Source organism: Myotis lucifugus, unplaced genomic scaffold, assembly GCF_000147115.1.
Source record: "Myotis lucifugus unplaced genomic scaffold, Myoluc2.0 scaffold_64, whole genome shotgun sequence".
NCBI lineage: Eukaryota > Metazoa > Chordata > Mammalia > Chiroptera > Vespertilionidae > Myotis > Myotis lucifugus.
In genome coordinates, this window is record NW_005871112.1 from 5,344,787 (window position 1) to 5,416,875 (window position 72,089).

Sequence of the window (72,089 nt, forward strand, 5' to 3'; positions counted from 1 at the left end):
GAATCCCAGCTCCATCCTGCTTATGGCTACTTTAGTTTAGCTCATTTAGGTTTAGCTCTATGACTGAAACCAGGGATATCAGCTAATATATCCCAGATTAGAGAGACACATTTGACTTTTGTCATGTGATCACTATAAAGGACCTTTGTAGTCAAGAAATTACTAGGAAAGAAACTTCTCTTCCACTAATATTGAATACCACTTTGTTCTCATGGCAAAATTTAATGTATTTTTATGTTTAAAAAAATCTCAGAGTATAAGAGTAAAGGAGAAAGAATATTGCTCTGTTCATTTATTTATTTTTTTTAATATATTTTATTGATTTTTTACAGAGAGGAAGGGAGAGAGATAGAGAGTTAGAAACATCGATGAGAGAGAAACATCGATCAGCTGCCTCCTGCACATCTCCTACTGGGGATGTGCCCGCAACCCAGGTACATGCCCTTGACCGGAATCGAACCTGGTACGCTTCAGTCCGCAGGCCAACGCTCTATCCACTGAGCCAAACCGGTTTCGGCTGTTCATTTATTTTTATTGTTATGTATCTGCTCTCTTATTTGTAAGCCCAGAACATACTTGTGTTTATATGAACACTTATGTATGATATATATCATACACATAAATGCACATATGGCAAGAGACATTTTAATGAGTATACTGCACATTTTGTTTCCTCATTTTTCACAGCTCAGAATGTTTTTTCTGCAATATGTAACCTATATATGTATAACGTACAAGCTTAAACATATTGATCTTTTTGAGATTAGGGGATGTAATCATTTGCTTCATATCATCTCACTATATGTAGGATATTTGAACACTCTATTTGTTTTGATCTATGGAACCATTAGTATTAACTGAAAACTTATTAGAAATGCAAATTCTCCGGATTGCACCTCTGGAGATGGTTGTCAACAGTTTGGGTTTTTAACAAGTCCTGTGGGTGTTTTTGAAGCACACTCACGTTTGAGAAGCACTGCCTTGGAGAATAAGAAAATGAAAAGCAAATATTAGTTTAGGAATTGGGAATTGTGGATTAATGTTATTATATTTTATGCTTGATAAAAATGAATACCTCATAAAGATAATTTAAGGTTATGATAGGAATATGTCTATAAAAGCAATGAATGATAGACATAGATATTGTACTAGTCATTCCATCTAACCAAAGAAATGTTTGTTGTTTTTTACTAAAATGTATTCCTTGTGTTAAATAAAACAGTTGATTCATGAATAGTAATGTTTAATTTGAGAGGGTTACATTTACCTTTAGTGAATTTGACAATTAAGCAACTCTTTCCTCTCATTTGTCTGAATGCCAATTATGTATAAATAACCAATGCAAATATGTCCCTGCGTCAGATGTAACAGATTAGAATGCCTACAGGAGTGAGAACTAGTGAAGGTCAAGCTTATTTCTGACAAAGAGGAGTTGTATAGAGATGAGGAGGGAGAATAAATTGCATACATTATTCAAGTTTATCTTGGAGAACCATCTAGATGGCTTATCATGTCTCCCACAAAAGGAAGTAAAGCAATGGTGGTGTGGATCAAGCAGTAGTCAATTCTCCTGTAGGAGGGTCAGTGTCCATCTACTGACCCATAAATAATCCTATATAATAAAAGCCCAGCGACCGAACGGCAGAACAACCAGAACGACCGGTTGACCAGTCGCTATGATGCTCACAGACCACCAGGGGGCAGATGCTCAACGCAGGTGCTTCCACCTAGTGGTCAGTGCGCTACCACAGTGGGGGTACCACTTGGCTGACTGGGATGAGTGGCAGCTCCTGCTGCGAACCCCAGGCCTACGGGCAAGAACCTGGGTTGTGATCGTCGCCTTTGCGCCCCAGGCTCCTCTTCCTAGCTCGCTGCCTCCTCCAGACACCCTCAGGCTGCGCAGAGCTGACCCCAGAGGTTGGGAAGCAGGTTCATGGCCGCAGTGGGACTGAGGCCTATTCTGTCGCCTCTCAGTGCTATTGTCCCTGGGCCCGGCACCACCCAGGTCCCCTGGAGAGGTGAGTGCTCCAGCCCCACGGAAGATGCCAGACCAGGTAGCAGCCACTCAGAGGGCAGGTACACAGCTGCTTGGCTGACAGGGATGAGTGGCGCTCCCACAGCAGGCAATCCCTGCAGGCCCCGCCCCCCCACCAGTGCACGAATCCCATGCACCAGGCCTCTAGTTGTGAGATAATAAAGTTGTGTTGTTTTAAGTCAAGTTTGTGGTAATTTGTATGGCAGCAATAGAAAACTCATACACTTCTTGCTCAATATTTCAAAAATTTATCTCTAACATTCTCTCTAAAACAAATTATCCTTCAAGTTTTCTTATCTCTACACATTCATCTATGTGCATGCTCTTCCATCTGCTATAGAACTATCTGTTCAGAGGACACATACCTCTTCTAATGTTTTCTTTCTAAAAATGATGAGCGGAAATGGGTGCTGATCAGATCACTGGCCTATCTGCCAGAGGCAGAACACATGAAACAGCCCAATGATGAGAGATGTGCAGCCCAAAAGACAGGTATGAGTGGAGGCCCATACACCACATGTCTGCATATTTTACTGTTACAAATCAGTGTAACAAGATTTAATATGCTCTATCTTCTAACTTGTCAAATACATCTTCTTAAAGCCCAGATAGGCCAGATTTGAATTCAGAATTCTCAAACTCCTGGGGGTTCTGTGTCTGTATCAGTGCAAGGAGAGCCAGCGCCCACACAGGCCCTAAAGCACATGGCTCATGGAGGGCTTCTCCAGCACGGACCAAAGATAGGTACAGAGAACAAAACAAGTGAACATGCTCAGACCTCATGATTCTTATACTCTGATGGGCAAACAGAAAACAAGTAAGAAACATAAGTAAAGTAGATAGTGGATTGTAAGGTATGTCCATATCCAATTTATGTAGGAATTGTCATTTTTTATTCAAGTACCTTTATTAGTTTTCTATTGCTGTGTAACATATCTCCACAAATGTAGTAATTTAAAACAATGTACACTTGTTATTTCAGTTTCTGCATCTCAGAAATGTGGGCATTGTTTGCCTCAACTTTCTGAGCCGCATCTCCCAAGGCCACAATCAGGGTATAACTCTTATCCAGAAGGTCAACCGAAGAAGAATCTGATTTCAAGCTTTCTGTTGACAGAATTCATTTTCTTGCTCCAGTATGGTGGGGGATCTGGATTGGATTTATTTTGATTTTTGTCTCCCCCCCCCCCCCGACTGTTGGCTAGAAGTTTTCCAATTGTTCTAAAACTTGCCTACATATCATAGAGGCTGCCAACAGTCCCTCATCATGAGGGCTTCTCCAACATGGCTGACCACTTTAATAAAAGTATACTCTGAATCTCTCTGGCCTGGGTTTTTTGACCCCAGAGAAGACCAAGCTCCCTTTAGGGGCAGTCAACTCTTTAAATCAGGCCAGTTCAAGATATTCCCCCTTTTTATCACCTCAAATCAACCAATTAGAAACTTCAGTTAACTCAGTATTTCTTTACCGCTCCATATTTTATAAGTTTGAAGAAAGTTACAGGTCTTGCTCACACTCAAGGGACCATGAATACTAGGGGATAGGGATGTCAGAGTCAACCTTAGGTTTTGTCCTCCACAGGAAATGTGTGATGGATTTTACATTGCTTAATATTCTTCAGAACACCTAGTACTGTTAGTTTTTAACTTCTATTCATTTGAGTGGTATAAATTGCTCTATCTTAATAGTTTCAATTGGCACTTCCCTAATTATTAACCAGACCAACTTTCGAATTTTTCAAACTTAGGCTGTTCATTAGAATTTCCTTTCATTGCATTGCTTGCTTATCTTTGTGCTTTTATTCTCTCAGATATTTTTCTCTCAAATTTTTAATAGCTACCTAATTTGGATAGAGAGAAAAGAAAATCCTATGACATTAAAATGTATTCCCCCCCCAAATTTAGTTTTGATTTTATGTTTTTTAATATTAATATAATTTAAGTAATCAATGTTTTTATGTGTTTTAAATCATTTTTTAAAGTATCATATACAAATCTATAAAGAAACTTAATTTTTAAGTTTTAAATATTTAAGTTAACATTTAATTATTTAATCCATCGGGAATTGTTTGTGTCAGTGATAGGAGTCTCTATTTTTTCCAATATGTGTGCCAATCACCAGACCTATTTACAGAAGAATCATCCATTTCCAATTTTTATTTTTCTACTCCATCAGATATCCAGATTCTAATCTTGTCTGAATTTCTCTTTTTGTCATTGGATAATTTTCATTGATATGACAATACATCATTTTTAATAAAATTCATAACTTTGTATTTGGAATTTCACTTTTATTTTTCAAAGATGAACTTTTTGTTCTTGGCCTTTGCTTTCTAATTTTAATATTAACTTTTAAATTTGTATCCAAGAGGTTAAAAATAAGACAGGGAAACTTTGATTGGAAATGCATTGCCTTTATATAATGATGTCAGTATAATTGAATGTATCATATTGTTTCTTCACATCTTTTCATTTACTTAGGTCTTCCTAGTGTCTACCAATCAATTTGTAATTGACTTTATGCATTTGTTGCACATTATTTTTGTTAGATAATTAGCTTATTGTTGAGTTCATAGTATAAAAATAAGTATATCTATAAATCTTCTGAATACTATTAAACTGCATTGTAATGAAAAATTTTGATATATGCTATTATTCCATATTTTGTTGTAATTTTTGTCTATTTTTTATTACCTCTTGTACCTGTAACTAAGAACATAAAAAAGAGGCCTCATCAAGACTGGTAGAAGGGGTGGAGATGCAGAAAGCTCTGGTTTTACACTCACCTCTAGTGGTTAAAAATTGGGAGGAATATCTTGGCTGCTGTGGTCTCCCCTCCCTCCACTAAGGAGCAATACTCAGCCCCATACCAGACCACCCAGACCAGGGTTCCAGTGCCAGGAAGAGAAATTCTCATAACTTCTGGCTGTGAAGATCAGCAAAAAAATGTGTCTGAGTGAGACAGAGGGCTCTGGAGTCCTAGGTGTTCCTCTTAAAGGGCCTGCTCACACTTACTCAGACTCACTTGTTTTAAACTCCAGCGCTGGGGCAGCAGCTGGAATAACATCAGGGACGTAAAGGAAGGAACTGAATTGTCTGACATGAGAGTGAGGACTAGAGGTACAGCTTTCTCCCAGGCAGAAGTGCAGGCAGAGGCTCTTGTTATTTTACTAAGCCTGCCCCTACAGAGCCAGCAGCTGGATGCCAAATCTGAGTCTAGCATCAGTGTGGCTAATCCTGTCCACTTTGCTCTGGTAATTCCCTGAGATCCTGCCCCAACCAACTTGTGAGCCTACCAAAGTCCTTCCCAGTAGCTTTCCCATACAAATGGCCTGTCTTGGCTCATGCTTCAGACTTTTCTGAAATCCCTCAAACAAGCAGCATGTGGACTTGCTGTGCCCCCAAATCTCAGGTGAAATGTGGTCCCAGGCTATGACTAGCAGCAGCTGGACTTGGTCTGCAGCTTGCCTTTCCTGGCACCTCTAAGCCTAGCACTCTGTCACTCATGCCAGATTGGGCACAGATGTCAGCTGACCTTGGCCTGCACCACCCAGGAAGTCTCAGAGGCAATGTGCCCAGTGGACACCTTCAGACCACCCTGAAGTACCACCCAACTACCTTGATGAGTGACACACTTAAGGGGTCAACTCAGCAAGTACTCTGTTGAAGTGAGTTATGCTCCATGGTTTCCGACCCTGAACAGCAGATCCTTTGCTGTGATCATTGCCAGGCACTGCAGCTGAACGGCCTAAAGGTGAGTCCCTTCTATCAAGAGCAATCAAGGCTCAACTACAACAGGAGGATGTACACAGCTCATATGGGTGAGTGCATCTGGAGTGCCCAGCTTGGGTGAGCATGGAGGGTGCACACTGGGCCCTTCAGGATACCTACTACAAAAAGGCCACTCTACCAAGAGTGGAAGACATAGCAGCTCTCTCTAATACATAGAAACAAACACAGGGAGGCAGCTAAAATGAAAAAAAACACAAACAGAAACTAAACAACAACAACAAAGAAACACATCTCAAAAGAAAGAACAAAGCAAAACTCCAGAAACAACAACAACAAAAACTAAACAAAAGAGAGACTAGCAATCTACCAGATGCAGAGTTCAAAACACTGTTTGTAAGGATACTCACTGAACTTAGGGTAAGAGCAGAGGAACTTAGTGAGAACTTCAACAAAGAGTTAGGAAACAAAAAATGGAGATAGAAAACATAAGAAAAGAACTAGTCAGATGTGAATAATACACTAACTGAAATGAAGAACACATTATAGGGAATCAAAAGTAGAGTAGATGAATCAAATTAGCAATTTGGAAGATAAGGAAGCAGAAAACACCCAATTAGAATAGCAAAAAGAAGAATTCAAAAAATGTGGATAGTGTAAGGAGCCTCTAAAACAGTGGTTCTCAACCTTCCTAATGCCACGACCCTTTAATACAGTTCCTCATGTTGTGGTGACCCCCAATTTCATTGTTACAAATTGAACATAATTAAAGCATAGTGATTAATCACAAAAACAATATGTAATTATGTAGGCGACCCCTGTGAAAGGGTCATTCGACCCCCAAAGGGGTCGCGACCCACAGGTTGAGAACCACTGCTCTAGAACAACTTCAAGCATACCAACATTCGCATCATAGGGGTGTAAGAAGGAGAAGAGAGAGAGCAAAAAATGGAAAATCTATTTGAAAAAATAATGATCAAAAAATTCCCAGACATGGTGAAGGAAATAGACATGCAAACCCAGGAAGTGCAGAAGGTCCCAAACAAGATGAATCCTAAGAGGCCCTCTCAAGACACATCATAATTAAAATGCCAAAGATTAAAGTCAAAGAGATTTTTAAGAAAAATATAGTAAGTTACCTACAATGGAATTTCTATAAGACTGTCAGCTGATTTCTCATCAGAGATTTTGAAGGCCAGAAGGGATAGTAATGAAAAACAAGGACTACAACAAAGACTACTCCACCCAGCAATGCCATCATTTAAAAATCTAAGGACATATAAAGAGCTTTCCAGATAAGAAAAAGTTAAAGGAGTTCATCACCATCAATCCAGTATTACAGGGAATTTTAAGAAGATGAAAAAAAAAGGTAAAAGTATGAATAATAAAATGGAAATAAATACAAATCTATCAACAATTACGTAAATGCAAATAGATTATATGCTCCAGTCAAAAATCCTACAGCAGCTGGATGAACAAAACAAGACTCTTGCTTATACTGTCTACAAGAGACTCACTTTCGATAAAAAGACACACAGAATGAAAATAAAGGGATGGAAAATAGTTTATGAAAATGGAAACAAACAAACAAAATGCTGGGGTAGCAATAATTATACCAGAAAGAATGGCTTTATAACAAAGGCTATAACAAGAGCCAAAGATAGACCCAGCAATTTCACTTCTGGGTATTTATCCATAGAAAGCCAAAACACTAAATTGAAAAGACATATACGTCCATATGTTCATTGCAACATTACATTACAATAGCCAAGATGTGAAAGCAACATAAGCATATATCAATAGTGAATAGATAAAGAAGATGTGGTGCACATATACATTGAAATATGATTCAGCTATAAAAAAAAGAATGAAATTTTGCCATCTGTAACAACATGGATGAATTTAGAGGGTATTATGCTGAGTGAAATAAGTCAGACCAAAAAAGACAAATGCCAGATGATTCTGTTTATATGTGAAATCTAAACAAAATAAACAAAAAAGCTGAACAGAGATTTCTATATATCGAGAACATTTTGATGGTTGCCAAGTGGGAAGTGGATTGGGGGATGGGTGAAAAAGGTGAAGGTATTAAGAAGTACAAATTGGTAGTTACAAAATAGCAATGAGGGTATAAAGTATAGCATAGGGAGTCAATAATATTTTAATAACTAAGTATGTTGTCAGATGGGTATTAGATTTACATAAATGTCTAATTATGTGGTTGTACACCTGCAACTAATATAATATTGTACATCAATTATACTTTAAAATTTTTTTAAAGGTTTTTAATAAAAGAAAATCATACATTGGCTATCTGAATTCAGTGTCTACACTTTTGGTAATTACTTGTGCTACTCATCATGGCTAAACATTATCAAAACACTAGAGACCCAGTGACTGAGTTTCATACACAGGTAGGGTCACTAGCAGCTGCCAGCTGCTCGCTGGGGCCTCCCTTCCCCCGGCTGCCTGCCTCCACTGCTGGCCCGAGGCCTCCCTTCACACCCACCTTGGCCTGGCCCTGCCCACTCACCTGCTCCACCATCCCGCCACAGTCCCACTCTCATCAGGGCCCATTGGGTCTGGCAGTGCCTCCACTGCCACCTGCTGCCAGCACCATGTCACTGACACCCAACATGTTCCGCGCCACCCCCTGGTGGTTAGTGCACGTCTAACTCCCATCTGTGGGGACAATTTGCATATTAGCCTTTTATTATATAGGATTATTTTTAATACTAAAAATCCATTTTACATTATCTACATGAAATTTTTATTATTTTACTTTTTTTTCCACTTTTTTTCATCTGTTTGTGAATATTTAGTACACTGAAGCATTTAGTATGCATAGCATACTAAATAAACTATGCTTACATGTCCAGTTATAAAATGACTTAAATGGCATAATTAGATAAATATGCCAACATAGTTTATAATTTCTTAACTTGTAAGAAATATTAGACTTCCTAATTTAATAAAAAGTGGATAAACTATGCATAATTTCCTATCATCAGAGCAATTAATATATTAATTTTATACAATAAGTCATAACAGTGGCCAGATGTGTGTATATTATTTAGGGTCCATTAGAAAATTTCAGAGAACTATTGGGTAAACTATTTAAAAATCCATATATCAACTTTTTATTTCAAGTGCAAGAAAAATCCTAAAATGTTCCATAAAATTATTCTACTATACTAAATCAGATTATCTGAATTGATCAAAATGGAAAATTTTTGACTGAAAACTATTTAAAAAAAACCAAGCTGTTAAAGTCAGCTGTTCTGATATAAATAAAACAAGTTAAACTTAATCATGCCATCTGGAAATATATAGACTAATCAGAGAATGCAAATTTAGAGAAAATAAAACTGTAAATAACTTGAACTATAATAACAAAAATATATTTTATTTACCCTGAGTCTCATTTGCTTACCACTTAAAGGATATCTCTTTACTTTTATTGTATTATAGTAGATACTATATTTCTACTTGTAGCAATAGTTAATTTTTTAATAGACATATGATACTTTTTAGGCTTTATTTTTCATGCATAAATTGTTACATTTCATTATGCGACCAAGGTTAATTGTCTGTAAATCAACTCACAGAAATAAAAGATGCTTAGAGAAGATAGATTTGAAGATGGTAGCAAAGTAGGTGGAAGCTATATTTACCTCCTACCAGGATCAAAATAGAATTACAATTAAAGTATAGAACAATTATCCTGAATAACCAACTGAAGACAACCTGAAGAGAAGTCTTATAAACAAGGATTTACAAAAAAAGCTACATTGAGATGGGTAGGAAATGTGGAGGTACAAAAAGGCCCTGCTCCCACTAGCAATGGTTAAGGTTCTGCAGGGATATCTCAGCTGTGGGGGGTTCACCCTGAGAATTGTTTGTCTAAACCCTAAGCTGGACTCCTTGCCCCAGAGCCCTAGAGCCAAAAGGAGGTGCCCACATAACATCTGGCTGTGAAAAACAGTGGGGCTTCTATCCACCAGAGAGAGATGAGAATCTGCCAGTGACACAGGCACCCTCTTAAAGGGCCAACACACAAAATTTCACTGGTGAAATTTCCCAAACCCTCAAAGAAGAACTAACACCTATCCTTCTCAAACTAAACAAAAAAAAAATTCGAGAGGAAGGAGAACTGCCAAACTCATTTTACCAAGCCAGCATGATCCCAAATTTAAAACCATATAAAGACACTACAAAGAAAGATATAGGCCAATATTCCTGATGAACATAAACGCTAAAATCCTCAACAAAATATTAGCAAACCAAATCCAGAAATAAATTAAAAAGAACATACATCATGATCAAGAAGGATTTATTCCAAGAATGTAAGGTTGGTACAATATCCACAAATCAATAAATGTGATACACCATGTAAACAAATGAAGGATAAAAACCACATGATCATATCAATAGATACAGAGAAAGCATTTGATACAATACAGCACCCATGTATGATAAAAACTCTCAATAATGTGGGAATACAGGAAATATACCTCAACGTAATAAAGGTCATATATGACAAACCTACAGCCAGCATCATACTCCATGGGCAAAACTACTACTATTGCCCTTAAGATTGGAAATAAGACATGGATGGCTACTTTCACCACCCTTATTCATGGGAGAACTGGAAGTCATAGGCACAGCAAACATACAAGAAGAATAAATAAAAGGCAACCAAATTAGAAAGAAAGAAATAAAACTGTCATTATTTGCAGAAGACATGATACTGTATTTAAAGTAACCTAAAGATTCTACCAAAAAATTACTAGAACTGATAAATGAATTCAGTAGAGTAGCAGGATACAGAACAAATATCCAGAAATCAGTTGCATTTTTGTACACCAAAAATGAACTATCACAAAGGGAACTAAGAAAACATGCCATTCACAATTGCCTCAAAAATTTTTCTAGAAATAAATTTAACCAAGAATGGAAAATACCTATACTCAGAAAATTATAATACACTAAAGATATAAATTAAAGAAGATATAAATAAGTGGAAGCATATACCATGTTTATGGATTGGAAGAATTAACATCATTAAAATGTCCATACTACTCAAAGCAATCTATAGATTCACTGCAATTCTTATCAAGATACCAATGGCATATTGCACAGAATTACAACAAATATTTTTAAAATGTATATAAAACCACAAAAGACCTTAAATAGCAACAGCAATCTTGAGAAAAAAACAAAGTTGGAGTAATCATGCTACTTGCTATCAAACTGTACTACAAAGCCATAGTAATCAAAACAGCATGGTATTGGCATAAAAACAAACATAGATCAATGAATCACAATAAATCCACATCTTTGTAGTTAATTAATATTTGACAAAGGATGCAAAAACATACAAAAGGTGTACAAATAGTTGATTAAATAAATGGTATTGGGTATATTGGACATATACATACAAAAAATGGAACTAGACTATCTTTTTATCTATTCAGAAGATTAAACTCAAAATTATTAAAGACTTAAATTTAGACTCAAAGCCATAAAAATCCTAGAAGAAAACACAGAGAGTAAAAATCTCAGACATTTTTAGTATCAATATTTTTTTATATATCTTCTCAGACAAGGGAAACAACAGAAAAAAATATAAACAAATGGGACTACATCAAACTAAAAAGTTTTTGCACAGCAAAGGAAACCATCAACAAAATGAAAGACAGCCCACTGAATCGGAGAACATATTCACCAATGCTACATCGAGGTTAATATCCAAAATTTATAAATAACTTAACACTGAAAAAACAATCCAGTGAAAAAGTGGGCAAAAGACCTGAATAGACACTTCTGTAAAGAGGACAGATAGTCAATAGATATTTGATAAGATGCTCAATGTCACTAATCATCAGTGAAATGAGATAACTGAGAAATGAGAAATTTAAAAACACCAGATATCACCTCACAATTGTCAGGATGGCTATGATCCATAAATCCACAAACAACAAGTGTTGGGGAGGCTGTAGAGAAAGGGAACCTCATGCACTTTTGGTGGGAAAGCAGACTTGTGCAGCCACTGTGGAAAGCAGTATGGATTTACCTCAAAAAATTAAAAATGGAACTTCCTTATGACCCAGTCTGAAGAAATACAAAACACTAATTTAAAAAAATATATGCACACCTATGCTCATTGCAGTGTTATTTACAATAGAGGATTTGGAAGCACCCCAAGTGTCCTTTAGTAAATGAGTGGATAAAAAAACAGTGGTACCTTTACACAATGGAATACTACTAGGCCATTAAAATGAAGTAAATTGCACTCTTTGTGACAGTATGGATGGACCTGGAGAGTAACATGCTAAGTGAAATAAAATGGTCAGAGAAAGAAAAGTACATGTGATTGCACTCATATTTATAATTTAATGAACAAAATGAACTAACAAAGAAAATAAAGAACCCATAGATAAAGAGCAGGTTGACAGCTGTTGGACTGAAGGAATTGGGTTGGAGGGGTGGAGGAATTGAGCACAAAAGATCTAAAAGAAAAATTCATGAGCATAGACAACTGTGGTGATTGATTGGGGGAGGGATAAATGGTGATGGACAGAGCCTTGACTTGGGGTGGTAAACACAGAATGCAGTGTACAGATGATGTGTTGTAGAATTGTACACTTGAAACCTGTATAATTTTGTTAACCTGTGTCACCCTAATAAATTCAATGAAAAGGAAGAAGAAAGATGCTTAGAAAATTTCAATATGGAGATCAGAATGCTAGTGTGTGTGTGTTTGTATAGAGAGAGACAGAAAGAAACAAGAAGACAGCACAACCTATATTCTTCAAAAGGGTTTTTAAAAATCTTGAACTTTAGATAACATTGTTAAGTGGGAAAATGTCCAAGAAATGATGAAGACAATTGTCCCTACTGCAACAAGCAAACATATCAAATAAACATAATACTGTGCCTTTAAACTATTTATATCTCTGGGTGTATGTGTATTATAACTTGCTAAGAATTGATTGTCCAAATCACCGTACCTGTAGCAGCTACTGCTGCACTGTCCAAACTCTCCAACCCTTACTACACTCTTTACCTGGGGCAGAATTGAGTGTTGTGAAAAATTATCATTCAATCATAATAGAAGTTGTATAATTGCCTGTTTCATAAACTTAATTTTGTACACTATTCACATTTTGGTAACCTATTATTTTCTATTGAACAATTAGAACATTCCACTGGTAAAAACATAGAGGAGATATGGGTAAGTCTTCTAAATTCCCTGTGTAGGAAAGTAAAATTTTCTTTTCATCAGTCATCAACATTTCTCTTATATTAATGTTGATAAAATTAAATACAACATACTGCATAATTTATGGCTAGAGTAAATATGACTTCTGTCAATCTGAGAGAATTAAGAATGCATGAAATTTTGACATTCTTATAAATATTGATTACATATCTTTATGACTAGAAATATACATGATGTTCTGATTACATATACACTGAAATTTGAAATTACATTTTGTGTATACATGACAAAGTTTGTCATTTGCAAGATAGAGAAAGGCAGACAAAGAAATAAAAATGAGAGATAGAGGAGTAGTTTGGTTTAAATATCTAGCATATTAATCAGAATAGGACTGCCAAAATGATATAGAGATATTTTCTACTCTGTATCAAACCAATAATGACAGTTTTTCTCTAGTAATTTAGACTCCCAATAAATCCCTTTCTAAGAGTTCTCATAATTCAACTTTTGTAATATTAAAATAGAGACCTGATATTTTTCAAAGAATATTACCACTATTTTCTAATAGTATTTTAATGTGGGGGAAATGCTATTATTTTCATTTGAGGAATGTGGTAAATAAGGCTTATCCACATGAGATCTTCCAGATAAACCTTTCAGATCTCCTGATGCACAGTCTAGTATTATCAATATTGTTGCTCATCTAATTATAATATTTTAATCTCCTTTGAAAGAAAGAAAAATAAAATAAAATTTTCCCCTAGAAAGTATCTATATCTGAAAAAATTTACCCATGTTGTAACATTGAAATATGTTACTAAATTTAATTCAAGTAAATATTGCTTTAGTAGACACTCAATTGATTTATTTCTGCGTGCTAGCCTAGATAGATCATACATATTTAAGCAGAATCATAGAAAGTAAATTTAGTAGGAAAAATCCTTGATCAAAATGATCAAAGTACTGTTTGTTCTCTGGGAAAGCTACTCAAGGTTATCTCACAATTTTATAAAGTGTGAATTTTATTCTGTAAACATTATGGGATGGTTTAGGTTCAGCTGTTGGACTGGATAACTAGGAATGTTCTCTCAACAATTATATCATACGCATTCTATTAGTTATTGTACTATACAGTTCAGAAAAGTTAAAATATGATGTTAAAAATAGCAACATAATGATATAACCTCCATGTCATGAAGGTAATGCTGTAAAAATAAAAGAAACCAGGTATGTGAAAGGGTTTACTTAATTACTAATGAAAAAACGGTAGGATTGTGTCTGTAAAAGTGAGCTACATGTGCAGAAAATTTAAATTCTAGTTAATTGTTTATTGGACATTTACCTGGTATCATGATTGTATCAAGGGGGTTGTGTGCTTACTTGAGTTTCATCCTCACAATGACCATCAGAGTGTGGGTGAAATAGCATAGGAGAGAAAATTGAGGTATAACAGAGAACTGTAGTCTGACAAAGTCCTTTGGCCAGACTTTGGTTCCGGTGTCCAACGTATAAAACCCAAGGTGCTAACCACAACCCTAGCATCTATGCTAGGAAAGCAGCTTTGCATCACTTTGAATAGTTGACATATTTTTTTCTTTTTAAGGAAATAGATTTCAGTTTTAGGAGAGTTAGTTGCTTCTTTACATCAACAACAAACACTAGTGGAATAACTGTCAAGTACTTCTCAAGAGGCACATGGAGAATTTAGTTTTACTGCAGTGGTGTTCAGATCAAAGGAGTGCCTGGGGCCACAGCAGTACTTCCCTCAGGAGGTCACCGTGAGCTCCTCTCCCCTGCAGGAGGGCTTTGAGGAGAAGGATCCTTGTGCTGGTACTTTTGGTACAGTCACTACTTGAGATTTTACTTCTGATTCTACAGAACTTCTTACGAAATACAGACCGATGCTTCAGGGTAAATAAAGCCTTTATCCGTCACTTCAAAGAAGATCAGAAAACTAACAAAGTCACCGTTAGATTTTGAAAAGAGTGACCATACATGATAATTCAGTATTGTTTGTCAGATTAATATCCGTAAGATGATATAATTTTTTAAAATTTTAGAAGATGAACACTGGGTCCCAAATTCTAAACTATTGGTAGATCAAAAGGTGGGATTTTAAAAAAAAGAAAGAAAATAAAAAGGTGGGATTTAAAATTTAGTTATTTCATACTGTACATCTAAGGACATGAAGAGGGTAGTAAAATTATTCCCGGAAGCAACTTTATAATAAATTAGAACATAATGATGACTTGCAAGCTTGTGTAAATTTTGTTGCAGGCAATATCCACAGCCTGGAATGAACATTTTTTTAACAGCGTGTGCTTGCTTCAAAGACCTAAACAATGTAGCAAAAAAGCATGAAATTAAAGTTGCTTTCCAAATAAGAGCACACGGTTTACAGTTTGCAACTATTTCAGATTCTTTGGATTTTGAAGTTATACATATACAATAGTTAATTACAGATGGAAAAGCTCAGTCACTAAGCCAGCTGTTTTCATTGTCCTGTTCCAGGTAGCTACTTTCACTGATTTGTGTTCACTTAATTTTTTAAATATATATTTTTATTGATTTCAGAGAGGAAGTGAAAGGGAGAGAGAGTTAAAAAAATATCAATGATGAGAAAGATTCATTGATTGGTTGCCTCCTGCATGCCCCACACTGGGGATGAAGCCTGCAACCTGGGCATGTCGCCCAGCCCGGGAATTAAACCCTGACCTCCTGGTTTATAGGTCAATGCTCAACCACTGAGCCCATGCCAGCTGGTCTGTGTTCTCTTAATTTTAAAGACTTAGAAATGTGGGTTTTTTTGTGAGTGCTGATATGTGTGTGTGTGTGTGTGTGTGTGTGTTTTAGCCTGACAAGTGACTAAGAGTATTATCACAATCTGAAACTACACAATTTGTTTCAAAAATAAAAAAATGTAGACATATTTTTAAGTTGTATATTCATAAAAATAACCACTCTGGTTGATTTCTTATGATTCTCTTAGTACTATTCATTCGTTGACTTAATTAGTGTTGGAAATATTGTTAAACACAGTTAGTGGCTGACTTTGGAGTTATGTTGCTTATATAATTTAAGTAAAGGGAGAAGATTATTTATTTATATTCCCAATTCATTTCTCAAAGTGAAAAATGTGAACAATTTACCATACATTGAAGATACATTAACTGAGGCAGTAAAATATCAAACTATATATATAACTACATATATTTCTATGTAAATACAAAATATATTTAAAATTTTATAAAATATATTAAACAAAATAATGAATCAAGACAAAAAAAGATAAAGGTAATTGTAGACTTCTAAGAGTGCATAAATATGTAATTCTATCACATTGGCTTTTAAACATTTTTGCAGCCAAAAACTTTCACCATTTTATGGGCTTATTTTTTAAAAGTAAGACTATGTTGTTATATGAATCTTACAAGAAACATTTTATTTTGTCTCTAAATTCTGAAATGAATTTCTCAATTAAGGCTTAATACAAAGAGGTTAAACAATTAATGTCATGGGACTCCATAGATAAATGACCTGACAAAACCTGATTGGATAATGTTGGAATTTATGAATTTACTTTTCCTGATAGTCTTCAAAATAAAACAAAATACAGCAAACATTTTAGGAAAGAAGTTGAGGCCGACACCTGTTCAGTGGTTTTCTTGAACACATCATGCTATAAGGGCTGAGTAATATATAGAATCCAGATTTGGAAGCCCCAAATTCTGCACCTTTCCTCCATTCTATGTGTGAGACAGTTTAGAATCTCAAAACTACAGACTCTGACAGACAAGCTAGGAATGAAACCACCATCTTACTATTTGATTGTATGTAACATTGACCTTTTTTTTAGTCTGTTTTCTCTTAAAAGAATTTAGTAACTTCTATCTCATAGGAGTTTTTGCAATGGTTAAGTGAGGTAGTTTTCACAAAAGCCTAGCAGGTGCCTCATGAGAGGAGCTATTATTATTAAACAAAGAAATTAAATATTTAATAGATTGAGAGAGATGGATAAAGTAGGATTAAGATATACATATATAATAGGAATCAAACATATATATGTTTGAAATTCCACATTACAGCTGAATTTTATACATGTTTTTCATCCTGGAAACATGCTTCTTTCATTGAGAATAATCACTTCAATCACATGCTTGACTTTGTTTCCATTCAATCATAAATGTTCTGTTTTTGTCATGGGGATAATATGGAGGTCTGCTCTCCAAGATGATGCAGGAGTCATTTTCATTATGGAACCAGTCCATTACTTCCTTGAAATAAAAAGTGAGATGAGAGAGAGAGAGAGAGAGAGAGAGAGAGAGAGAGAAGGAGAGATTGATTTCTTAGTCTGTACTCTCAGTCTTCTGTCTTCTGTCTTCCTGAGTCTTCTATCTTCCTGGCCAGATTGTTTAATGGGCCACAGGAGGTTCATGGTTTACTAACACAATGAAAATTGTTATGGATCATTAAGGATCCTGTACACCTATATAAAATATCATATGAAATAACTACTGAAAAAGCAACTTGGAATGATGTATCTGAGTGATATCAATCATGTAAAATCATATCTTCAGACATGTTCGGAAGATGTTATATTTTTCCTTTTGGCTTATTTTTGGTATCTAAACATTTCTTTTAACTTTGGTTGCTTAATGAAATATACACAAAGGCAACAAATATTTTTAAAAATCTAAAGCAAACTATTTACCTTACTTGGTACCATTTCTATGATTATTCTCCTGCTTAACCTTTGGTTAGCCTTCTGTGTCCAGCAAATTAATACAGCCCTTTATATTTCAAAGGTCTCCCTAAATTGCACAGACTAAAATCAGATAACCACTTTCCTGGCTTAATATGAAAATAAAGGACACTTGATAATTATTCTTGAATATATTTCCTTTTCATTTACATAGGTATGGGCTGTGGAAATTATGTAAATATGAGTGTATAATTGTTTGAAACTAATTGCATTTTGGTATGTTACCTTTTCTTGCATATCAAGTTGCCTCACTAAATCAGTGGATTATAAGAGCAAATGCTTATTTTCTCACAGTTTCCATGAGCAGCTTAGTTGGGAAGTTCTTGTTCATGGTCTCCCATGGGCTTTCTATCAAGCTGTTGACAAGAGCTGCAAGCTTTTCAGGGTTTCACTGGGAAGGACCTGTTTGTGAATCCTGTGAGAGAGAGATAGAGAAAGAGAGAGAGAGATTAAGAGAACTCAAAATGAGAAGATGAGAAGCTACAGTTTTTTTAGAATCTAACTCTGAAGTGGCATCCTATCACTTCTGCTATGTTTAATTCTCTAGAAATGAGTCATTAAAACCAGCCTACACTCCAGTGGAGAGAAATTAAGTCCACCTCTTGAGGGGAGCAGAATCTAAGACTTGGTGGATATAGCTTTAAAACTACCACAGTGCACTTATCTAAAACTAGAGGCCTGGTGCATTAATTCGTGCACGGGTGGGCTCCCTTGGCCTGGCCTGTGATTGCGGCAGATCAGGGCCATCTTGCCCAGTCCCAGTCAGGGCCAATGGGGGCCAGCTGGCCAGGAAGGACCATGGGAGGTTGGCCAGCCTGCCAGGGAGGGACTGCAGGAGGGCTCCAGGGCATGTCTGGCCCTCTTGCCCAGTCCCAATTGGCTGGACCCCAACAGCAAGCTCACCTACCAGTTTGAGTGTCTGCCCCCTGGTGGTAAGTGCGCGTCATAGTGACTGGACAAGTGGTCGACCAAATGGTCGACCAATCTGTCAAACACTTAGCATATTACGCTTTTATTATATAGGATAGCTATTCATCTGGATATTTATGCAAAGCAAATAATAATTATGTAGCTGATGGTATTAAAACCTACAAAATTTAAAAAAATACACTGTTTTCATATATAGTATTGCAAGGAATTAAATTAACTTGAATTCAACAGGAGTGATTATGTAATGGTTTTGTGCTGACCTATTTGTTAGCACTGTCCATCCAGATAAAGAAGATTGGGCATTCTGAGTTATATAGATAATTCAGATATTATGTTTGCTATTTGTATATATGCAGTGTGTCTAAGAATGTCTTAGACATTCTCCCTTCCCACCTCAATTTCTGAGAACTTTGTTCTTTAAAGCAGTAGATAATTTCCCCTGGCTTTGTGGTATGAAAATTTTCAGTTTATATAATTGGACAACTCATTTAACATCCACCTCGGCTTTAAGTACCTATGACATGCTCATTTTAGGAACACAGATTGTGGAGGTGTGAGAGACCACTTCTCCTTTCCTTGGAGAAAATATTCAGGACTAATAGGGATATAGACACACAGTAGCCAAATATATCCCGAGAACCTTCTGCCTTATGTCATACCTCTTTTTTATTTCATTCTTCATGATGTTTATATATTTTTGCTACATTCAAATATTTATGTAAAAGAAAAACACTTGAATCTGTTCTATTTGCAACTTCGTAGACTTTATTTCTATGAGTAGCTGTACTCTGTTTGACACAAAAGCCTGGTTAATGCTTCTTTTAATGGTTGAGTAAGGCTAAAAGTATTCACATCCATTTCCTATTGCCACAAAATGATCTGGGTCATGAAAATCCACAAGCCAAGTTACTAGACCATTACTAAACTACCATGGCATAAGGATAAGTTAGCAAGTTGACCTTTTAAACCAAACTGCAAAATGTTCTTTTTATTAAAGTCTACAACAGTTCCTGGAAATCTCCAGGGCTGAAAGTTAGGAATTTAACACAACACTGAGATTTTGACAGATAAATGTAACTTTACTCATAAGCCTTTCAACTCACACAGTTTTAAATTCCCTTGCTCTATAGAATTATCATTCTGTGCTTAGTTTTATTCTGAAGGCAGCTGCATTGGTTTCCAAGGTGAGAACTCATGACTAGGAAGCCAATTTAACCCAAGCAAGTAAAAACTTTATTCTTTCTGAGAAAATTGGGTATTTAACAATAAATACTCTAATTTGTCCTTACAACCTAGGCTTACGGGTAATTGCTGGCCACTTTTGAAGACTAATTTGTCACTTCAATATTTCTCTGGCCTTTTCAGCATTTTTATTTATTCTTAATTGCTAATTCACCTACATAGAATAGTAGCTGAGTAAACCTTTTATCATTTTAACTTTTGCACACAGCTATACCTACTATTTATTTGTGTTTTTTTGTTAATCCTCACTTGAGGATATTTTCTCATTGATATTTTAAAGAGAGTGGAAGGAAGGGAGGGAGAGAGAGAAACATCAATGTGAGAGAGATACATTGAATGGTTGCATCCGGCACATACTCCAACTGGGGTGGGAATCCTGCAATCCAGGTATATGCCCTTGATCAGGAATTGAACCCAAGACCCCTTGGTCTGGGGGGCCAATGCTCTAACCATGGAGCAAAACCCACCAGAGCCCTAATATTTATTTGTAACCTGGCCCATGCATTTCTTTTATTTTTAATTTTTATTGTTGAGATAGTTAGAGATGTCCCTCTTTTTCCCCCCATTGCCTCCCTCCACCTGGTTCCCACCCCACCCTAGGCCTTCAACACCCTATTGTCTGTGTCCATAGGAAATGCATACATGCATATAAGATCTTTGTTTAATCTCTTCCCACCCCACCCCCTTTTCTCTGAGAATTGTCAGTCTGTTCCATTTACATGCCTCTGATTCTATTTTATTCACTAGTTTATTCTGTTCATTAGATTTCTTACTCATTTATTTTGATTTTTAGATTCAATTGTTGATAGGTATGTATTTGTTGCCATTTTATTTTTCATATTTTTTTATCTTTTTCTCTTCTTCTTTCTCGTCTTAAAGAATACCCTTCAACATTTTATATAATACTGGTTTGGTGGTGATGAACTCCTTTAGCATTTTTCTGTCTGTGAAGCTCTTTATCTGACCTTCAGTACTAAATGATAGCTTTGTTGGGTAGAGTAATCTTGGTTGTAGGTCCTTGGTATTCATCACTTTGAATATTTCTTGCCACTCCCTTCTGGCCTGAATAGTTTCTGTTGAAAAAACAGCTGACAGTTGTATGGGTATTCCCTCGTAGGCAACTAACTGCTTTTCTCTTGCTGCTTTTAAGAGTCTCTCTTTGTCTTTTGCCCTTGGAATTTTAATTATGACGTGTGTTGGTGTGGTCCTCTTGGGTTCCTCTTGTTTGGGACTCTCCATGCTTCCTGGACTTGTAAGTCTATTTCTTTCACCAGGTAGGGGAAGTTTTCTGTCACTATTTCTTCAACTAGGTTTTCAATATCTTGCTCTCTCTCTTTTTCTGGAACTCCCATAATATGAATGTTAGTAAGCTTGAAGTTGTCCCAGAGGCAACTTACACTATGTTCATATTTTTAAATTCTTTTTCCTTTTTGCTCTTCTAGTTGGGTGTTCTTTGCTTCCTCATATTTCAAATTGTTGACTTGATTCTCAGAATCCTCTACTCTACTGTTGAATCCCTATATATTATTCTTTCTTTCAGTCAGTGTATGCTTAATTTCTGACTGGACTTTTTCCATGTTTTGGCATTTTCACTAAGATCCTTGGAAGTCTCACTAAGTTCCTTGGAGGTTTCTAGAAGATTCTTGAGTAACCTTATAACTGTGGTTTTGAACTCTATATCCAGTAGTTTGCTTTCTTTCATTTCTGACATGTTTCTTTGTCTCTGCATTTTGGCTGTTCCCTGTGTTTGTTTCTATGTATTGGGGAGAACTGCTATGTCTCCTTGAGTTGGTAGAGTGGCCTTGTGTAGTAGGTGTCCTAAAGGGCCCGGTGGCTCAGATTCCCCAGTCAGCTGAGCTGGGCATTCTAGGTGCACCACTTTGTAGGCTCTGTGCACAATCTTGTTTTAGTTGAGCCTTGCTTGCTGTTGATGTCACTGGGAGGAGTTGGCCTCCAGGCCAATTGGCTGTGAGGACCAGCTGTGACTACAGTTGGAGAGCTGCTATGCAGAAAACACCCCTATAAAGAAGGACTTGCTTCAATGGGGCTTTGGTGCTCACTGAGTCTTCCCCTTGAGTGTGTTGCTTATGGATGTGTAGTTATAATCTGGTGAGGTCTGACACTGACCACTGAATACACTGGCTTTTGGGTTTCCAGGGAGGTATAAAGTCAGCCACCGACTGGTGCTACCTAGCAGGAGCTACAGAAAGATTTGCAGGTTCATCCTCTTTGTATCAGGTTTGGAAGTGCCCAGACTAGGCCCAGCTATGAAGCAAGGCAGGCTGGTGCTGGTGCTGGTGCTGGGTCTTGGGCCTTTTATTGATAGGTTTGGGGCTCCCTGACCTAGCTGCAGCTTGTTTGAGATTTTTTAAGGACAGGCCATTCATTTGAAAAAGTTGCTGCAGGTTGCTTGGGTGGGGTTGTAAATTGGATGAAGCGGGTTCTTAGGGAATCACCAGGGTGGAGCAAACAGAAATGACTGCAAGTCAGCCCTGTGACTTGGGAGGTCCCAACCCAGGAACAATGATACCTGCAAGTACCTCTGTCTGGGAGAAAGCTGCCCCCAAGTTCCTGCCCTGATGCCAGACAAATGTGTCCCCCAGAGCCTTGCTCTGGCTCTGGAGCTCAGAGGAAGCAGGACCTTGTAAATTCAGTTCATGGTGCCGGCCTTTTAAGACTTTTAAGAGAAACAGCTGGGTCACTGAGCTTTAATCCACACTGGTTTTTACAGCCTGTAGTTATTGGGACTTCTTTTCCCATCTCTGGGACCCTGGGCTCCCTGGGCTGGGGGTCTGGTGTGCGGCTGGGACCCCTTGCTCCTCTGGGCAGCCTCTGCAGAGGTGGTCCACATGGGTGCTGGACCAGCCCGTTCCATGCCTCCACACCTCCTACCAGTCTCAGTGCGTTTTTTTCTTTACTCCTCTAGTTGTAGTATTTCCACTCAGCCAGCTTTCTGGCGATTCTGAGTGATGGTTGTTCTGTATGTTAGTTGTAATTTTGATGCGGTTGTGGGAGGCGGTGAGTACAGACTTTTACCTATGCCACCATCTGGCCCATACATTTCTGTCCATATTTTCTACATGCTGACTTTAACATAAATCTACACTATACACTGTAAATAGCAGTATTATTGTTCATGCACATGAATATTTTTGTTTTCACACTTTTATGTTTCCTGGCTTAGAAAATATGTTAGAGATCTAGAAAGTCCATATATGTAGCCTTTTAATTATTTTGTCTTCCACAAAAACAACATAAATTTTGAATAAATGTCATTTCCTCATTTTAACTTGGGTATGTAAGTCTTCTGAATGTCTCTTCAGCCTTAAATATTATTAGTTATTCAGAATTAATTAAAAAACTTTCAGAGGCTCTGATTGGTGAATGGGAAAAGGAAGTAAGCAAGTAAATATACACATTATAGGATCATATCCTAAAATCAATCTTAATCGTTCTCTTTTATCTTTTTTGTGTATGGGATACTGGCACAGGTTTTCATTTGATATGGAGGGCAATGACTATTTTTGGTAACCATTGCTTAAAGGCATTATTTGGTTTTGAAGATTACTTTTCAAAGTCACATTATGCCTGTCCTATATTTTAACAATTTTGTCATTTTCCTTCCCGTCACTACCTGCAGATCTTCTCTAAAATTAACATGTTTACCTTGGCCCTCCATCTCTTCATATTTTATAAAATATTCAAATTTCACAACTTTTAAAACATGTGCATATCTCTATCATCTAGCTCTCTTTCAGTAAATTATGTCAAACAAGCATGCAACTTACACAACATAAGCTTGTCATATACATAGCTAAGGCTGCATCTATCTTTTTTTTAAAAAAAAAACACATTTTTTTTCCTGATTTCAGAGAGAAGAAGGGAAAGAGAGAATGAGAGAAACATCAATGATGAGAGAGAATTAGTGATTGGCTGCTTCCTGCCCCTGCCCCCACCCCTGCTCCCACTGGGGAATTGAGCCTGCAACCCAGGTATGTGTCCTGACTTTGAATCAAACTGTGACCTCATGGTTCAAGGCTCAACACTCAACTACTGGGCCACACCTGCTGGGTGACTGTATTTATCTTTATAATTTAACAATTTACCTTTGATTAGTAATCTATTCCTGATCATTTTGGTGATACATTTCCTATCTAAAAACAAATAAGAATAGTCCTAATAGTTCCTTCATTGTGAAAGAAAGGGAAAAAAAATTACACATTTTTGCAAGATCACCTAAAGGGATCATTGTTACTGAGATGGTTTCATGCTTGGTGGCTATCCTGAAAACATACACAAAAAAAGTTGCTGTTCATTGTTTTAAAATTTTTTGAATAAATTGCTTCTATAATTACTAAATGTTATTTTTTGACAGATCTTACAATATACAGTGATGTTGGTGAGTACATAGTATAGCTATCTATTTTGTGAATAAACATTACTATTGCTCACTTCTTTGGCATGTCCACATTTAAAATTTCCTGGGTAATAAACTGTTCTTTTATAATACATGTGAATTTTAAATAGTTTTTTTTTCTCAAGTATCCATTTTCCTACTGGTTTAAGTTTTACCTAAAATTTTACAGTGAAATATGGAATACAGTGTACTTAATGTAACATTTTCTCATGTGGAGTATTATCTTAAGTTAAAAGAGAAGTGGTAAGAAAAATTAGATGTTCTTGTCATTGGAGTTTAACATTTACTTTTAGAGATAATATGCACATATAAAGATATAACTAGAAATACAAGGTAATTCATTGTAAGTTTCATATGAATAGTACTGATTATTGCGTTTTCAGGTTTTTGAGTGAACTTGAGATCTCCATTTCAAATAAAAAGGTTTTCATAAAACCCAGGTGTAATTTTGACTGATGGAGGGTGAGATTTTATTGGTGGCCACTCAACATCTATTTCCCTTTATTTTTTCTCCTTAAAAGCTCCCAATTCTGTTTCAGTGTCCACCCTTATCCAAGGGAGATTAGCTCATTGCAAACCGTACAATGTGAGTCTTGGTTATTTTAATAAAATAAAGGCTTTGCTTTTTCCTCACTATGATTGATTTAACTATAACCATGTGATTAGCTCTGGCCAATAAGATGCCAGGGGAATTCAGGGGATCTTAGAGGCTTCCTCACATTTGATATTAAGAAAGCAAATATATAAAAGAATAGGCAATCTCTTTTATCATGTTTATCTCCAGGAACTGGTTTATACATCTTGTCAAAATAAGAGCACATAGGTAAAAGCTCTTGCCCTAGCTGGGTGGCGCAGTTGGTGGTAGCATCCTCCAGTACACCAAAAAGGTGGTGAGTTTGATTCCTGGTCAGAACACATACCAAGTTTTTGGGTTCGATACCCACTCAGGGCATTTATGGGAATTAACAGACCAATGTTTCTCTCTCACATCAATATTTCTCTCTCTCCCTCCACCTTCCTCTCTTCCTAAAATCAATAAACATATCCTCAAATGAGGATTAAAAAAAGAAAAAGGAAAAGAAAAGAAAGAAAAAGAAGGAAAGCTCTTATGTTATTAAAGGGAAAAAAGAAAAACTTTGCATAACTGCAAATATTTTAAACAACTGAATATTCTAACTCCAAAGAGCCGTATGTGAAGTATTGATTAAGAAAGTCAGTAATTATCTTCACTGCTATTACATTGAGCAGGCTTTTCCACTACTTACATTCAGCAATATAGACCATGTTGGAGAGAGGGAAAGGGTCACACCAGAGCATTAATAAGCAGTATAATTGTTTTATTTTTATTGAATTTATTGGTGTGACACTATTTCTTAACATACCATCTATACAATAGACTTTAAATGGGCTTTGGGAAGATACATAGCATTCAAAAAGTATGGTTATTATCAGTTATAAAAATCATCCAATATGTAAATACCTTCTTAAATCAGCAAGAACAGATAGAAATGGATGGAGCTTACATATTTGAACCTAATAGTCATTATTTACAAAGTATTGTGTTAGAGATGCTTGAAATATTGTTAGAGCTAAAATAGAGGACAGCATAGGTGTTGGGAGAAGGGAAGCCCAAGATTCAGCAAGTGACATGACCAAGGGCCTTCTTATGGGCAGTTCTCAAAGAGGTCCATGGCCAAAGCTTATTAAATATTGAATTAAAGGAAGTAACGAGTGCTGAAAGTGATCTCTTTAAGTAGGAGGTCTTCAATGGATTGATTCTATTTACATTATTTCTAATGGAAAAAATGATTTGGTTTTTTAACAGATCACTTTTTAAACAGCATTATGGAACAAATTTAAGTTTGAAAACTGAGGTTCTACTGTTCTAGTTTTATTTATTTAGTTCCTCATGAATCAACCTTTAGCATCATTGGTCACTTTAAAAAATTATTTTATTCATTTATTCTATTTCATTTTTTTTTAGAGAGAGAGGGAGGGAAAGGGAGAGAGAGATAAGCATCAATGTGAGAGGAAGCATCAATCAGCTGCCTCCTGCATACCCCCTACCAGGAATTGAGTGACAACCTGGACTTATGCCCTGACCGAGAACTGAACCCACAATGCCTCAGTGCACAAGATGATACCCAACCAACTGAGTCACACAGGCCAGGGCTTGGTAATTTTTATTATACCTTCAGGACATAAAAAAATTTAGTACTTTAGTTTCCTATAACATCTTAAAATTTCTAAATTTATGTAGCAACTACATATGTTTAATCATCACACAAGTATCTTCATGTGATAGAGTAAATGGTACTTTTATTTATTTTAATATTTTAATAGCACTAGAGTTTCCAGAGAGGACATTATTCATAAAAATGCTCTAAAAAGCAAAAACCTATAATTCCAATTCCAATTAAAGGAAGTGATTTTTATAGTTCTGAATCTATTTTGGTAAAGAAAACAATATGCTAAATGGCTAATTTGATAACAATTATTCCTTTCATTTATATGGTGCTTTGTATTAGTATTTAAAATGTTTTAATTCGCACAATCTTGTTTGAACCTTGCTAAAATCTCAGCAGATAGAGAAAATGGCAGATATAAATCTCACTTGAGCATTATTTTATCCAGGCACATTTTGACTAAAGAAAACTAAAGCCAAGCCTACCATGTATTTCCTTGCATCGGTTTAGTAACAATCAATGCCTTTAACTCAATTTAGATCCTTCTGTGACGATTTCCACAGGATGAATCACAATGTGTTCAGGTTATATTACTCTGTCATAACACACCCAGTATTTCTGTTTTTTTATTTAAGAATTATGTGAATTGAATAGTGATTTGCAAGCTCTAATAACTGATGAAAAATAAACTGCATTCAATTTTTTATCTTACATAATGCTAGTGTGCCTCTCATCTATTTAAGGACAGAGCTGTGCTGGAACAAAACAAGGACCATTAATCACAGCAGCATGGTAAGGCATAGACCTTTTCTCAGAGAACTTATTTGGGTCATCCCAATTGATCTCTTCTTATCATTAGAAATAGTGATTTCGCCTGTGATAACTAATGGAATATTTCTGCTGTGCTGTATTCTAAGCAGTGCCCCAGTTCTGCACTATTCTTAGCAAGTCAGTCCTTCTGAAAGGCATACTGCCAGCTCGAACACAAACAGCTTGCCTGATAAACTATACCTGCAACATTATTTGTCTTATGCTGTCCTCAAAATGTTTAGATCAGTAACATTTTGCCATGATGAGTTTATTTTCTCTCCATCTAAGATAAGAAAAAGCACAAAAAACACCTTGATGCCAGATTGTCCTTAACTGTGTAATTAATTCTACCTACAGATGCCATAGCAGTGTGTCACTTATGCCAATCATTGAAAGAACATCACTGAAGGGCAAGAAGCAAGAGATGGGCTTTAAAAGAAGACCGACATGGTCCCTAGTCAGGTATCAGCCATTATCTCTGAAGCTATGTCTGAACTCAGTAAACGTCAATTTTCTCAAATAAGAAAGCAAATAGCAAAAATACTTATACATCTACAGGGTTATTATAAGGATCAAATGAATTGAATGTATTCAGAATGCCTTTATAATATTTGTGGAATGAAAATATTGGCATAGTTTTCAAGATGTGTATATAACTAATTCATTGTAATAATTTTCTGTTCTGTACCACAAATCCCTAAACTTTGTGGTTTGAAACAATGAACATTTATTACCTCACTAGAGGCCCGGTTCACAAAATTTGTGCACGGGGGGGGTGGGGGGGGCAGGGGGGCGAGGTTCCTCAGCCCCAATCTGGAATCCCTCTTGCAATCCGGGACCGCTGGCTCCTAACTGTTCGCCTGTCTGCCTGTCTGATCGCCCCCTAACTGCTCCCCCGTGTCAGCCTGATCATCAGAAATCAGTTTTCTAGAAGCACTAAAATATGCTTATAAATATATAGGACATTTATCATAGATTAGTTAGTTTACTGTTCTCTTTTGTTAGAAATATTGGATATTTATAATTATTTTCTTACTATGAATAACTGAATAACAAATATTAGATATGAAATATAATTACTTGGCCAAATAAAAATTGAAATAGCTTTATGGCTCTCTTATGTTTTCCAAATATTTTCAAAAACATCATCAAAATACTCATTTGGGCATACTCTTACTAGCTCCGAAAATATCTACTACTTTTGTATTAATAACATTTCTTTACATTTCCCTTTTCTATCCCACTCTCCTCTCACAATGAAGTTCTTTCCCAATTTCTGAACTTTGTTCAGAGCTTCCAGTCAGCACTCACTTTCTTAAAGTTTGTTACTTGACATAGTCTGGATGATATAATTAAAGTGCAAAGAGTTAACCTCTAACAGGAGAGATATTTACATTTCTGAAATCTTTTTAACCTCTTCATAAGTATTTTTATATCACTCAGAGGATAGTAAACACAAGTAACATTTTATCAAAATGATTTTAATGATATGTCTAAAATTAATCATGACAACTAATTATATTTTTAGTTGTCATACATAAAGCTAAAGATGTAAAACAATAATTGCTCAGCATATTTAGGAGGCCCCAACTACCTTTTGAGCATAGTTTAGAAGGTTTGAATTTTATGAATTGCTTTGATTTGCTAGCATATTTGAAATGTAAAATTATATTAAGAAGCACTTTAAGGAAATATCTCTTTAAAGTGGCACATGTAATAAAAAACACAGAGTTTAGACTATAATTTGACAAAATTTAGTTCTACTTCATACAGGGCAGTGCAAAAGTAGGTTTTCAGTTATAAGTATGCAAAACAGAGTTTATCCTTGTGTTACTATTTATTGATTATTGTATTGTTTTCTATACAAACAGCTATAAACTTACTTTTGCCCAACCCTGTATATGAGACTTATGCAGGCACATGGTTTTTCACCAGAGGAAGAACATGAACTCAAAACAAATTTTGACTCACCTGATAGTTCTGTCTCATCTATTTAAGAAACAAAAAATATGTGGAGGTTTCTGTAGGTATTATAGACAGTTTTTGACTATCAAGCTTAGACTACCATAGCTCTCACAGGGTTGGCTCACCAGAACTGTGTCATCTTTAGAGATATTTTATACCAGTGTTATTTCATGATGAAGTTGTATTTAGACAGCTCAAACTGGGATAATACCAAAAAAGTCTTATTATATCCTAGCTAATGAAAGGATATCTTCTTAGTTTCTCAAATTAAAACCTACTGAGCATCTTCAATTCCTTTGTTTAATGAAAGATGCTTTGTTGAGGCACTGATCTAAATACTATGTGTGAATTAACGATTAACCTTCAAAGAGAGATTAGGCTAAGTTCTCCAAGCCTTACAACTACTAAAGGGCAGAATCAATATTAGACACAAGCATCTGGCTTTCTGAATACTTATGCTTTCCTTTATCACTTTGCTATGTTTCTTTCCAAATGCACTTGGGTGACAGAGCATCTTTTGTAAATATTGGCATAGTATTCTTCTTGGGCTCTTAGAGTCTCCACTATGACTTACATTTTGTTGGAAAGTTTTGATTTATTGGCTCACTTTTCTGAGTTATTCCAAACAAGGAACCTATAATAAGCTAATTAGACCAGGTAGCTGAATGACCTTCCAGACATTCTTCCGGACGACCTTCTAGATCAGTGATGGCGAACCTTTTGAGCTCGGCATGTCAGCATTTTGAAAAACCCTAACTTAACAACTGGTGCCGTGTCACATATATAAATTTTTTGATATTTGCAACCATAGTAAAACAAATATTTATATTTTTGATATTTATTTTATATATTTAAATGCCATTTGACAAAGAAAAATCAACCAAAAAAATGAGTTTGCATGTCACCTCTGACACATGTGTCATAGGTTTGCCATCACTGTCATAGATGAAGCTGGGGCTGTGAAGTCCAAGGCAGCCACTGTGGCTGTGAGAGCCAAGCCCTTTGCATGAATTTTGTACATTGGGTCTCTAGTCCTATCTAATAAAGAGGGAATATGCTAATTGACCCACAAAGATGGTGGTGCCCACAGCCAATGAGGAGGGAATATGCTAATTGACTGCCACACCCTCAAATATGGTGGAGCCTATAGTCAATGAGGAGGGAATATGCTAGTTGACTGTCATGCCCTCAAAGATGGCAGCGCCCACAGCCACAAGATGGCGGTGCCCAGTCCCCTCAGCCCTGCTGGGGCAGCAGGCATGCGGCAAGGCCGGGCCCCTCCCCCCAGGCAAGCCCAGCCCCTCCACACCTGCCTCCAGAGTCCCCCAGTTCCATCAGCCCCCAAGCCGCCCAGGGCCGGCCCAAGGTGCAGGCTATCTCAGATGGCAGCTGCCCAGCAGCCCAGAGCCATCTGAGGCTTGAGCTGCCCACAGTGGCAGCAGCAGAGGTGTGAAGGGGCAACACCTTCCTCTGATCGCTGGGTCACCTCCAGCCCCTGAGGGCTCCCAGACTGTGAGAGGGGGCAGACAGGGCTGAAGGACCCCCCCTCCAGTGCATGAATTTTCATGCACCGGGCCTCTAGTCCTATCTAATAATAGACAAATAGGGTAATTAACCGTACTTCCACTACACTTCCCATTGGCTAATCAGGGCGATATGCAAATTAACTGCCAACCAAGATGGCGGCCGGCAACCACACAGCTGAAGCAAGCAGGTGGCTTGCTTGCTCCAATGAAGGAGGAAGCCAAGGTTCCCCGCCTGCCGCGGCCCAGCTCTGAGCTCCAAAAGCAACAATGTTTCAATTATAGAAGCTAAACAAACCCCAGATACCTGCTTTCGGCCTCAGAGCTGGAGCGAGCAGGACAGCAACAATGTTTCAATTATAGAAGCCAAACAAATCCCAGATACCTGCTTTCAGCCAGCCAGGCCTCAGAGCTGGAGCCGGCTCTCAGCTCCAGTGACAGATATAGAAGGTAAATAAATCCCAGAATAAAAAGAAAAAGAAAAAAAGGAGAGGCTGGGAGCTTCAGTCGCCCGCCAGCCTGAAAACAGCCCTCAGCCCCTCACCCAGACTGGCCAGGCACCCCAGTGGGGACCCCCACCCTGAAGGGAGTGTGACCAGCTGCAAACAGCCATCAGCCCCTCACCCAGGCTAGCCAGGCACCCAAGCGGGACCCCCACCCTGATCCGGGACACCCTTCAGGGCAAACCAGCCGGCCCCCACCTGTGCACCAGGCCTCTAGCCTATATAGTAGAAGGGTAATATGAAAACTGACCCTAACAGCAGGAAGACTGGGAATGACTGGTCACTGACACACACTGACCACCAGGGGGCAGATGCTCAATGCAGGAGCTGCCCTCTGGTGGTCAGTGCGCTCTCACAGGAGGGAGCTCTGCTCAGTCACAAGCCAGGCTGATGGCTGCCAGTATAGCGGTGGTGGTGGGAGCCTCTCCTGCCTCCTCAGCAGCGCTAAGGATGTCCAACTGCAGCTTAGGCCTGCTCCCCGCTGGCTAGTGGACATCCCCGGAGGGCTGCCAGGCTGCCAGAGGGATGTCTGATTGGCATCTTAGGCCCAATCCCCCAGGAAGCTGGCCTAAGCCAGCAAGTGGTCATCCCCGAGGGGTCCCAGACTGCGAGAGGGCACAGGCCTGGCTGAGGGACCCCCCCCCCAGTGCACAAATTTTTGTGCACTGGGCCTCTAGTAGTTTATAAAAAGCTATTATTTTGTGATACATTTCTATTGATAGGCACCAAATAAAGCCCAAGATTATGCTGTCTCATCTCTACTCACCAAACAAGGCAAAATGAAGCCTACATATGGAGGTATAGTTCATTCAAACTGTGACACTGAGAATGTCATGAGCCAAAGTCAGTTTCATCAAGGAAACATATAACCAAATCCTGCCAAACAGTGCCTCAAATCTCCCTAGCCACAGTCACAGTGGTTGTTTCACAAATGCCACACCACTTAAGCTTATACAATCAAAGTGTATCCTAGTAGTTTTGCAGAAAATATAAAGAAATGTTCTTTACCTCACTTGAACCTGGGAAGGTGTAGAGCCAAAGCTGTTGAAAGGTCAGTTGCACATGGTTTAAAATGAACCAAATATCAAAATTAAAGGATTTTCCTTTTGGGTGAAATATATGACTCTGCAAATAAAGCTAGGCCTTAATCCAGCTTTATTACTGATCTTGGAGGTATTAAGTTAATATATTCTTCTGGATCTTAAACTCATTTTAATTGAGTCTTTTTATCACAAATAAGCAAAGTTTGTAACCAATATATATAGCTTAAGGCTGTGCTAGCATTATTGCTTTTGATCTTGCTTTTGTTGGCATACTCAAGGTACACTGACCTTTAAATACTTTCAATCTGGAGAGTGATCATGTTCAGTGACTCTGAGCCTCTAAAACAAAGGCTCTGAGATTGTTGTAGAACTAGAATATGATTCTCATCCTCTGTGGATGAAATACTAGTTAGAATATGCACTTGAACTGTTGGTGAACTTAGGAACTTAGATTTAAATTCTAAGTTTTAAATTTAAAATCTAAGTTGTTCATGCAGCATTGGCTATAATATTGGAGGGTCCTGGCCATATAACTCCTCATTACGCCCCCTCCCACACTCTACCTCAACTCCCTGTGATACTAAATATTACCCATTAGATATGAGGAAGCGGTGGCACATTAAAATGTATGTATGTAATAATAATGACAGAGATAGAAAAAATACCTATTGAAACTCTTATAGTCTGAAAGTTACACCTTTTCAGGTAGTTCTTTGGACAATGAGTGAACTACATACTACTTTAAGGAAATGTCCTCAATTACCCTTTATAACAAAAAGCAGAATCAGAAAAATATTCCTTTTACTTCCTGCTGAATCATATAAGATAGCTAGTGCTGCACAGCACAAAAAGCTAACTCAGGGTTGTTGATAATAATTTGTGTTCCAACTTAACACCTAAAAGAAAGAATCAAAAGAAAGTGGGTCATGAGAGAAAAGGAACAAGGAGAAATCCAGGACAACACTGGATATTGATATAATATTTTCTGCTCAAAATAATTAAAGAAGAAAAATAAAAGAATTATTATGGATCTTGCACTAAGATTGCTCACCAATTTATTCCAAATTGAGAGGACATTAATGGTTTGGAAGAATACAGGGTGGGGCAAAAGGAGGTTTACAGTTGTTTGTATGAAAAATAAAACAATAATCCTATATAATAAAGAGATAATATGCTAATTAGACCAAACAGCAGAATGATCGTCCAGATGAAGCTGGAGCTGCTAGGACCAGCCAGGGCTGCAAGGGCCCCTTGCACGAATTTCATGCATTCGGCTTCTAGTGAATAAATAATAATACAAGAATAAACTGTTACACATACTCACAACTTTAATACCACCCTATAAATGCAGAGAAAGCTTTACTTAAGGCATCTGCTTTTGTTCTCAACAAGAAATTAGGAAAACATGAAATAAGAGATATGTCATGAAATGGCTACTGCTGAAAGTGAAATTGGATGAGACAAAATATGATTATGTAAAAAATAGAAATGTAAAAATGTATTTTATATAGATAAGAACAGAAATGACAATGAAGAAAATATAATCAGTAATTTGAAGCATAACCTAAAATACTCTTCTAGAATGCAAGAAATTTAAAAGCGAGATTTAATGTGAGTTCTATGCAACAGAAAAACTTGAAAAAGCCATAACTAAAAGAGATACTAAAGAAATTCCCACACTCCAATGGAATGTACTTTTCTTTTTTACACATAACTGGAATTATTAATAAATTAAATGAGAGTGTGAGACATGTTTTTTAGATTAAAAAAGAAAAAACCCTGCAGACCCAGACTTTTCCAAAATAATAAATAGAATAAAAGAATTGTCATATACTGAGTATAGAAGAAAATGTTTGTGATTTAATGTTTACTACCAAGTTGTTTATTTCCAAAAACAATTGAAAAAATAATCAGATATTTAAGACTCTGAAATAATAATCAAATGCTTGTGTTTTCTGAAAATTATTCAAAGCCATTTTTAAGTCATCTGATAAAAGCATCAAATAAAATCAAGAACACACAGCAGTACCTTTATAGGTCTGTCATTCTATGTAGAAAAAAAAAAGCATAAAGGTAGTTATTTAAACATTTTAAATATAGTGCTATACCTTAATCCAATCTTAAAATATCACTTCAACAAAATATATATAATTTATGTTTTCATTATTTCCTTGTCTTTCACCTCAGTGAGTTTTAATATCCCATTTTCACCCTCACATGATGCCTTTCTTTATGACTTATGATATACTTTTTGATTTCCCTAGGAAAGTAAAAGTAAATTTTCTAAATTTATGGGTATGCAATGACAACATTGGAATCATTTAAGGTGTTATTTATTAATGAAGTACAAATCAATTGTTAATTTGACTGGGAATTGCTCAATGAAATTGAAATTTAATGTAGAAGTCATTAGTAACTGGGTAGATGATTTCAAAAAGTATATTGTTAAATTTGTCAAAGATTTAATAAAATAAGTAGCTGATTTAATGGTTTTGTTCTCATTGGTAGAGTTGAGATCAATAATTTCAGATTAGTTAATTAATCCATTAATCTATTTTATCTTCTGCAGTGCATGTTACATAGTTAACTCTCTAGGGCAGCACTTCTCAACCTGTGGGTCTCGACCCCTTTGGGGGTCGAACAACCCTTTCACAGGGGTTGCCTAAGACCATCGGAAAACACATATATAATTACATATTGTTTTTGTGATTAATCACTATGCTTTAATTATGTTCAATTTGTAACAATGAAAATAAATCCTGCATATCAGATATTTACATTACAATTCATAACAGTAGCAAAATTACAGTTATGAAGTAGCAACAAAAATAATTTTATGGTTGGGGGTCACCACAACATGAGGAACTGTATTAAAGGGTCACGGCATTAGGAAGGTTGAGAACCACTGCTCTAGGGTGTCTACCAGGTGACTGATTGTTGTGATTTATTCACTAACTGCAAGAGAACACTGTTAATTGCATTATATTCATTATTTTTTGGCTTCAGCATTATCTGCATAACTAGTTTATGATTATTTTTCTTCATAGCTAACTAAATGAACTAGGAGTTCTAAGTAATTTGAAGAGGAATTATGAATCTATGAAAAGCCCTCATAATTACAAGACTTATAACCCTGGGCAAATCACTTAACCTTTTAGAGTTATTTCCTTTCAACCAATAAGATAGGTTTATGGAGATAGTTCTGTATAATTAATGAATTTTGTCAGTAATATATATTAGAATATGCATGAAATTGCTTTATAAACTTAATATACTGTTATTGTTATTATAATTGCACTGATATAAATTTCTTGCTATGCTCTCATAAATTTCAAAATGAGATTGTAGATCAAAGGCTAGTTCTATGATTATTGAAAAGTTAGTTGGCAGAGCTCTCCTATTAGTTTTGAGTAAAAAGAGATTGTGGTTAGATATATAAACTTAATGACTGGGTTAATAATGTATAGATCATATATAGAGCAAAAATGGACAGAATCTTATATAATAAAGAGCTAATATGCTAATTAGACCAAACAGCAGAACGACCGTCCGGATGACCTTCTGGACGAAGCCAGGGCTGCGAGGGCCAAGCCCCTTGCATGAATTTTGTGCATCGGGCCTCTAGTTTATCTATAAAGAGCAAGATAGCAACATTATAGACTTTCCAGGCCAAGAGGCAAATTTAGGATATAAGTATTTATTTACCATTTAAAGTATTTAAAAAAATACATTTTATCTGGTAGATCATTCAAGGCAGTGAAAATTATGTGCATTGTAAAAAATCAATCCTATACTTGAAAGATTGTTTCCTAATGGTTCTATTTTAAACAATTCTGCAAACATTTTTTTTACTGTGAATTTCTGCTATTGCTCATATGGAAAAGTTTTCCTGGTGTCTATACATAGAATTAGAATCACATAGTTTTATATATTTACATCTTCAATTAACTAATAATGCCAAAATTTTCTTTGAAGTACTCATACCCATTTTTACTTGCAAAGGAAGCATATGAGTATTTCTGTTTCTGCCTATTTTGTCAAATTTTATAATTTTTTTCCAATCTGGTAAATGTATCTAAGTGTTTTATTATATTTCCTTGCTATATGCATATGCATGTGTTTGTATTTTAATATATATAGTGTACATATACACATATGTGTGTATATGTAGTATATACAAATAAAACCAAATAAATTGGTCTAATAAACATCAAATTCAAATAGTGTTTAGCTGTCATGGAGATGAAAGAGTGTGACTCAGGAGGTAGGGTGCTTAGAAGATATATATATATGTAATATTTTGTATATATATATATATATGTAATATTTTGTTTCTTCATTTAATTATATATCTAAAAAGTGCATTAGCATTATATTATTAATGATTCTGCGATATTTAAATTTTTAATTTTATTTAAACATTTTATGCATGATTGTTATGGCAGACATGCTTGGTCAATGTTATGGCAGACATGCTTGGTCAACCTTGTCAAAGTCAGATTATTTGTTTTCCTGTCTATTTTGATACATTGGTGTGCCACAAAATATTTTAAAATATGCAATACCTGACTATTTAGTCAGGGGTACTGACCTCTTTTTCCTTAGATTGTCAAATTAAAAAATGACAAAAGCCAACACACAACAATAGCTATCTGGTGTGAATGAATCAAAATGATACCTATATTTTTTATCAAATCAGCAAAATTATACTATATAGTTTGGTGCATTGCAGAAATTTTGTAATTCGTTTATGTGTGGCATGATATGAAAAAGCTTAAAAATCGCTACCATAGAGGGTCACATAACCATGCTGTAATAGTATCAGTTTAGGAAGTCTGCTGGAAGATTCTGGGAGATAATTGCTTTGCTAATGAAAGAAATGAGCCATGGAGACAGAGTTTGCGTCATCCCGACTGGCTTTTCCTATTTTCTGGCTGTGAATATAGTTAATACATACTATATAATAAAAGCCTAATATGCTAAGTGTCTGGTTGTCCAGTTGTCAGTTCAACCAATCAAAGTGTAATAAGCTAATGATATGCTAAGGCCACTCAACCACTTGCTATGACGTACACTGACCACCAGGGGGCAGATAGTCAACTGGTTGACCAGTTGCTATGACATGCACTGACCACCAGGGGGTAGACACTCCAATCGGTAGGTTAGCTTGCTGCTGGGGTCTGGCTGATTGGGACTAAGCGAGACGGGCCGGACATGCCCTGGAGCCTTCCCACTCTCCCTCCTTGGCTAGCCAACTTCCCATGCCCCTCCCTTGCCCGGACTGTGCACTGATGGGGTTCCTCGGCCTAGTCTGCACCCTCTTGCAATCCGGGACCCCTTGGGGGAATGTCGGAGAGCTGATTTCGGCCCGATCCCACAGGCATAAAAGACTAATATGCAAATCAACTGGTTGCTATGATTTGCACTGACTACCAGGGGCAGACACTCATGCAGGAGTTGCCTCCTGGTGGTCAGTGCGCTCCCACAGGTTGAGTGCCGCTCAGCCAGAAGCTGGGCTCACAGCTGGCAAGCACAGTGGTGATGGCAGGAGCCTCTCCTGCCTCTGCAGCAGCGCTAAGGATGTCCGACTGCCAGCTTAGGCCCACTCTCCATAGGGCAAGAGAGCACAGGCCAGGCTGAAGGACCTCCCCCCCAAGTGCAAGAATTTTGTGCACTGGGCCTCTAGTAGAGATCTAAAAGACATCTTGTTATCCAAAGAAAAAAAATAACATTGTGAGAATTCTAGAAATGAAGAAGAGTTTATGGTACTATTTTTAAACTGCTGAACAACTCCTGGATCACCAATCCATTATTTTTTGTTAAATATACCATACATTTCTTTTGATTAATGTCATAGTTATGTTGAGTTTCTGTTACTTTAGAGAATGCTTTTTAGTTTATGAATATTTTTTAAATTTTGTAATAGTTAGCATATTATAAAGAAAATAAATATTAAAGATAATCTTACACCTACAGAGTTCTATATGCAGCTTGCTAATTTAAGTGATTTCTCTTATGTTTACCTTAGTTCAGCGGTTCTCAACCTGTGGTTCACAACCCCTTTGGGGGTCGAACGACCCTTTCACAGGGGTCGCCTAAGACCATCGGAAAACACATATATAATTACATATTGTTTTTGTGATTAATCACTATGCTTTAATTATGTTTAATTTGTAACAATGAAATTGGGGGTCACCACAACATGAGGAACTGTATAAACGGTGGCAGCATTAGGAAGGTTGAGAACCACTGCCTTAGTTGGTCATGCCCCTCTCTCACACTCTCTTTTATAAAAAAGTCATCTTATGTGGATTTTTCTATCCATAGGAAATTCAAATCACTCATATCACAAGCAACATCATACATTGCGATGTTTACATGAAAACTAGCTTACCTAGGAAGCCTAAGGGACTTACTAATAACCTTCCAAATATGGGCATATAAGTTACATATAAATATTCAAAGCCATTAGCTAATACTGAGCATTTCTAAGATAACTTGACTTGGGTTGGATTTCATCTCTGACAAGCTTCTCTCCATATGCATATGTTGCTGTTCTGATCTTAGTAGATTCTCTCATTAATTAATATACTTTTTCTCTTCCTATAGCCACCACCTTTACTCTTCTAGCCACTTATACTTACACCTCTTAACCCCTCAATATTTCTTATCTGAGATCTACTCCATCATCAGATTTTTGGTATTGACCCAATTTTTAAGCATTTTCAGTACCCTTGTAATTTTTTTTCTTTTACATGTTCTTTTGATTATCAAACATAACATACAATCTGACAGCTAAAAGGAAATGTCAACATACCATCATCAAGGCCATATACCAAGCCATTGGTATATTGTTGTTCAGTCATATCTACTGACCTCTTGGTGACCAGTCATGATTTGCAGGAGCTATAATCATGTAGCAGCACTTCCATGACACCTTCCAGCATAGGGATCAGTAGAGCTAGCTGCTACTGGGTGGGCAGCATTCTGATGGAAGACATGGCATAGATTCCTCTGTGCTACAGTATATGACTCCTCTAATTGAATAAAACCTATCTTCCTTCAAAGCAATCCTATCTAATAAAAGAGTAATATGCAAATTAACCATCACTCCGTGACAAAGATGGCAGCGCCCATAGCGGCTGGGCAGGATGCTGGCAGCGTCACCCTGGCAACGTGAGCCCAGCAGGCAATCGGGGCCCACAGGCAGCACCCAGCAGGGCCTGCTGGGCGTCGCCACGGTGACTGGGGAGCAGGCAAGCGGAGGGCAGGCAGCATCCAGCAGGGCCTGCTGGGAAGTGGTGGCGGCGACTGGGGAGCAGGCAAGTGGGGCCCGCAGACAGCACCCAGCAGGGCCTGCTGGGCAATGGCGGCAGCAACCTGCAAGCAACACCCAGCAGGGCCTGCTGGGCAGTCTCCATGGCGACCCGCGAGCAGGTAAGGGGGGCCTGCAGGCAGCACCCAGTAGGGCCTGCTTGCCCATCCCCGTGTGTGGAGCAGGCAGGCGCCGCAGAGAGCAGAGAACCACGGGGAGTGGGCCCAAGCCATCAGTAGCACATCCCCTGAGGTCTCCCGAATTGGAGAGGGTGCAGGTCGGGCTGAGGGACCTCCCCGCCTTCCCTCCCCCACCTCCTGCACAAATTTCATGCACCAAGGCCTCTAGCCTATATATAAAAGCCCAGCTAACAGAATGGTGGAATGACCAGACGACCAGAATGATCGCTGGCTATCATGTTCACTGCGGCAGCCAACTGGCCTGATCGGGGCCCCGATTGGAGCACCTCCCCCCCAGCTGGCCCCACCCTTGATCGGCCCCCAACACCCCGATCAGGGGGTGGGGCTGGCTGGCCAACCATTCGCGACCTCTCCCCCCCATCGGCCCAGCCGATGGGCCCCCATCAGGGTGGGCCGGCCAGACTCCACCCATGCACGAATTCGTGCACCAAGCCTCTAGTAGTAATTATAAACCCAGAACTTCCATTCTTATTGATCTCCTCTGTATTAAACTCTTGCTTATACTACTTGAACTCACTGAGACTTCATTTTAAAGAACTTCTGGCAATGCTGGGTTATGTGCTACAAGGTTACTATCAAATGACCACTCGCCTTTTAATTCCTGTGAACATGTACATTTTTCCTACCTGCCAAACTCAGGGAAACACTGTCTCTCATCAGAAGAGAGTTTTGAATATAGGTTAGTGTCTGGTTTGAGAGGTAATCTGTAGCCTTGACTAAAGGTATTCAATAAAATGCTTCTCCTTGAATCTTATTACTTTAGCAGAATTTATTCTAGATTCTACTTCTTACATTTGTCTTGTTACTTTTAGCCTTCTATATAGACTTTACATTCCAGATCTTAACCATTATCATTATTATTTTGATGATGCTGATGGTTGTGCTCTGCACAGTAACTTAGATAGGCATCATATATTTCCTAATTTCAGAAATGCACTTTCCTAGTCATTTCTATACATAATTGTAATAAATGAGTTCTAAGTTTTCTTGTGCCTATTTCAGCTTCTGAATGCTCAGCTTGGACTGAACTGATTCCCTTGATCACTCAATTAGATATGATATAATTTGTTAGCCATTTATAGTTTGGTCATTATCACATTTTCATTACACTATTTGATTAGTAGAATTCAGTAAAAGAAACAGAGAATGTTCTAGCTATTTTTTTAATTCTCACTCAAGGATATGTTTTTATTGAGTTTAGAGAGAGAGGAAGGGAGAGGGGGAGAGGGAGTTACATCTATGTGAGAGAGAAACATCAATGTGAGAGACAGCATCCATCAGTTTCCTCCTATATGTATCCTGACCCCTGACCCAGGATTGAATCCTCAACCTAGGAAGTGCCCTGACAGGGAATCGAGACTCAAACCAACTGAGCCACACTGGCCAGGGTCATTCTAGTTATTTTAATAGAGGGACTTAGGTACTTAAGGAATTATTTAAAGAGAAGGCTCTAATCTGGGACTCTTTGAGTGATCACGTCACAACTAATCCTCTAGGGCAGTGGTCAGCAAACTCATTAGTCAACAGAGCCAAATATCAACAGTACAACGATTGAAATTTTTTTGAGAGCCAAATTTTTTAAACTTAAACTATATAGGTAGGTACATTGTTATTAACTTAATTAGGGTACTCCTAAGGCTTAGGAAGATCCACACTCAAGGGGCCGCATGTGGCTAGCATGTGGCCGCATGTGGCTTGCAAGCCGCAGTTTGCCCACCACTGCTCTAGGGGAACAACTTGTTTCTAGGTTGTCACTGGACATAAGTCAACATCAAGAAGCCATAGTGTAATGCCTCTCGTACTGATAAGGCTAAAGAATGACATCCAAAGCCACTGGCTAGATATTAGTTAGTCATATCAAAATACTGAAAAAAATTGCAACTGTTTTTTGACACAAGGGCCTGGAGGATGGATATGACATCTGAATGCTGCCATATAAAACTTTCATCTTTCCAAGAATGAATAGTTGCAAAAGATGAAGATAATTACACCCACCTCTACATTGCAAGTATCTCAAGACTGCTTCTAATTATCAGGACTTAATTCACAATTGAAACTCTGGCTAAAGAGGGATATATACTGTTCAGTAATCATTCAAAATCATAAAATGGGTCAATCACATTTGAGACACCCAGTTAAAAATATCTGCTGCAGATATGTATGCTCTCGGTTGTTTTTTAAAAAAATATTATAAATAATGTATACCAGCTTTAAAAGTATCATCTTTTTAATGAGATCATTGCCAGACAATTTTATTGTCATCAGACTTCCCTGAAGTTATGCTTTTGGTTTCAGAAAGGGGCACACTGGCTGCCAGAGTCACTGATGAGCTCAGACTGGAAACAATGTAAGTCATTCCTGTGTGTGTAGGGTGTTGGAAGAATGGACTGGATAAAATAAAGTTATAATGGATGGTGAATTTTAAAGATACGAGGCAATTTTTTATATTTCTATTATTATATATACATTTTCAAATTGTAGTGGAATTCATCACCTCAGAGGACATTTATTTACCCAATAGGAGGGAGACACACAAACATTATTTTTGTAGGTAACAGTGGATACAATTGAGTTTCTAAATCAATTTGAATCTCATAGGAGAGATAATTGACTTGAAATTCAAGGTATTATTGATTTGCAGGATAGTACTTATTTCATTGCATCATTTCCAGAAATGTTTAAGTAGTTCTCTGAAAAGTATAACTTATACACGATGGGTTTAGATGGTTTCAAACTTAACTTACTGTCAGTGAGTTTTTAATCATTGAACAAAGTAATTATCAGTTTAATTATTGCAAATGTATAGCTAAAGGCAAGTGATCAAAATAATAAAAGTATTTTCAAGCATATTTTATTCATTCTTGATCAAATGTTTTATTGCTTAAAAATAGGTCTGTGTTATTTGTAAAATAAACAAATGATCACTTTGGATATAAATACATATTGCTTTTGATATATATTACCTTATTTCTTATTTTGTCATGGATAGTAAATTTATATGCACATCCTTAGAAATACTACCAATGCAAAACTAAAATTGTTTTTAGATAAGCTAGTAACTACTGATTTGCACAAGTGATTGAAAATTTAATAATTCATAATTATTTGACAAATTTGTGAGAAGTAATTTAATTTAAAAATTATTGCTGACATACTTGTGTGCTCGGTTGACTTCCATAATATGCATAAAATCTGTTTGTTTTGGACATTCCTGATTTGTTATCTTAATCAATACATGATTCGAACTCAACTTTTCTGCAACTACAGAAAAAAACAACATAGTCTCACCAATGATTAGGGGGTATGGGGGACATCTGTAATACTTGCAACAATAAAGATAAATTTAAAATAAAAATAAAATAAGTTCAGTTACTTTTATATAATGTTCAATAATAATATAACTTCTAAAACCTAAGTGTAATACTTTTGTCAACATGTTTACAGTATATTCATGTTGCATATTGCTCACATTTTTTAAAAAAACTAGAGACCTTAAGCGCTAATTGAAAAAACTCCTAAGCTCCAATACATACATTATTCCTATAAATAAGGGTTTAAAATTTTGGTTTTTTTTTATACACGTAGTTGTGTACATGTGTTATTAGTTGCTTTTTCATTCATGGGTTTGAAGGTATAAGTGGTAAAGTGCACTTATCTCTATTCTCAAAACTCAGTTTTAAGAATTTATGTCAAATAACACTAGATTCCCATTATTATATTTGTTAGGGACCGATTCAATCAATGTTATCAACTCATATCCATGTAACGATTTTCATTACCCATATCAATAGTGCCAGGCTGGCTAGTTCAGAGAACATGCATCAGCCACACATAGTGCCCAGAATTGCCTTCCTCAGCCTTTCCACATGCTGGTATGATTTTGGAAAACAGATTTTACCTCTGGACTCAAAATATAATTTGCCTATAATGAAATTCAGGGTCCAGTATCCTTTACTATATTTTTACATCATTGAAGTAATAAAGATGTTCAAAAATTTTGAATTTAAAGAGTAAATATCTTGTTCACTTTATAATAAGTATTATTAGGAAGTTTAGTAGCAATTAATCATTGCAAATAGAAGTGAATGGACTAGCAGTACATACCACCACAGACCAACAGTCTTTTTCTTTGAAAAGCTCTCTTTCCCAAAAATATAAATTCAAGTATACCCTTCCCTATATAAGATGGGTCAATAATAAAAGGTTCCAAGTTGGAGGATTTGCCCATACAGACGAATATGATATCTACACTTCCTGATTCTAAAATTATACACAATGGCCTTACACAATTTAAACTTAGAAGTTTAAAATGTAAAGCCCCATACAAGTAGGAGATTCTCCACATATGGTATCATATATAGTCTAAGCTTTGAATTTTTAACAATATGAACAATATATATGTGTGTGTATATCTATAGTTATACATATTTATCTCACTTAGGATGAGTTTAACTTGTGTGAAAATAAGCAAATATCAGTAGCATCTTTGCATTTTAGATGGAGTCAGGACACTTTTTTATCCTCATAATTAAAAGTAGACTTTGTCTACTTGAGAACATAAAAGCAGGAAGTTGAATACAAACTGTTACTTGGTTACTGAAAGACATCCAAATTGGAGACAGCATAATTTATTAGTTACGACTACAGCAATATGGAAGACTTTAGACATTGATGAACAGGAAATATTTTTATATAAATAGTGCCTAAAAATTATATATATATATATATAGATATTGTATATGTAGTGACATATATATATATTCAGCTCTCTTTTCATTTCTTTTTAGCACTTTTCTCCCAGATAGACCAAAAGCTTATGTTAATTAAAATTATATTGAATGAAAGTTTTTTGTATGGGGTGAAGAAAAACTAAAAACTTGAGCTCAGACATTGGAAAATGCAACGTGAATAAGGAGAAGAGTAAGAGAAGTAGGAAGCCCTTATTATTAGTTTATTGTCGGCATGTCTGGGTGAATTATTAATTATATTTTTGATATTGTATTCATTTCCTCTTGCTGCTATAATAAATTGCCTGACTTGATGGCTAAAAAAACCCTCTGATTAACCATGTGATAGTTCTGGGTGTCAGAAGTCCTAAGTGGATCTCTCTGGGCTCAAATCAAATGTTGGCAGGGCTGGGTTCCTCCAGGTGCCCTAGGGGAGAAGCCATGTCCTCCCTACCCCTTCACTTATTAAACTCCGGTTATGACCGGTTTCCCATACAGACAGGAATGGCTTGATGGGACTTTTTCATGCATGTCCAGAGCACTGTCACTACTGCCTCCCTCTTTGACTTATAAGGACCCTTTTTAAGTGGGATCCTCCCACATAGTTGAGGATAATCTCCCCATTTTAATGTCTGCTGATTAGCACCCTCAATCCCATTTTCAACCTAATTCTCTTTTCCATGTAACATAATGCAATCCCAGATTCCCAGATTAAGACATGGGTAACTTTGAGGGGCCAACATGTTGTCTTAAAGGAGACATGTTGTATATGAAGTTATTATATTAAATATAATATTTAGTCATTGATTTAAAAGATTTATGTGGTGAAAGTGACAGCTAGAGTAGGGAGATGAAAAAATAATGTGAGTAGGGATGAGGGATAAAAACAATAATTGCTATAGCACCTGATAAGCCTTGTTGTTTCATATGAAAAAAGCATCAGTTGAGTATCTCAGAATAGATATGTTTAATAATTTCCTTATAGGTAGAATGTGAAGCTTTGTAGATACTGAAAAAGCAGTTAAACATAGAACATTATAGTCCAATTTTGAGAAATATACCTAAGACATGGCAATAACACCAATAAATAAAATAGCCCATAATAAAAAATGAGGCATTAAAGTTTATTGGATCTGTAAAACTCTGAAAACTTTTTGCAAAATAATTCTATGGACTAAGTTCAAATAATTTCATGCTTTATAATGACAGGCACTTATTTTAGGATGCTTCACTGAACTACAGATATTAGAAAGTTAAAAATTCTCTATACTCATTAATAAGTATTTATCTATTTGAATTTCTAGCTCTACAAAAACATAAGTTCACATACTAAGACTTAGAACTCTAGGATGGGAAATGCATGTTTACTTTTTGTATTTTGTGTTTTAATGGCATCATTTAAACTCTAATTATGCGTGAAATTATATTGGATTTCTCACTAAATTCAGAGGAAGAAATATTTTCATGAATCATTCTTTGGTAAACATTTCTAAAACTGTATTGCTGATACAGCTCATCAACTAAACCTTATGAGAAATAAAATGTATGGAAGGAAAACACTAATTAGCAAGATTTTCTATCCCACATACACATGTGAAATTCCCATTAATGTCAATCACCAGGAAATGGCTTTCTGCAGAATACCGCTGGGTGAGGATGTACATCTTCCCTTGCCTTCCCAATTAGAAACACATTTTTTTTCTTCAAGTTGTCAACAAGCTGCATTACATTTTAGATCTAAAACTTTGGTTTCCATAAAAAGAGAATGTTACTTAAATGTTCCGATGAGATATACTATATAATAAAGAGCTGATATGCTAATTAGACCAAACAGCAAAACGACTGTCTGGACGACCTTCTGGACGAAGCCTGGAATGCGAGGGCCGAGCCCCTTGCGCGAATTTCATGCATCAGGCCTCTAGTATATTATAAAATGTAGTTTTTGAAGGTAATTTTAAATTAATTTCTTTTATAGTTGTTTTATATTCACTATACTGCATCATCTCTATAAATGAATTTTCCATTGAATAGTAGCCAAGATTTACCATTAGTTTCATGTAAAAACAGCCTATTTGATTCTTTTAATGTTATTTTAAATAATTGTGTTAGAACTGAGTACTGCCATGTAGACTACACAAGTGTTCTCCATAACCTAGAAACACTGCAGTGCACTAATTTAATATATAATGTATTAAATATTGAGGCATTTCACCATGCTGTGGTAATGTGTAAAATTGTTCTCAATAGTACAAAATATAACAATGTTCTTGCGCAGGACAAATAAGTAACAAAAATAAGCACTGTGTTTTACCAAAATACACATAATTTTGCTTACCAGCTAACCCTTAAAATATGTAAAAACTATATAAAAATTGTGTCAACAAAGATTAATTTCTCTACAGACAGTAACAATTACTTCCTAGATTCATATAAACTGTTTTATGTATTGCATGGGGTATATTAGTCAGTGTTCCCCAGAGAAACTGGATTTCCCAGAGAAACAGATTGTATGGGAGTGAGAGAACCGACTTTTTATAGGAATAGACTCCTGTGGTTATGGAGACTGAGAAGTACAGTCAGCCATCTGTAAAATGGAGAAACAGAACAACAGTATAAAATTCAACCTGAGTCCAAAATCCCAAGAACCAGAAGCTGCCCTGTCCAAGGGCAGAGATAGATGGACATGCCAGCACAATGTTCTCATTCTATCTCAGCACAATTAGAGATAGAATTTGCCTTTCTTTCTTGATTTTCTTCTATCCAGGCCCCCAATAGATTGGATGATTGTCACTCACATTGATGAGGGCGGATCTTCTTTAGTTTGTCTACTGATTCACATGGTAGTCTATTCTGGAAACACTCTCACAGACATATGCTTTATCAACTATCTGGGTATCCCTTAGCTCAGTCAGTTTGACATATAAAATTAACCATCAAATACTCCAAAATATCGCAGGCTCATAAATTATACGACATATATGGTAACAATGTTATTATCCATGGTTTATATTGATTATTGGGACAAAGGCTTAACTTGGATGACAGATTCAGTTACCATTGCAGGAGATGGGATTTAAAGTCAAACTTTTAGAGTTAATATTTATTTCCCATTATGTTCTAAACACAAGCCATGTAACATCATTTTATCTGGTTTTAGTAAACCATTGAGTTAAGTTACTCAACATAGTACACAAGAGCATTGTGCAGACTTTTTATCCTATTCTCTGAAACTCATCAACACTGTGTTTAACAAATTGGGTATCTTCACAGTAGAATCAACCAGAAACTCATGGTTAAAAGTCAATAAATATTGCCTCATGACTTGCAGGGAGAGAGGAGAAGTAATCTTTGTAAAATAGGAGCAGAACCTATTCCACAATAAAGATGCACTTTCTAGGAAGAAAAACTTCATCAGAACCTCATCCTAGAGTTTGGGAGAAGGTCATTCCTCTCGCTCAGTTAACAGTAAAAGGATAAAGAAAGAGTTAACATGCTAACACCTGTCAAAATAAAGCTGGAGTATCTACATTAATTTAAGAAAAACAAAACCTTTAGAGCAAGAAAAATAATCAGAGATAAAAAGGGGTACTACACACTAAAAATATGGTCTACATAAGAAGAAGTTACATGAATTCCATGTTCACTGATTGGAAGACTCAATACACAAATGTCAGTTCTTCATAAATGGTGCTGGGACAAGTGAACATCTGCATGGGAAAAAACAAAAAGGGAGAAACTTGACACAGACCTTATATCATTCAGAAAGTTTAACTCACCATGATTACAGACCTAAATGTAAAATGTACAACAATGAAAATCTTTTAAAAATAGCAAAAATCTACATTATTTTGAGTTTGGCCATAGTTTATAAATATAATACTAATATCATACTACATGAAGGAACAACTGCTAAGCTGGATTTTATTAAAATTTAAAATTTCTGCTCTGTAAAAGCCACCATTAAAAAGGATGAAAAAATTGCAAACTGGGAGAAAATATTATAAAAAACATGCCAATAAAGAACATATATTGCCCGGTTGGCATGGCTCAGTGGTTGAGCATCAACCTATGAACCAGGAGGTCATGGTTTGATTCTCCATCAGGGCACATACCTGGGTTGTGGGCTTGATCCCCAGTGTGGGGCATACAGGAGGTGGCCAATCAATGATTCTCTCTCATCGTTGATGTTTCTATCTTTCTCTCCTTCTCCCTTCATCTCTGAAATAAATAAATAAAATATTTTTAAAAAATTTAAGTTAATACTATTCAAGGAATATATTAAAAAACCCCAAAGAATAATAAGATATCTTAATAAAATGCCCATGGTATTAATAGAGGATATAATGAATTTATGGTATATGAGGAATCTCTATACTTTTTTCACAATAATTCTATAACTATTTAAAAATTTTAAAAACTTATTACAAAAAATAGTAATTGAAGAGGTTAAAAGACAAATTAAGACTAAGTACTTTACTCTTCCTAAATTCTCACCCGAAGTCATAGCGTAATTAGAGCCTGCCACATAGCATAGATGGAGAAGATACTTGAGGATGGCTACCCAACAAGTCAAGGGTAATGAAGCAAACAGCTTTGTCATAATTGAACCATAGTTGTACTTCCAACACTTACATGAATCTATGCATGGACAAGTAGCTATAGACGAGTGATGGCGAACCTATGACACGCGTGTCAGAGGTGACACGCGAACTCATTTTTAAATGGCATTTAAATATATAAAATAAATATCAAAAATATAAATCTTTGTTTTACTATGGTTGCAAATATCAAAAATTTCTATATGTGACACGGCACCGGAGTTAAGTTAGGGTTTTTCAAAATGCTGACATGCCGAGCTCAAAAGGTTCACCATCACTGCTATAGACATACAGATTGATGAATATTCTGTGTCTCTGTGTAAAGATTCTGAGGTTTGGGATGTCAATCAAGACTATGTCAAATTCAAATCTTACCTCTGAATAAAGCAGGTTTTGTCTTAAGAAAGCCACTTATTAACCATAATGTAAAAACAGAATAATTAACCATTAATTAAACTTATGTAGAAAATTAGTCAGGAAGGGTACTTACTAATATTGATTCTATATATATAAAAAGAAGTAATATGCAAATGAGGTTGGGTTGGGTCTCCTTAATGATCTCGACCAGCTCAGAAGGAGGGTCCAGGTAAGGCCCTGAGCCTGAGAGAACAACACTAAGGCACTGCCGGGAGCCTGAGAGATTGACACAGAGGGGTGCCTTCTCCGAGCCTCCACAGCGCGGCTGGGGGCAGGCCCCCCGTGGACACACACACACACACAGGGCGCCTGCTCTGAGCCTCCGACATGGCTGGGGGCAGGCCCCCAGTGGACACACACACACACACACACACACACACACACACACGACACTTGCTTCAAGCCTCCGTGGCCAGACTGCGGCTTAGGCTCACTCCTCCTGGGAGGAGTAGGACTTCCCCTGAGGCCTTCCAGACTGTGAGAGGGTAGGCTGGGCTGAGGGACCTCCCCACCCCACCCCCAGTGCACAAATTTCGTGCACCGGGCCTCTAGTAAAAAAATAAAAATCCTGACTTGTGAATCTAGTTTGACAATATTGTCTACAAATTATTGAGAAGAAGTTAATACAAAAGATATTGGAAAAATTTGTTTTAAATTATTTTCTCTAAATTAGTACATTTTTGCTGGATAAGGGAGGCCAAGGCATAAGGAGAAAACTAGAAGGATTTTTGGACTCAAAAGATGAGAGTATGAGCAATGATTTTCAGAAGCAGAAACAAGGACAATGGAAAAGGAGAAAATTATGGTCAACATTTGTTAACTCAGTAAATATGCAGAGTGGTGAGAGAAATAGTAAAATTAAGGATTGGATTTTCTGCCCTTAACTCTTTTCTGACAGGCTTTCTATGTAGAAAGCAAGGCTGATGGATCATAACTCAGATATTTAAATTATGTTACTCATTAAACTTAACAAGACTGGACCAGAGAGAAATTTAGGGGATCTATATGTTGTGGAAGAGTATATATTAGCCATGGTAATAGCTGATTTTAGAGATCATTTGTTTTTGTGAAAAGATAAAAAGTATACAACGTGTTTAAATGGTTGTGCTGATGTTCCATTTTGACAATAATGACAACACAATTGTGAAGGGGAATTGCTCATTTACAAACTATAATGACAAATCTTAATCCAGCAATAACTGCAAATGTACTCCATTACACATGTAATTGGCAGTAATCTGTATCTAAGCACTGGTCCAGAAAGACAACAGTTGAAGACAAAATTCTCATTTCCTAGATGTATTGTGTTCCTTGAAATAAATAGCCTAATAACTTGTTATTAAGGCATACATTATTTTCTAACAATATTAATATGAATTTTTACAACGTTCACATTTATATTCAACTATCTGAAAAGACTAGGCATTTGGCTTAATGAAATTCTAGTCCTTTATCTCGAGGTTAAGGATTTACACTGCTTTGTAACACAAAAAAAGTTTATATTTGTCTGAGTTTAGTTTAATATCATCTTTTAATATAATGAAGGCTTCATAAATATTAGACTCATTGCCCACAAAAATAGTTTAATAACAGGCAAACTGCTATAGGTCAGTGTTATAACCAACTTCACGAGCATTAAAGAAAATTGCTACAGCTATGAGAAACACTACAAGGAACAGGAAAGTTAATGGAGACTATTTCTGGTGGCTACCATTTAGTCATGATTAGCTGTTCTCTTTCTCTTAAAATTGGCAAATCTATGCCACACATGATCACAATACCAAAAGTTTTGTTTTCAGTGTTTTTTATTTTCCTTTAAGATTACAGATGCTTGTGTTGTAATAACTATGCATGGTGACAGGTAGGTACTAGAATATCAAGGGGAACACTACAAATCTAAAGATTGCTTAACCACTATTCAATACACTGGAAAGTAATACAAAATAATATTGAAATAAACTATAAATAATAAATAATTAAATATAAGGAAAAATTACAGATGCTTAAATACACATTTTATACTCTTATTATCTGTTTTTAGAAACTATTTTTACAAATAACAGATTCATGCATAAGCTTGTAATTATTCTTTCTATACAAGACCAGTGTTCCTTTGATCATCTCCTTAATAGAATCCCCTGCCCACTTACCTCAAGATAATCACATTTATTATTTTGGTGAGTATCTTCTCACTTCTTTCTAAAGTTTTAAACACACACACACACTTTTTAAATACTTTTTAAAGTTTAAATGTGTGTATTTAAAATACTAAGTATTTAATTGGAAATAACCTAAATGCCTATGATTAAGAAAATGGCTGAGATATCAAATATTTGTGGTTATATTCATATTACAAAATAGTACATAAAATTGATAACATTTAATAACTATTCAATGAAAAGAAAGTTTTTGTGTCACTGCTAACATAGAAAAATATTTGTTATATTCTTTAAAAGTAGCTTTACAATTCCTTTATATTTTATATATTCCTTAAAGAACGCAAATATTACTAAGAGATACCCATGCACAATTAGGTAAAGAGTTTGTGTTGAGGCAATGGCTATATGACAGGACAGGAGGCTAGATACTAAGTTTGAGTCAAATAATACCTTTGTAAAAGGATTTTTCTCTTTCCCCCTCCTCTCTTTCTCTTTTTATTTCCCATTTTTACAGTAGATATTCTCTGGGAGTTTGAATCAAGGGACAGGTATGGTCATATATAGCTACTTAAAAAATAAATTTGGTCTCCATGTTGAAGTTGGATCACATGACAGGAAAACTGCAGGGAATCAAGTTTGAAAATCATTGCAATAATATATGTGAGAGATGGTGAGGACCCAGTTCAGCTCCTGGCACAGTAACACTAAAAAAGTCTATATTGGTCTGGTGAAAGTCAAAATGTTTCTGTCAATAATATGCATAACAATAATAGTAGAAATTAATATATAGGGTGTCCCCTAAAATGTATAGATACTTTGAATGATTATAAAGTCAGTGTCTATTAACCTACCATTCTTTTTCAAAACTTAAAATATTCTACAGAAATGAATAATCTTTTTTGTCAACACCCATTTTCAAACTGATGATTGTTCTGGTCCAGGCACTGCAGATAACATGAAGCAAAGGAATCAGAAACATTAAGAATCATTTTGTTCGGTGTTTGTGCACCCTCAATTTTTCGATTGTTGCTGGTTTTGTACCATAAACTTTATCTTTTAAGTATCCTTTTAAAAAAGTCTAGTGAATACATTTTCTTTGTTCAAAGCTTAGTCTGGCTTCATCCATTATTTTAAATCAGTTAAACCTGAAAAGGAGTGAATTAGCTGTTTGTTGAGTTATCAGCTGTTAAAGTATATATACATACTTTGAATAATTATAAAGGCAACTTTTGTACTACAACTGTGTTTTCAAACTTCCAGTATCATTTTAGAATAGATTTCCTTTGTTCAAAACTTAGTCTGGCTGAAAAGAAGGAAACATCAACTAAGTTATCAGCTGTGAAAATTGTGTATACCTGTTTTTGAGACACCCTGTATCATTGCAAGGTGCCTGGAACTTTACAAGTTAACTTCAAATATATATACTAATTGAATATCTCATAATTACTGAGTTTGAGATGGAATGTAATTGATAAACTAACATTTATATTATCCAAATATGAATTTTGGACTAAGACAGATTATTATTACTTCAACAATAACCTTATCAACTCTCTATTTGATGAAATAATCACAGTTTGGTAAGTATGGTGGGGGATTAGTACTTAAGAGCAGGGTATGTTCTCATGATAATTCAAATGATACAGTTAAATATAATTAATTAATTTTTTTACTAGAGATTTTATAGCAAATACATAAACAAAGGCATCTAGTTATGCAGTTTGGACAAGAAGGATAAAGCTTTATTTACAGAAGACATGACCTGGTTGTTACAAAATTGCAAAGAAGTACACATACATATGCACACACACATTCCTACTGAAACTAAATATGAGAAAGCAAGTTACAGAAGAAATCATCTCATGAATTGGAAAACTCATTACTCTCAAGATGATAATTCTCAAATTGATTTATGAAGTCAAAAATTTATCTATGAAAATTCTAGAAGAATCTTTTGTAGAAATTGCCAAGCTCATCTTAAAATGTACATAGTGATTTAAATGACAAATAATAGCCTACATTATTTTGAAAAATAAGAACAAAGTTGCAGGAGTTAATATTACACAATTTCAACACTTCTATGAAGCTATCATACCTAGATATTACAGTATTGCCACAAGATAGGCTTGTGGCTCAGTGAAACAGAATTGACAATTTAGAAATCTATATATCTACACTAATAAAAGACAAAGATGCTAATTGGCCATACCTTCGCTACACCCACCAGCCAATCAGAGTGACTATATGCAAATTAACCCAACCAAGACGGTGGGTGGTTAATTTGCATATACTGGCTGGGAGCGAAGACTGAAGACAACGTGGAAGCTAAGCGCTACAGAAGGGAGCAAAGTAGAGACAGGAATGAAGCCAAGGCGGTGGAGGCGGGAGGCGGGAGGGAAACCAGCTGGGCGGCGGAGCAGGAGGGAGGGAAAAACCCAGCCAGGGGAGCAGGAGGGAAAAAACCAGCCGTGCAGCGGAGTGGAAGCGAAGCCCGCCTCAGCAGGTTTCACTCCCTTCTCTGCTTTGCTCCAGCCACAGGAAGCCCTCTTCTTGCAGGAATCTTCCTGCAACAGGCCTCTAGTACATATATTAAAGCCTAAGCAACCTTTATTATCAGATGACCAGATGACAGGATGACCGGCCGGTAGCTATGATGTGCACTGACCACCAGGAGGCAGACGCTCAATGCAGGAGCTGCCCTCTGGTGGTCAGTGAGCTCCTACAGCCAACCTCCCGCTGCTGCCCAACCTCCTGCGGTCCCTCCCCCCGGCCAGCTGGCCAGCCCTGATGGCTCTGATTGGGACTGGGTGAGATGGCCCCGATCTGCCGGGAGGGACCCCACCTGTGCATGAATTTGTGCACCAAGCCTCTAGTAAACTCATATTTGCCAATGGTGCCAAGACAATCAAATGGAGAAAAAACAGGCTTTTTTTTTTCTACAAATGATCTGCAACAATTGGATATCCACATTGCTCTATTACTCCAGAAGCTTATCTAAGTTATATACACAAACTCTCATTTACTAATTTACAGACTATGAGTTGACCATGTTTAGGATGAGGAATATGATGAATATGATATTAAACTTTGTAGTTTTGAGATGCTAAATATTTAGCCTTGTGGAAATGATGACTAAGAAACTGGATACATGAGGCTGGAATCTGTCCCAACTGTTTCTTGGACTGGTTTCAAGCACCTGCATAATTAGAATCTGATAGAATTGTTTTTCAAAAGGGAATTCAAACTTAGAAAAAAATGACAAAAGAAGGAAAACTAAGCAACACTATTGGAAAGCAAAACAAAGCTATAGGAAAGAATGCATGGTTTAGCACAAGAAAAGATAACTCAATGAAACTAAATGGAGTATTCAGGGACAGATAGAATAACAATAATATGAAGAGACATAAACTCATCTATATATATAAAAGCCTAATAGGCTAAGTGTCCAACCATTAGGTCACCCATTCCACCAGTCACTGTGATGTGCACTGACCACCAGGGGGCAGACGCTCTGACTGGTAGGTTAGCTTGCTGCTGGGGTTCGGCCTATTGGGACTGGGTGAGACAGGCCGGACATGCCCTGGAGCCCTCCTGCGGTCCCTCCTTGGCCCCAATCAGCCCCAATCGGGACTGGGCTAGATGAGCTGGACACGCCCTGGAGCCAACCTCCCGCGGTACCTCCCCAGCCTCTAAAATATTTCTTCTAATTAATTTCTTTTAAATGTCCACAAATCCATGCACTGGGCCTCTAGTTAGTAAATAATGATATGAAGATGATCGCTCTACAACTGCTAAACTGGTAATAATTAGAAATCTAGGAAATGCTAGGTGTTGGCAAGAGTGTGGCAGAGATATAAATGCTGAGCATACAGCCATTCTACATAACAATTTGATGCAACTCAGTCAAATTAAGAACAAGCATATCTGTTACTTTTCCCAGAGAGAGTGTTCCATAGCTATGAGATGAGACATACGCAAGGACATGGGGAGTTGTATGTAAGGTTGGTGTCTTATCCCTGGGGTATAGTAGGGGAGGAGCTCCAATGTGGCGCCATTTTCTTGAACTTGCATGTCTCCACACGGGTGGTGTTGACAAGCTTATCCCCAGTCTGACTCAAGCCTTAGCAGAATGACCTTGGGCTTTACCCAGAACATGGAGAAATAGGTAGTATTGTGAGTAGCTGTCACAAGGCCCTTGTGTGAGCCAGAGAAGCACCCTATTTTGCAGACGGCTATTTCTTATGCATTCCCCTAGTTTTAGAGGAGCATGGGGTATGTCACCTTGTCAATGTCCCTTAGGTACATCTGCAGGCTACAAAGTCACCTAACTATAGTACAGAATTTGATCCTCCATAACTGAGTGACCCATTGCTCATGACATCTGTCATTTGGTCAATCCACTTCATTCATTTCTGTGGGCCACAGGTAACTGACATCCTGCTTATCTTGCTTCTGCTGTGTGTATTTGGTCTTATTGTGTCCTGTCCTTACTGAACAAAGCTATGGCAGACTGGTAGGCCAACCAATTAGTCACTGCTGCTTAGGGAATGTTTGATTCCTTGACAGATGGTGGACAGGTGAAAAATGGTAGATACACATTAAAAACTATAAAGCAGTCAGAAGCAATGTGTTACATATACACAGAACAACATTAATAGATCTTAAAATACAGAATCTCAGGTAAAATAAACAAAATATAGAATGAAATAAATGGGAGTAAAAAATAGGGATCTGAGTAATAATTAAATGAAATGAGAGAGGAACCCAGCATGGATTCTGATGATAATGTAGATAGCTTTGGAAATTGAATAACTTCATCTTCTACATTTGAAATTTACAAAACCAAATTAAAATACAAACAATAACAAGAACTGAACAATTGCTGAAATAAATACCATTACTAGACAGAAAGTATTTTGTAGTGCTTTCAGGAAAATAAAATTAACCCTAGTGTTATAGTCAGTAGTCAGGCCTTTATGTCCCATTTATCCATAATCTTAAGCAATAAAGTTCTTAGAAATTAGTTATTTTAGTTTACAAGTCCAGTTACCCTGTGGGTTAATAGTTTAGTTCCGTGGTCGGCAAACTGCGGCTCGCGAGCCACATGCGGCTCTTTGGCCCCTTGAGTGTGGCTCTTCCTAAGCCTTAGGAGTACCCTAATTAGGTTAATAACAATGTACCTACCTATATAGTTTAAGTTTAAAAAATTTGGCTCTCAAAAGAAATTTCAATCGTTGTATTGTTGATATTTGGCTCTGTTGACTAATGAGTTTGCCGACCACTGGTTTAGTTGATTACTGGGTTCTCTGGTGAACACTTATTCCTTAGAGGGGAGGTTTCTTCTCTTTTTAAAACCTTGAAATGCATCATACTCTTCCCAACTTCCTTTACTGCCAGGTTATTTACCTGAAATCCTTACAACAGAGTCTGCAATGAGGATTCTAAAATGATTTGCCTTTCTAAAGAAAGCTATCCTTGGTCCTGTCCAGACTGAATTTCTGTCTTGGACTGTGTTGTACATTAGCTGGCACTTAACTGCTACAGGAGATGAAAAAACACACAAGCACAGAACCCACGGATAGTGCAACCACCTACACAGTCAAGTATCTGAAAAGATTTAATTTATTCATTTAGGGAAATTCTACCTTAAAAATACTTTACACAGCTTAAGCAACGAAAGTGCTGTGTTTTATTGCCAGAGATGAAAGATTTGCTTTAAAAAGCCTAGGTTTAAATTCTGAGGCTGACATTTTCAAGTTGTTTGGCTTGATTAAAATTTGAGCAAGTAAATTTAACCTCTCAGAATTTTAGTTTCCTCAACTTTGAGAAATGGATAATAACGTATGAATCACAGGACTGTTCTAAGGCACAAATGAGAAAATAAATGTAAAAGATTTTTTTTCATAAATTGGAATAAGTTTTACACAGATTACATACATATATGAATATATAATACATTAAAATATTCATTGTGTGTGTGTAGGATAGCCATGAAATAAAAATAAGCACTTTGAAAGGCAACAGCATGTTTTTTATAAAACCAAATTCTGATATAGGCTAAATAAGGACAAATGTATAAAACACTAGGCAAGTGGTATTTTTCCCTCGACAGAAAATAAGCATGAGCAAATAAGCAGGAATTGATTTCACATTGTGTCAAATTTTCAGTGACTCTCTTGAATTTAATTTTGTATCTCTTCTCTTATAAGATTTCAAAGGACAAAGATTGTGTGGGATAAAGTGGCATAAGTAAATAAGGTTATTTAAAAAAAATAAGTGTTCAATCACTTAATTGCCCTATAAAATGCAAATTATATTTAAACTGGTCACTTTATCAATGCAATTTTCCTGGATTAACAGCAGCACTCATTGAATGTATCTCTAATAGAAACAAAGGTCTTCTCATCCCTTGCCTAGCTGCCAAGAGTATAGGTCTGTCTTGGTATTTGCTTTATTTCCATTCAATCTTTCTCTTTCTTCTCTACATAGACTCATAGAAAACAAAAGTACAATCCTACCCATCTGTCGTTTAAACAGATCAGTGCATCTAGTATGTGTATATATATATATACATATATATGCCATATAAACATTCACAATGGCTAAAAACAAGCTTTTGTGGGGTAGAAGTGTGTGTGTGTGTGTGTGTGTGTGTGTGTGTGTGTGTGTGTATCTGGGCTGTTTTAAGCACCTGTCCTTTCCAAATCTCACATGAACCCCTGAAAAACTCCTGGCTCATAACTAAGGTCAGAAATGCCAGAATTGTGTGCTGGCAGAAGCTTTTGCAAAGAAAAACAATTTGATGGGTGACTGGATAAGATTCCAAATGAGAAAGAGCAAGCTCCCTAGCAAAAACAACAGGGGGAGCATAGCCAAAGAAGTAATTTTAAAGCACATTAAATGATCGAGATTGACCTTGCCACTTATGGAATACTAGAAGCCCGGTGCACAAAAATTTGTGCACTGGAGGGGGGCGTCCCTCAGCCCAACCTGTGCCCTCTCACAGTCTGGGACCCCTCGGGAGATAACCACTTGCTGGCTTAGGCCCCCTCCCCTGGTGGCAGATGGCACGCCTGATCCCACGGTGCCTGCCCTGTCTCCCTTGGTCGCACACCACAGGCCCGGATCCCACGCTGGGGAGGGCAGTGGCTCAGGATCACGTTGCTGCCTGCCCTGGGCTGCACACGGCAGGCCCGGAACCCGCGCTGGGGTGGGCGGTGGTTGGGGACCGTGCTGCCGCCCTCCCCGCCCTCCCCGCCTCAGGCCGCACATGGCAGGCCCGGATCCTGCGCTGGGGCAGGCGGCGGCTTGGGATTGTGCCACCGCCTGCCTCCCGCCCCAGGCAACACACAGCAGGCCCAGATCCAAAGCTGGAGTGGCGGTGGCTGGGGATTGTGCTGCCGCCCATGCAGGGAGGCACAGTGGGATCTGGCTGCAGTATGCAAATTTAACGGCCATCTTTGTTGGTTTAATTTGCATACTCTTCTGATTGGCTGATGAGCATAGTGAAGGTATGGTCAATTAGCATCTTTGTCTTTTATTAGTGTAGATTGGAAAGGAATCCCAGTTCAGACTCCAAATTAAAATATATTCATTTAAGAAGAGTTTGAAATATGGATATTAATCCTCACCCGAGGATATTTTTTATTGATTTTTAGAGAGGAAAGGAGAGAGACAGAAACATCACATAAGAGAAACATCGACTTGTTGTCTGTAATTTGTATGCAACTGGGGCTCAAACTTGCAACCTAAGTATGTGCCTTTACCACGAACTGAACCCACAACATTTTTGTACAGATGATGCTCCAACCAACTGAACCACCTGGCTGAACTATTTTTATTTTAATTTAAATGTTGCCTTTGTCTTTATTCTCTTGCTATACTACCACAGCTATTGGTATTTAAAATCTTCAATAAATCCATACATTATTTAAAGACTGACTTATAGTAACAGAAATATTCCAGTTTAGATGTGTTATCCTTCCGAGAAAGAAAGGCAATGGAATGAAATCTGCTTACACTTGATTCCTGGGCTGGTTTTCACTGCTTGTGGAGTGAAAGAGGTTAGGGATCAGACAGAACTATGTTCATGAGGCACTTGCAGTGACTCTGGGCCAAAGTACATTTCCATAGGCGGCTCTGAGAACAACTCATGCCATGCTGTGGCGGGGAGCTCTCTGCCTCTCCACAGACCCTTGTTCTGGCACTGAGCACTCAAGCCTGTGAACCTCCAGGATGCCCATCTCCAGGACACAGGCATTCTTATAAGACATTTGGCAGAACTAAAACTTCTCTAAGGAGCTTTGTTACCTACATATAAGAAATATCCTGTGTAGACAGCAGCCTGAGTTAGAATAACACGTAAACATTTCTTTGAGAACTTCAGGATTGATTTCCACAAACATGTGAGTTGGAGATGTATTAGCTGGGTTTCCAGTTGCTCAACTAAAGAGAGCACTTTATTTGCAGTTTTATGTGCTTTTAAATGTCATCCTGTCATCCATTTACTACAATAAACTCCATTCTGTTCTTTCTCCAAACTATTATTTTTCTAGTATTTGTAGCACAGAATATGGTAAAGGAACAAAACAATTTATAATTCCATGAAAGGTATAAAATTGCAAATTCTGTTCTCAGCTACTATAATATCAAGCTTTTAACTTTGTTTGTTTTTCTCTGTGCCTTTTAATATACCCAGGGTGCCTGAATGCATTGAAAATTATTTTATCTGTGAATACTTGCTTCTGCAGCCAAGCTCCCCGACGCTCATGCTGCTGTGTGCTCCACGCCCAGCTGGCCACCCTGCAACCTGCAGGTCACACCACCACTCCATAGCCTGCGTGCTGCTCACAGATTGTTCTCCAGTTTTGATTGAAAGGCTCCTATTTTTTTGTTTCTGTTGCTAATCCTCACCTGAGAGGATTGATTTTTAGAGAGAGTGGAAGGGAAGGGGAGAGACAGAGAGAGAAGCATTGATGTGAGAGAGACACTTTGATTGGTTGCCTTCTGCACACGTCCCAAAGGGGAGGGGGAATCTAGCCTGCAACCAAGGTATGTGCCTTTGGGACCCTTCAGTACACAGGCCATCGCTCTATCCACTGAGCCAAACCAGCTAGGGCAAAAGGAACCTAATTTGATTCCTCTCATATCTCTCAGCCTCCCACACTACCACCTACCATTCCTCATTTCATTTGATTGTTAAAGTGTTGCTTTCAGTTCCCCTCGCCATGTTTTTTATTGATCTTAGTAGTTTGTGGGATCACCCTTTCTGTTTGTATATCCTGTACTAAAATCACATAAAATAGTAGAGTATTTACTAATAGTTCACCTCGGCCTTTTACCAAGTATATTGCAATGATTTGGGGATAAAATGTTCATATAGTTCAGGGGATAACTGTAGGCTTCTCTCACCAAATATTGGATAATCCTTAGGTGGAGAGTGGCTAGAATACTGTGGTCTCAACCTAGGATGAATTGCATTTTACTTCATGTTCCTGGTTCCGGATGCTAGGGCAGCACTGTCTCTTCTGGATCCTATGTTTGTATAAATGAGAAGAGTTATTTCCTAGTATCAGTACTTTGCCTTCCATCACGTGCTGTCAGTGTACACTTAGAGAAATTTCAGCTCCAGTCAGGAAGAAAGGATATATGCATTATTCTGAAAAAATGTGAAAACCCTTCTCTCATTTCCATAATTTGAGTTTCACTCAATTGATTCTTGCCTCTTAAGTTATCCTTAGATGGCATCACTCTTTCTTCCAATCTCTACCATCTCTTTCTATGAGTTCTTTTATCCACCTTCTTCCCTAGCTGCAAATAAATATTGCCTGTCCTCTGTGTCATCCAAGAGCATGTTTCCTATCAATCTTATAATGATTGCAGTGAAATTAAACAAGTGGCTTCTTCCATGCAATATACTTCATTTGAGTTAAAAAAAAAACTAGAGTGACAACATCTGTGGATGAGATATTTGGGGGATAGTCTCCCAATTTATTACCCATAGGAAAATGCCTGTGCTTAGAAAGATTGTGTATGGAGAAGGCAGGGGAGTGATGAAATAGCAATGTGGAAGCTGTGGAAAGTAAGGAAGGGCAGATGCATGGAGACCTGCTTGTTTCTTTGATCAGTAAAAGGTGACACACAAGAGCAGTTGGAATTATCCTATGCAATAAAAGTATAATATGCAAATCAACTGAACAGCGAAACGACCAGTCACTATGATGCTCACTGACCACCAGGGGCTGATGCGCAACACAGGAGCTGCCCCCTGGTGGTCAGTGCGCTCCCACAGGGGAGCACCACTCAGCCAGAAGCTGAGCTCATGGCTGGCGAGTGCGGCGATGGTGGCGGGAGCTTCTCCCACCTCTGCTGCAGGTGGGAGGTAAGGAGCAAGGAGTACGGACTGCGAGAGCCCTGGACTGTGAGAGGGAGGTCTGCCTGCTGGCTTAAGGGGATCAGGCCTAAACTGGCAGGTGGACATTCCCCAAGAAGTCCCAGACTGCAAGAAGGTGCAGGCTGGGCCGAGAGACCGCCCCCCACCCCCATTGCATGAATTTCATGCACTGGGCCTCTAGTATGTATATATATGGAGAGGAGACATAAAGAGCTCTAAGCACATTAACTTTATCTTTCTTTAGCATTCTCCTTCCTCAATTATACTTTATTCAGGTTTTCTGAAAATTTCAACTGTTAATTGTATACTAAAAAATAAATATTATAGAAAAAGAATAGTATAATTCATGGATAAGTTTAAATATTCAGCAGATATTAGAATTCTTTTTGTTCCCACACTAGTACTTTTATTTTACTTTTTGTTTATTGATTTTAACAGAGAGAGGGAGAAAGAGAGAAAAACACTGATTTTGTTGTTCCACTTATTTATGTATTCATTAGTTGCTTCTTGTTTGTGCCCTGACCAGGGATGAACTCACAAATTTAGCACATCAGGACAATGCTCTAATCAACTGAGCTACCCAGTCAGGTGCTCCCACATTAATTCTTAAAAATTATTCAGAAAACACCTGGCTGGTGTGGCTCAGTTGATTGAATATCATGCACCAAGAGGTTGCAGGCTCCATTCCCAGTAGGAGGTGTGCAGGAGGCAACCAATTGATGATGTTTCTATCTCTCCCTTCATCTCTCTCTCTTAAAAAAAAACCAATGAAAACATTTTTTAAAAATGTTTCAGAAAACTATTGAATATTTTACACTACATGATAAATTATTCCTCAATACTGAGATTGTTTACATTATGTGTTTATTGCATTTTATTTTTACTAGAGGACATCCCTCTCACAATCCGGGACTGCTGTCTCCTAATCACTTGCCTGCCTGCCTGCCTGATTGCCCCTAACAGCTTCTGCCTGCCAGCCTGATAGCCCCCTAACTGCTCCCTTGCTGGCCTGATCGCCCACAACTGCCCTCCCCTGCCATGACCTGCCTTCTTCGCTGGGACCTGCCTCCTCCACACGAGGCAGTGGAGCCTTGGGACCCCTGGTCTCACCACACAGAGAGGCCACCTGGCCCCGCCTCTGCTGTGTGCGTGACCATCTTGTGGTGGCCATCTTGTGACGATGTCATGCACCAGGGTCACCTAGGCTTTTATTAGTATAGAGTGTGCTGAATACATTTCAAGTGTTCAATTATAAAGATTAAGTCATAAATGTTAATTTTCATTTAAAATGTTATAATCCAAATATTCATATTGGTATAGCTTGTTGTTTCACTTTTTTTTCAAGATTCACTACATTTAGATTACTGATTTTTAAGATATCTGACATTATAATATCTATTTTGATGAGCTCTATTATGAAGTGATTTTTTTAAGACATGATAGTCTTTGACATTGTATAGTCTAATATTACCTATTAACTTAGATATTTTTTATTTGGAACTAAATATTACTTTTAAAACATGAGCTCAGAAATGCATAGTTTTACTCATGCATGTTATTGACAATAGAACATCAACATTATAAATATACAATGTTGAGCAATTAAAAAAGCAAGAAACTAGAAATGTAGACATTGATCTTTTACTATTCAATTCACTAAATTACAATGTATAAATAATATTCTGAATTATCTTATTTTTTCTATTTTTGTGGACTTAATGTATTAAATTTACTTTTAATTTCTGTTAATAGATGTTTTATCACCTATAAAATAGCCTCTAGCTGTTTCCAAGTAAATCTTGTCTCATTCCAAAACATCTGGGGACTTTAGTTAGTCCCAGACAATATACTTTAACAGACATAGTGTGCAGGGGTGCCACTTTCAAATGTAGCTAGCCATTTCTAAACCCCTCATCCTTCCTTCCTATGGAACCACAAGAAAGATGCATGCCCATAGTTCCATTTTCTCTGCTTTATAACTGACCACAGTGCTTCCCTGAGTGGCTCTATGTTGCATACTGTACTCCCCCCAGAAAACTGTGAGTATAATAAAACTTTGAAACCCTTTCCAATTTCTCTGCCTTGGTCTTCATATGGCCCCACAATATCTCACTCATTGTAATATGGTTCAAACACTTAACCACAAGCTCTAATTATCATTTGAAAAGATATGCATTTAAATGGTCAACATAGAAATAAGATAAAACGATCCTATGTGGAATTATAGTATTTTTCTGAGAAGATAGTGAAAATTGCCTTCTCTTTCTTTGCAGTAAATTTGGAGAATATGATAACAACAAATTGAGCTCAAAATGATTTGGCAATGACCTCTCTGTGTACTACATCCTGTGGAGCATATACAGGCATTGTAAATGGAAGGAAAGAAGTTTGTTTGTAATAATTATGAGATTAATTTCCTCACACTTTGAACAGGGAAGACAAGTTTTACTTGCCAAATTCCAGATAGGAACAGGATAAAAGGGAGAGGTGTACTGAGAAAAGTCAAAAGTCACAAGGGCATTTCAGGTACCAGTGTCATTAATTTAAATCAAATTGACTGTATTCTTGTTTGTACAACTGACTGTGTATACAAAGTATAACTGACTATACGGATCCTCATATTATAATACATTTATTATATAAATAAATTATTGAAAATAACACAATTAAAATGATAAAACAAGTATATAGAAATAAATTTGATTTACGTATTCGTATTGTTTTGATAAGGGCCTCGCATTCTACAACTTTGTTAAACTTACTTAATTAGTTCTACTAGAGGCCCAATGCATGAAATTCATGCAAGAGTAGGCCTTCCTTCACCCAGCTGCCAGCACTAGCTTCCCTCTGGCACCTGGGACCTGGGCTTCCCTTGCAGCCCCAGCTTTGTCCGGAAGGTCGTCCAGAAGGACTTCCTATCTAATTAGCATATTATGCTTTTATTATCATAGTTTGGCGTTTTTTTGTAGGCACTTAGAAATTCTTTGCATAGACAATCAGGTCATTTTCAAATGGAGTCAGTTTTATTTCTTTATGTCCAATGTTATGTTGTTTATTTCTTCCTTGCATTATTGCCCCAGCTCAGAAGTTTTTCCATTGCATGTGCTAATAACCACTCTGCTGAAAAAGGACCTTCTGGAAATCTCTGGAATTCTCTCTGTGCAAGTTTCTTCTCTCTGGTACTCTGCCTTGTGGATTGTCCCCATCTTGGCCTCCCTTAACTCTCAACTCAGGAGTGCCACTGGCTCTGCCTAGGCCTATGCCTTCCTTTTTTCCAGGCATTAAGCTGGGGGCAATCATAGGGTTTTCATGTTTTCTGTCTCTTAGAGATACATGCTGTGTACTGACTATTATCAAATGTCTAAACACAAATGTCTTCTTTATTTTCTTGTTTTTTTTCTTTTTGGTTATTTAAGGATATATGGTAAATGTGATGATACCTTTTACTTCATCTTGGGTAGAAGCAGAATTTCCCACATCTTACATTCTTGATATTGAATGTAGCCAAATAAATTGAAAATGGCAATGATAAGACTAATGCACCTTTATATTACGTGCCAGCAACATGAGTGAATTTCTGCTGGGTACCGTATATTGAGTACTACATTGATGGAAAACAATAAAGCCTAACTCAAAACTCTCCTCTATGAGAAAGTGACATGGTGTTGCTGAAGTTAAAAGCAAAAACTGGAAAGACCTGGTTTTAATTTGGGTTTACATAAAAGTCGTTTCTGACATGTAAACTCAGAGCCAGTCATTTATTTGAAAGTAAACCCCACAGAGTGGAGGGAAAGAAAGGCAAGTGAGACACAGAATGAAGAAAACACAAAATGAAACTTTACAAAATGACTATCAAATCATCTCTGCAAGGGATTGGAAGCTGGGACATTTACTAACTTCCTTTCCTTATATATATTTTATTTGTTTAAATATATTTTTATTGAGTTCAGAGAGGAAGGCAGAGGAAGATAGAAACATCAATGATGAGAGAGAATCACTGATCAGCTGCCTCTAGCACTCCCCATGCCCCCCTCTCCTCCCCACTGGGGATCGAGCCTACAACCAAAGCATGTGCCCTGTTCTGATCTCCTGGTTCATAGGTACTCATCCATTGAGCCATGCTGGCTGGGCCCCTTCCTTATCTTTTGAAAATTGCCCCCAGGAGTGTTAACTTTGTGCTTTGAAGGGTTTTCGGCCCTTTCTTAAACTTTGAAAAAAACCCACAAAAAAACAACCCCAAAAAACAGAGGCAGAAAAGTGGACAATGTAGAGGGCACTCGAGCTGGGATGTGAGGTAAAGTGTTCAAAGGTCTTGACTGGGGTGCTGCTGAAATTTTTGTGATCTGAGAGGCTGTGGCATAGGACATAAAAGGTGTTTGCTGCAAATCTAAATCTTCAGTTGCAAAAATCCAGAGTAAACAAAAGGTCAAAGAGGAAATAGCCCACTGGGAACTACTTTTGGCATGCAGATTAATTACAGTCACCTGTTATCGTGCTGGGAGCAGAAAGGGCAAAAGGTGGGCAAATCAACTGCAAAAAAGGTTCATTGGACTTTAATTGATGCTCTTCAATGACATGGAAAGTCAGAGCATCAGGGAGACCAGACACCAACACACTTTCTTCCTGGAATGGATTTGAGGTCAAGCACAAAGCAAGAAATAGAAGGTGTTCGTGTTGTATAACATTTCACCAGAGGCAGAGCAATATCATATCAAATAATCGATAACTGGGCAAAAGTCAAGTTCCTTTTCAACTTCCCTTTTGCATCAATAAATGACAAAAGGTAGTGATGCCAGAATTGAAGTTTTCAAGGAGTAAAATTTTCATCCAATAATTTTATATTGCTTAGTTATTTTTCATGTGCTACTGTTAGGGGCAGAAATAGAATATTGAGGACCAGCTACAATTATAAGAAATATTAATCATGCTCTGTTAACCATGAAGGTTCTGTTCTGATTGAAGTACATTCTAACCTGGTTGAGAGTTGTACATTGTGGGACAGGGGAGCTAACATTGGAATGCAGTCCATCCTCCTTTCCGGAGAACTGCCTATCATCAAGGAAAGATTTACAACCTGGTGGCTGAAACAATCTAGTCCCTGAGGCACCAGCTCTTTATAACTCCCAGCCCTTATTGCCTGTAATCTGGTGGGGGTGCCCGCCCAGAGGCACCTGCCCTCTACAAACACCCCGCCCCCCAGCAACATGACTTGTAACCTGTAATGATTATACTTTGCCTACTTCCCCATGCCTGTAATTCCTACTTTCCAGCATAATATTTGTCCTTCTACCCAACATAAGCAGCTGGTTTATAGGGAGAGGCAGAGCAGATTTTTGTGGATGACCAGCTGCTCTCCCATATGCTGGCATTATTGGAATAAATGCACATATATGATGCAACCCTCTCTGCTTAATTGGCTCAAGTAGTGATAGGCAGTCCGGACTCCTTGGTTGTCTGGTTATACTAGAGCATACACATATGGTAAATTTGTGCTAAAAACAAGACTAATGGGCAAGGCAAACAAGATATATACAAATGGCTATTTTAATTTAATTACAAAACAAATTTCAACAAGGAAATTTAAAAGGTGTAATATAAAACAATACTGTTATAATTATGGGTAACAATTTCTGGATTATATTAGAAAATGAAAATTGAGGAGAAACAGTGAGGAATAAAATACTGAATTCAAGGTAGTGGACAGAGCTGAATAATTAATAAAAATACATAACATGGAAATCATGAAAGTTAATATACAAGTATAAAGCCTAAATAATTAGAAATTAGAGATAATAAGTGAATATCACACAATTAGTACATTAAAAATAATACAGGAATGTGAACATTAACATACACAAGTAGAAGCAAATATGTGAAACATTATGGAACATATAAAGATCTTTTTATTAACATGTTATGTTCAACATGAAAAATTGGCAGTCATAATTCCTTCTGAACCATAGAATTTAGCCATAAAGTATGTAACTAATAATTTTCAGGAATAAAAAAGAAAATAAAACAAAACATATAATCATATTTTTTAGCATTCCAGTCTAAGACTTCAGCATTCACAAAATTAAAATTTAATTATATAATCATAAATAAAATTATACCTATGATCAAATGATAATAATAAGCAAGTATTTCTAAGTACTTGTTATGTGCCAAGAGAAGTTTTGATGCAGAAAGAAAATCTATTGTTTAATTACAGATTATATTCCTCTGTTTTTATTATTATATTTTTTATCAAGTAGGGAGTTATATCCAACTTTTAGATTCTACATGACAAGATCAAGTTTGTTGGAAAGAATCCATGAGCTTAAACATATTGTTAGATAGTGAAATCAAAAACCTATACATTTATTTGAAGCATGAGAAACAGTGAAGAATTTAAATGTCATGAACATAAAAGTCAGTACTTTGATCTGGAGAGTTTTCCTCATGTTAAACAAAGGAAAATATTATTTTTAAAAGAGTTAATATGTTGAAATTTAGGAGTAGTAGACATTTGCTTTTATTTAGCATACATTACACATTTGGTCCTCTTAGCAACCGTATGAGATAACTATATTATTATTCTCATTTTACAGATGAATGAACTGAGGCACAAGAGATAAATTAACCTGTCAATTTCACATAGATAGCAAGTGGCAACAGTAGACATGAAGCCTGAGCTCAGGATCCTTGGTATACACTCCTAACAAATCCACTGGAATTAATATTTTCCATGCAAAATAATATAATGTAATTTAAGAAAAAAATTTCAAAATAAATATATGTTAGTGTCAAGTCTATAAAGTATCCAGTCTAAGTACAGAATATATTTAATTCGTCCACAATGGTTTTGGAGAAAGTTATTGATTTGGGCTTTTAATTTCTAAAGGTATGGTTGACTTTCAGGAAGCTTTTTCATAATTAAGTTCATAAGTACATATATTGAGATATCCCTGCTTTCAAAATAATGTCTGGTCTTAACAACAATTGATTTTTTAAATGCTGTTAACCAAAATTGCATAACTTGTCTCATTGCCCCCTCTAAGTGTGACTAATGCTCTGGTTTCCTACTATCTAATCTCTATAGTATAATTTACTTATGAAATTTTTATACATAAGATTTCTTGAAGATTCTAAAGACAAGAAACATATTTTTTTAATTAGCTAAAAAGATGAATGTTTAAATCCAAAAATATTTTCCAAAATAGTGTCAATTCTGTTTCTATTGATGTTTTCCATTTGGATAAGGCAGGTGATTGCAATGAGTTGAATACAATATGACCTGTTTAAGGCTACTGAAACTGGGATGTTCTTTCCCGCTGCTGATTTATAGGCCTTTGTAGCTGCTGCTGATTTATAAGCCTTTGTATCCTGTGTAAAAGATATGATGAACATATGGGCAACAGTTGTTTTTTTTGGTTATTCTGAAATGTTTGGTTCATCTCATTAAGAAGGAATGATATCAAGAGTTATAATTTTTGCTAAGTTGTGAGTTTTCGAAAGATGATGACTTGATCAAACTTCAGATGTTAGGTCATGAAAATTTTGTCCATTTTATAACATCTTCAAAGAGACTTTAGCTTGTTCATTTGGAACAATCTAAATAAAACCTCTTTGATTTTCCATTATTATCTCAACTCCATTTCTCATTCTCTCCTACACCGTAGCCTCATATTTAGCCTCTTGGCTTGTGAATTTAGATTCTTAGGCTGCTTTATTTCATGGTCCAACTCTACCTTCTCCAGACCTAATCCTGAAAATCAGAAAACTGTAATTCAGTGCCATTGGCTTGTTATGAGGTATCTATTGTCTTACTTGTTGCAAACAACTTCCACAAAAGTTCTATCCTGGGAAGAGTTCAGGTTGCTGATTTCAGCAGACACCTGCTTTTTAAACTAAGATTATTGTTTAAAATGTTGATAGTTTTATGCATTTACATTGAGGTGATCACTTGAAATGTAGTTTATAATAGAGAACACTTTTCCCCCAGAAAATTATTGAAGAACTAAAGGTTAAAATTGCTGTTATTTTAAAATTTATGTCAGTATCATACATTAGCATGGTACCAGAAAAAGTATTTTGTCACTTTCAGAACTTTAGAAAGATTTCTCTCTGAATAAAGTGTTGAATGAACTTTCTTATGTTAACTGTTAATAGTTTTAAAGCTGATAATAAAGCTTGGACACTTATTCCTTTAGCAAAAGCAAGAAGTTTAAACTATGAGAGTCTTTCTAGCAGCTGGAAGATGTAAAACCTATAAGCCCAGAATTAGTTTTCCCAAAATATGTTACTACAGAATCTGAGCCATTCCAAATCCTTAAAATAATTTATATTGCTTGTAACAAAGGATTTGACAAAACTATGAGATATTCTTCTGCAAATGGTATCTATGTCTCAAAGAAATGAATCATACTTCTTATTTCCTAATATTTCTATTAGAAATTATTTTTTTTTAAAAAGTCTAAATATCATTAACTCAAATGAAGGGGGAGGCAGTTATACTTTCTTTCATTGGGAAAAAAAAACACCTTATTTTAATAATTCAGATAGTGAATAATTTTAGACTTCATACAAATTATGAATAGGAAATAATTTTGCACTCTTTAGATGATAGAGATAATTACCATGATGTCAATTGACAAGGTTGAAGCTTGTCTGATTACTGGTTTTGAAAAAGTGAGATAGTGAAGAAATCCCACCCCTCAAAAAATATATTTGTGTTCCAGGAAGTGGCTAGCCATAAAGGAGTACACTACCCCCCAACTTCCTGCATATTCTGAGATAATTCCCACTTCCATTCTTCCACATGACTATTCAAAGACTCCTTGATGACTTCCTGTTTATTTGCCTCTATGAACCCCTCGGGCTCCTTCTTTTTCTTAGAGATGTTCCTCATTAATGAATGATATTCTTATTACAGTAGACTAAATACAATCATCCCCTTAATTGTCTTGTCCATTCTATGTATGAGATTAGACCAAACTTGTTTCCCCATAATATAAGGTCAATAATTAGATGACTTCCTTCATTGTTATGGTCAGGTCTTGTGTGAAATTAGCCAGTGAAAGACAAGTTCCAACTTTTGTAATATGAAGAGGTACTCAAGAAGTAGTACAAGATAATTAAGTTCCAGTCAGAAGAACCCCTTGTTTGTTCAGGTGATGTTCCAAAATAGTACTCAGCAATACATAATTTCACCTTTAAGTAGAAGCTGACCAACCTACCACTCCATTCGTGTGGGAGCCAGAATGGTCAATTCAGGTTCCTAAAGAGGCTGTTACCACAACATTAATCCATCATTAGAAATAAAAAGAAAAACCTAAATCTCCTTTTTTTCACCTTATTATTGGGAGTGGGAGTATAGAGAGTTAAGAGCTTGGTTTCTCCTTAAAACATATATTTAGTTTTACTCACAATGCTTAAATTTACAGGTGTCCTTTCTTTTTTTTGATTGTCCAAAATGGAGACTTCTTAATTCATTTGGAACTTATGAATGGCTAAGATTTTGATGTTTTTAATTTAGCTAGTTAACCAAAACTTGTAGCAAAGCATATTATAAATAAATAAATAAATCAAAATATTAATTTTCAACTTAATATTTTTAAGTGTATCTGGCTACTGAATTGTGAATCTATACATCTGACAACTATCTGTCAGTTAGATGGCAGGCCTAAATTATAGAGAAACAGAGTGTTTAAAGTAAGAAAAATATAACAAATAGTAAGAGAAAACATAAACATTTGAAAGAATCTGAAAACTGTAAAACATTCTAATAACAGAGATTATCTGATGCAATTGTATAAGTTATACTTTACAAAAGCCTAAAAGCATAAAAATCAAAGAAAATAAAATCATTTCAAACTAAAAATTATTAGATGTCAAAACCAATTTAAAATGATGAATCCAGCCTGAATCT